We start from the raw sequence: 72089 nt of genomic DNA, 5'->3' as shown, positions 1-72089 counted from the left end.
TATTTGATACCCTGATGTATGAGCATATTTTGAGGCCACACAAAAAAAATTGTATGCTTGCACCACTAGGTGGCCCTATAATTGAGCAAAACCTTTGATATCAAGCCAGCCCTATGGTCATACAACTGTTTCTTCACTAAACTGAAGTGTATAGTCATAAAACTAGCTAGATGTAACACAGTTATGACCTGAGGTTGCATGCACAATTTTGTCATTGCGCCACCTACTGGTTTTGAGATAGAATAACGCATTTTTTGCCTAAAACTACTGCAACAACACTTCTAAAACCATGAGTCATCATGGATTATTCCTTTCATGGCTTTGACTATAATCACTGATGGTTGCCAATTCACTCCCTAGCAACCAATGAGAATACCTTATCAACCGTTTTTGCAAAAGCTATATCTCTGCATCGGAACACCGTAGAGACACGGGGGTGGGCTCTTTTCACTAATTAAACTTGGTTTAACTAGGTTCTTCAGTCTGCTTATCCAATCTCAATTTTACATCCTTTTGGGCCCTTTTCGGCTTGACCCCGGTATTGCTGCTTGCAGCTATATTTATTATTATTCTTCTTCTTCTTCCGCCATTGCGGTCTATGGCAGCCCATAGAACCGTACGTAGGAAAGTTATGAAATTTGGCACACTGATAAAGGACAGTCCAATGTGTCCCCACAGCAAATTTGGAGTCTCTAACTCCAACCCTCTAGCGCCACCAACAGTCTAAAGTTGCACTTACGTTTTTGTTTATAACTTCTGACCCGTACGTCCTAGAAACGAAATTCTTGTTTCTTCTGATTCCTTGGCTCAAGACGATTCGACTGGACCCTATGACGTAATTTTCCGTCATGAAAATTTTTCCGCCATTTTGAATTATTCGTAAAACCTACTTTTGCGAACTCGTCCTAGAGCTTTTGCCCGATTTCCACGAAAATCGGTATGTAGCATCTACAGACTCTCACGGCAAAAAGTTATGGAATTCATGTCGATTCGCCAATCTGTTTGCGTAAACCGCGTCAACAAATTTTAAGTAGAGTGCAAAAAAACGGATTTGAGGCTGTATCTTCTCCAAACTTAATCCTATTGAAACGACACTTGGTACTTGTGATGCCAGTCAGGAACTGAGAGTGCATGCCCAGTTTCGTCGCAGCGCCACCTAGTGGTAAGACGAATGTTTTACACACCTATAACTTTGGCTGTGATCGACGTATTTTCATGGGACTTGTTTCCTTGGAGTCCTGAATAGTCGCCGAGTCCAACGATACCAAACATGCCAGAATTGGCCTTACGGTTAACCCTGCGCGGCAAAATAGCACTTAAAAAACACGCGCGAATATCTCCGCGAGCGTAATTCTGATCGACTCGAAAACATCATAGGAAGAATATTGCATTACCTTCTGAACAAAAAGTTCTATTGGCATTGTATTAAAATTTTCATCAGAAATGGCTGAAAATTGCAAAAAACTAAAAATTACCTTTAAATTTTGTGTTTTTACACATAAATGGCTATAACTTCGTAACGCAAAGAGATTTTTTCACCATATTTGATACGCTGATGTACGACCACAGTCTGAGGCTACACAAAAAAAATTGTATGGTTGCACCACTAGTTGGCCTTATAATTTAACAAAACCTTTGAAATCAAGCCACCCTATGGTCATACAACTGTTTCTTCACTAAACTAAAGTGTATAGTCATAAAACTAGCTAGATGTAACACAGTTATGACCTGAGGTTGCATGCACAATTTTGTCATTGCGCCACCTACTGGTTTTGAGATAGAATAACGCATTTTTTGCCTAAAACTACTGCAACAACACATCTAAAACCATGAGTCATCATGGATTATTCCTTTCATGGCTTTGACTATAATCACTAGTGGATGTCCATTTACTCTCTAGCAACCAATGAGAATACGTTATCAACTGTTTTTGCAAGAGCTTTTTCTCTGCATCAGAACATCGCAGAGACATGGGGGTGGGCTCTTTTGACTCATTAACACCACTGTAACATTTTGTGAGCTGAGTATTGCCACTAGAAGCACCACTCATTTTTACGTCAGTGTTCTAGTTATCAATGCTCGACGAAAGAGAGGGAGAGATGACACTGAATGAAAACACAGCTTTTTAGCTGATAACTGTTATATTATTTAGTCTGAAATCAAGAGATTTTCCCAGGTTCTTTAAACTGCTCATCCGAATTCAACTTTACTTTCTGCTGTGCCCTTTTTGGCTTGACCCCGGTGATTGCTGCTTGCAGCTATATTGGCAATTGTTTCTGTTAGTAAATTTTTCTTCTTCCGCCATTGCGGTCTATGGCAGCCCATAGAACCGTACGTAGGAAAGTTATGAAATTTGGCACACTGATAAAGGACAGTCTAATGTGTCCCCACAGCAAATTTGAAGTCTCTATCTCTAACCCTCTAGCGCCACCAACAGTCCAAAGTTGCACTTATGTTTTTGCTTATAACTTCTGATCCGTAGGTCCTAGAAACGAAATTCTTGTTTCCTCTGATTCCTTGGCTCAAGACGATTCGACTGGACCTTATGACGTCATTTTCCGTCATGAAAATTTTTCCGCCATTTTGAATTATTCGTAAAACCTACTTTTTCGAACTCGTCCTAGAGCTTTTGTCCGATTGCCACGAAAATTGGTATGTATCATCTAGAGACACTCACGGCAAAAAGTTATCAAAAGAATTTCGATAAACCAATCCGTTGTCGTATAGCGCGTCAACACATTTTACGTAGAGCGCAAAAAAACAGGTTTTAGTGTGTATCTTTGCCAATCTTATGTCTATTGACGCCACACTTGGTAGTTTTGATGCCAGTGAGGATCTGAGTGTGCATGCACAGTTTCGTCGCAGCGCCACCTAGTGGCCAGACAGATGTTTTATACACCTATAACTTTGGCTGCGATCAATGTATTTTGACGGGATTTGATTTTTAGGAGTCCTGAATAGTCGCCGAGTCCAACGATACCAAACACGCCAGATTTCGTCTTACGGTTAGCCCTGTGGATTAAAATAGCGCTTAAAAAACATGCGCGAATAACTCCACGAGCGTTATTCCGATCGACTCGAAAACACCATAGGAAGAACATTGCATTACCTTCTGAACAAAAAGTTCTATTGGCGTTATATTAAAATTTTCATCAGAAATGGCCGAAAATTGCAAAAAACAAAAAATTACCTTTAAAATTTGTGGTTTTTACACATAAATGGTTATAACTTTGCAAAGAAAAGAGATTTTTTCACCAGATTTGATACGCTGATGTATGAGCAGAGTCTGAGGCCAAACAAAAAAATTGGTATGCCTGAACCACTAGGTGGCCCTATAATTGAACAAAATATTTCATATCAAGCAAGCCCTATGGTCATACAACTATTTCTTTGCCGAACTAAAGTGTATAGTCATGAAACTAGCTAGATGTAACGCAGTCATGACCTGATGTTGCATGCACGATTCTGTCATAGCGCCCCCTAGTGGTTTGGAGATAGAAAATAGCTATTTTTGCCTAAATCTACTGCAACAGCACATCTAAAACCATGAGTAATCATGGATTATTCCTTTCATGGCTTTGACTATAATCACTGGTGGTTGCCAATTCACTCCCTAGCAACCAATGAGAATACCTTATCAACCGTTTTGCAAGAGCTATAACTCGGCGTCAGAACATCGTAGAGACACGGGGGTGGGCTCTTTTGACTCATTAACAACACTGTAACATTTTGTGAGCTGAGAATTGCCACTGCAAGCACCACTCACATTTTCTTCAGTGTTCTAGTTGTCAATGCTCCTCGAGAAGAGAGGGAGAGATGACACTGAATGAAAACACAGATTTTTTGCTAATTAACTGTTATATTATTTAGTCTGAAATCAAGAGATTTTCCCAGGTTCTTTAAACTGCTCATCCGAATTCAACTTTACTTTCTTATGTGCCCTTTTTGGCTTGACCCCGTCATTGCTGCTTGCAGCTATATTTCTTTTTCTTTTTCTTCCTCCGCCATTGCGGTCTATGGCAGCCTATAGAACCGTACGTAGGAAAGTTATGAAATTTGGCACACTGATAGAGGACTGTCCAAAAAGTCTCCACAGCAAATTTGAAGTCTGTATCTCTAACCCGCTAGCGCCACCAACAGTCCAAATTTGCACTTATGTATTTGCCTATAACTTCTGACCCGTAAGTCCTAGACACTAAATTCTTGTATCCTCTGATTCCTTGGCTCAAGACGATTCGATTGGACCCTATGACGTCATTTTCCGTCATGAAAAATTTTCCGCCGTTTTGATTTATTCATAAAACCTACTTTTGCGAACTTGTCCTAGAGCTTTTGCCCAATTGCCACGAAAAATGGTATGTAGCATCTAGAGACACTCAGGGCAAAAAGTTATTAAAAGAATTTTGATAAACCATTCCGTTTTCGTATAGCGCGTCAACAAATTTTACGTAGAGCCCAAAAAACAGGTTTTAGTGTGTATCTTCGCCAATCTTATGTCTATTGACGCCACACTTGGTAGTTGTGATGCCAGTGAGGATCTGAGGGGGCATACAGAGTTTCGTCACAGCACCACCTAGTGGTCATACGAATGTTGTGCATGCTTATAACTTTGGCTCTGATCTGTGTTTTTTCACGGGACTTGTTTCGCTGAAGTCCAGAATAGTTGCCGAGTCCAACCTTACCAAACATGCCAGATTTCGCCTTACGGTTAGCCCTGCGCAGCAAAACAGCACTTAAAAAACACGCGCGAATATCTCCGCGAGCGTAATTCTGATCGACTCGAAAACATCATAGGAAGAATATTGCATTACCTTCTGAACAAAAAGTTCTATTGGCGTTGTATTAAAATTTTCATCAGAAATGGCCGAAAATTGCAAAAAACGAAAAATTACCTTTAAATTTTCTGTTTTTACACATAAATGGTTATAACTTCGTAACGCAAAGAGATTTTTTCACCATATTTGATACGCTGATGTACGACCACAGTCTGAGGCTACACAAAAAAAATTGTATGCTTGCACCACTAGTTGGCCTTATAATTGAATAAAACCTTTGAAATCAAGCCACCCTATGGTCATACAACTGTTTCTTCACTAAACTAAAGCGTATAGTCATAAAACTAGCAAGATGTAACACAGTTATGACCTGAGGTTGCATGCACGAATTTTGTCATTGCGCCACCTACTGGTTTTGAGACAGAATATGGCATTTTTTTGGCCTAAAACTACTGCAACAACACATCTAAAACCATGAGTCATCATGGATTATTCCTTTCATGGCTTTGACTATAATCACTAGTGGATGTCCATTTACTCTCTAGCAACCAATGAGAATACCTTATCAACTGTTTTTGCAAGAGTTTTTTCTCTGCATCAGAACATCGCAGAGACATGGGGATGGTCTCTTTTGACTCTTTTAACTTGTTGTAACATGTTGTGACCCATGTTTGCCCACTGTAAGCATCACTTACATGTCCTTCAGTGCTCTAATGTCCCATGATTGTCAATAACCGAAGGACAGTTGCAGTAGACAAGAACATAGATTATTTTTGTTGATTACTTTGCATTTTTTCATCTGAAATCATTAGGTTTACCTAAGTTCTTCAGTCTGCTTATCCAAACGCAACTTTACATCCTTCTGTGCCCTTTTCGGCTTGACCCCGGTGATTGCTGCTTGCAGCTATATTTAGGGGTCAAGCCCCGAAGGGGCGAAGACCCCTATTGTATTTGTTAGTTTTCTTATTATTAGTTATTCTGGTTCTTCTTCCGCCATTGCGGTCTATGGCAGCCCATAGAACCGTACGTAGGAAAGTTATGAAATTTGGCACACTGATAAAGGACAGTCCAATGTGTCCCCACAGCAAATTTGGAGTCTCTATCTCTAACCCGCTAGCGCCACCAACAGTCCAAAGTTGCACTTATGTTTTTGCTTATAACTTCTGATCCGTAGGTCCTAGAAACGAAATTCTTGTTTCTTCTGATTCCTTGGCTCAAGACGATTCGATTTGACCCTATGACGTTATTTTCCGTCATAAAAAATTTTCCGCAATTTTGAATTATTCGTAAAACCTACTTTTTCGAACTCGTCCTAGAGCTTTTGCCCGATTTCCACGAAAATTGGTATGTAGCATCTACAGACCCTCACGGCAAAAAGTTATGGAATTCATGTCAATTCGTCCATCCGTTTCCGTAAACCACGTCAACAAATTTTACGTAGAGCGCAAAAAAACAGATTTTAGGCTGTATCTTCGTCAAACTTTGGCCTATTGACACGACACTTGGTACTTGTGATGCCAGTCAGGAACTGAGTGTGCATGCACAGTTTCGTCGCAGCGCCACCTAGTGGCCAGACAGATGTTTTTTACACCTATAACTTTGGCTGTGATCTACGTATTTTGACGGGACTTGATTTTTAGAAGTCCTGAATAGTCGCCGAGTCCAACGATACCAAACATGCCAGATTTCGCCTTACGGTTAGCCCTGCGCAGCAAAACAACACTTAAAAAACATGCGCGAATATCTCCGCGAGCGTTATTCCGATCGACTCGAAAACACCATATGAAGAACATTGCATTACCTTCTGAACAAAACGTTCTATTGGCGTTATATTAAAATTTTTATCAGAAATGGCCGAAAATTGCAAAAAACGAAAAATTACCTTTAAATTTTGTGTTTAACACATAAATGGTTATAACTTCGTAACGCAAAGAGATTTTTTCACCATATTTGATACGCTGATGTACGACCACAGTCTGAGGCTACACAAAAAAAATTGTATGCTTGCACCATTAGTTGGTAGGGGTGGGGAAAAAATCGATTCTTAGATGAATCGCGATTCGGACGTGGGCCGATTCTGAATCGATTCACAAATGTCAAGAATCGATTCTTAAATGTAAGTTTACAAAATAATAACGTCACGTTATCAGAACCAAAAGGCGGAACTCAACTGGGGGAGCGGTGATGCACATGGACAACTTAAGAGAGCGCGCACTGCACGAGCGCATAGCGGAGCTTACAAGAGCAGAAGAGAAAGAACACTTTAAATGCTTGTAGGATTATACTGCATATATCTCTACATTGAATTTAAGGCTGTCACCATTACTCTATTCTTTTTGAGGAGTTTTAAAAAAAATCCTTGAGTACATGTCGAGTACTCCTTAAAATAGCGGAGATGCGGTTTAATGAATATTACAACAGTATCAGAAGGATACAAATCAGCGCTACGCTGCCTCTCTCTCTCGTTTGCTCGCTCATACACACACCATGGCGTGCGTGTGGATCACTCCTGCGTGAGGAAATAATGCGCATCCTTGTGAATTTTAGAAGTTAAAGACGACTGAGCTGCAGTGGCCTGGCAAAACACATTTGAGAAGAAAGGCGCAGCAACTCAAAAAGACCTGCGTGTTTCACAATTACTCCAAAAGACCATAATGACAATTTTGCGCGTGGAGCAGCAGTTAAATTATGTGCGATCTACCGGCATTGCCTTTGCGATCGACGTATTGGACACCCCTGCCCTAAACCATCCGCTGACTGTTTATATATAACATGAATATACTTCTGTAAAAATATGCACATAGTTTGTTATTCAGTCGCTGGGTGTGCTGCATTATATAAATACAGTAATACTGCCAATCACTGTGTATAATGATGATGATTAGACGCTTAACATTAGTCAGTTTGTGGAAGTTAATGCCAGTTAACATATAGAATTAATATGTCACGTTTAATTACTATTTTTACTGGTTTTAATGTCTTACAACAGAAACAGGACATATATGTATATAAGAATGACATTATTTATCCCTTAGTTGCATTAAAGTACAGTATGTGACAGTTCAGACTAGTAGCAAAAGCGCAAACATTCACCTGGCTTTGAGAGCAAATGTGACGTAATGACGTCACAGATATGCAAATTAGTACGTCAAGAATCGATTCGGAATCGAATCGGGACACTAAGAATCGATTCTGAATCGATTCATGAGGGTCCAAGCGATTCCCACCCCTACTAGTTGGCCTTATAATTGAATAAAAACTTTGAAATCAAGCCACCCTATGGTCATACAACTGTTTCTTCACTAAACTAAAGTGTATAGTCATAAAACTAGCTAGATGTAACACAATTATGACCTGAGGTTGCATGCACGAATTTTGTCATTGCGCCACCTACTGGTTTTGAGATAGAATATGGCATTTTTTGCCTAAAACTACTGCAACAACACATCTAAAACCATGAGTCATCATGGATTATTCCTTTCATGGCTTTGACTATAATCACTAGTGGATGTCCATTTACTCTCTAGCAACCAATGAGAATACCTTATCAACTGTTTTTGCAAGAGCTTTTTCTCTGCATCAGAACATCGCAGAGACATGGGGATGGTCTCTTTTGACTCTTTTAACTTGTTGTAACATGTTGTGACCCATGTTTGCCCACTGTAAGCATCACATACATGTCCTTCAGTGCTCTAATGTCCCATGATTGTCAATAGCATAGATATTTTTTGCTGATTAATTTTGCGTTTTTTTCATCTGAAATCATGAGGTTTATCTAGTTTCTTTAGTATTCTTATCCAAACTCAACTTTACACCCTTCTGTGCTCTTTTCAGCTTGACACCGGTATTGCTGCTTGCAGCTATATTTATCTATTATTCTTCTTCTTCCGCCATTGCGTCTATGGCAGCCCATAGAACCGTACGTAGGAAAGTTATGAAATTTGGCACACTCAAAGAGGACATTCCAAATAGTCAACACACCAAATTTGGAGTGTCTATGTCAAACCCAATAGCGCCACCAACAGTCCAAATTTTCACTTACATTTTTGGTTATAACTGCTGACCCGTACGTCATAGAAACGCAATTCTTGTTTCTTCTGATTCCTTGGCTCATGCCGATTCGATTGCACCATATGACATCATTTCGGTTATGCTATTTATTTTGATATTTTGAATTGTTTGTAAAACCAACTTTTTCGAACTCGTCCTAGAGCTTTTGTCCAATTTGCGTAAAGAATGGGTGTTTAGCATCTAGAGACACTCATGGCAAAAAGTTATTGATTTCGTGTCGATTCGCCAATCCGTTTCCGTATACCGCGTCAACGAATTTTACGTAGAGTGCGTAAAAACGGATTTGAGGCTGTATCTTTGCCAAATTTAAACGTATTCACACGACACTTGGTAGTTTTGATGGCAGTCATGACCTGAGGGTTCATGCCCAGTTTCGTCACAGCGCCACCTAGTGTTCACGAGATTTGAAAAATGGCTATTTTTGCTTATAACTACTGCAAACTTGAGTCTAAAATTATACAAGTGCTATTGTTAGATTCCTTGAGGCATGCCGAGTCAAACGATACCAAATGGTTTTCAGTCGGCCATTTTGGGGGTCGGCCATTTTGATTTTTAACTTTTTTTTGTCAGAAAGTTATGAATTTTGGCACACTCAAAGAGGACATTCCAAATAGTCCCCACACCAAATTTGGAGTATCTTTGTCAAACCCTATAGCGCCACCAACAGTCCAAATTTTCACTTGCATTTTTGGTTATAACTGCTGACCCATACGTCATAGAAACGCAATTCTTGTTTCATCTGATTCCTTGGCTCATGCCAATTCGATTGCACCATATGAAGTCATTTCCGTTATGTTAATTATTTTGATATTTTGAATTGTTTGTAAAACCTACTTTTTCGAACTCGTCCTAGAGCTTTTGTCCAATTTGCGTAAATAATGGGTGTTTAGCATCTAGAGACACTCATGGCAAAAAGTTATGGAATTCGTGTCTATTCGCCGATCCGTTTCCGTATACCGCGTCATAACATTTTACGTAGAGCGCGAACAAACGGATTTGAGGCTGTATCTTTGCCAAAGTAGTTTTGATAGCAGTCATGACATGAGGGTGCGTGCACAGTTTCGTCACAGTGCCACATAGTGTTCACGAGATTTTAAAAATTGCTATTTTTGCTTATATCTAATGCTAGCTTGATATTAAAATTATGGATTTGTGGCATCTAACATCTAACCCCAAATGTCATCAAAGTCATGAACAGAGGGTGCATGGAACGGTTTGTCACAAGGCCACCTAGTGGTCACGAGATTTGAAGAAAGACTGTTTTTATTTTAATACTGCAAAATTGAGTCTAAAATCATGAAATTGCTATTGTTAGATTCCTTGAGGCATGCCGAGTCAAACGATACCAAAATGTTTTCGGATGGCCATTTTCAATTACAAAGCATACCAACTTTTTCAAACTCCTCCTACAGCGTTCATTTGATTGGCTTGGATTTGGTACACACAATCTAGACTCTAGACAAAAAGTCATAAAAAGATTTTGATAGACCAATCAGTTATTGTATAGCGCATCAACAAATATTATGGCGAGCACGCCGGAATGGATTTGAGGCTATATCTTTGCAAAAGTTTTGCATATTAATGTGCGTATTTCCAGTGGTTCAGTTGTTAGTGTAGGTTGTCTACAAATCGGAAGGTTGGTGGTTCAAACCCCAGCTCCACCTGACCAAGTGTTGAGGTATCATTGAGAACCCCAACTGCTCCTGATGAGCTGGATGGCTCTCGCATGGCTGACAGTGTATGAATAGGTGAATGTTTCACAACTTGTAAATGTCATGAACTGACGGTGCATGGAATGTTTTGTCACAGAGCCACCTATTTCATCAGCATTTTTTTGAAAGCCCTTGTAAACTTTTCAGTGCCCCCTAGTGGTTAAGAGTTTTGAGGCTTTATCTCCAGATCGCTTTATTGTGTGTACACCATATTTGGTGGGTGTCATCACAATTATGACCTGAGGCACCATCTATTGTTTTGGTGCAGTGCCCCAGTGGTCAAGTCATTTGAGGCTATATCTCAACATTGCTTAATCATATGTATATAAAATTTGGTGGGTGTCATCACAATCATGACCCGCGGCACCATCTATTGTTTCGGTGCAGCGCCACCAAGATAAAGAAGATTTGAAAAATTGCAATTTTTGCCTTAATCTACTGAAAACTTAGATTTAAAATCAAGACAGTCATTATTGATACTTCATTCTGTGCCCTTTTTGGCTTGACCCCGGCATCGCTGCTTTGCAGCTATATTTGTTTTTTGTCCTGTCAAACAGAGGTAGCTGTGCAGTAGTTATTCACAGTTAATATTATTCATCTACAGCCGTGTATTCTTTTATGTCTACAAAGAGCTGTAATTAAAATGTTATACAAGCCTCTAAAATGTATGGGTCTAAATTCAAATTTAATCTTAATTCACTTATTTTAAAGACAAAAGACAAACATTTATTTTTGACATTCATTTTGACATTACTTTAATCTAATTTATAGAATACTGAATATTCAACAGTGTAGCATCCTGGCTAATAAAGTAGTCGACTCTTTTACTGATGATTCACAGCATTTTATTGTGGCCATTCAACAACACATATGAACCACAGTAAGAGCTAGAAAATAAAGAAAAAACATTTACTGGAAAACTCAAAACACGAAAAGGAGTAAATCAAACAAATCGACAAACCCACACATACAGCAAAAGTGTGATTTGGACAATTACCTTGTTCCCCCTTCCGTTAGTGTTTGTGTCTGCCACCTTAACAGGTCTACACCATTAAATCCATTACACCAAGTGGAGGCGCTACTAAAATAAAAGTCCTCATACACACCCAAAATTATTGAACAATTAAATCATATGAATGTAAATGCCCCAGTACAATAAAACCATTAAAGGGGACAACCGAAATTACTCTGACGAAAAACTCATTTTCAATGTTCAACTGAAAAAGGGAAAAGGCCGAATAAATTTTACAGAATAATGAGGTCTTTGATGACTTGATCAAATAGCAACCAGTGCATAGTGAGAGGCGCGCAATAAAATGTCCCATTACAATAAAACCATTTAAGGGGACATACCATGAAAATATGACTTTTGCATGTTTAAAGGCGCTCTAAGCGAATTCACACGTTTTAGGCCATAAAACATTTTTTTTGTTACATACAGTAAACATCTGCTAGCTGCCTGTCCCCTGAATACACTGTAAATAAACACGGTCTCTGTAAACAGCCCAGGCTCAGAATACAACCGGAAAACATAACAAACGTGTTCCAGCCAATAAACAAAAAGAAGGATTTGGGGGTGGAGTTTGCGTGTGAGGAAACACGGAAGGGAGAGGGAGGGGAAGAGTGAGAGAAAGGGAGGGAGGGGGAGGAGTTAGCTATGCTCTATTTTGACACTTCAAACATCAACAAGATGTGACATCACACGGATTCGCTTAGAGCACCTTTATGTGTTATAATCGGGTCCCCAATGCTTCTATCAATCTAGAAAATGTAAAAAAAAAAGATCAACCCGGTCACTAAGTTTTGGTAAACCATTCTCTGCAAGCATGTGAAACATTGAAATTTGATTTCCCTTATGATGTTATAATAATACTAGCCCTTAAGTAAGGGATAATGTAGAGGCAGCCGGTAGTTATCGGGAAATAAGCCCCGACAGTCTTGTATCACACTGAAGGGGCTTATTTCACGATAACTACAGGCTGCCTCTACATTATCCCGCTTATTACACGGCTACTTGCCACATAAGAAAAAAAACTGGACATGAATATGAATTTGAAACATTTTATTGGCATATTTGTTTTAAATTAACATTTTTATCCTTCCGCCAAACTTTGCACAGATGCATAAAATGATCGTAATACCTTATTAAGATCCTCTGCTTCATACTTGTCTGTCTCCATTTTTTCTCTTTTAGCCAGTCTTTGAGAAGTTTTAATGCCCATTCTGTATTTTTTTGTGTGTTGGCTTCGTAGCTGTCATGCTCTATTTTGTCAAGTTCAGTCTCAGTAAGCTCTCTGTGTCTTGTTGTAGCGCCCCCTGCCCTACTTAGCTGTGTCAAGACTAAGATCTTTAGGGTGGAGCGACGGGTTCTTTAACTGGGGTCTCTCGACTATATGACTCTCACTACTCTGATACCTTAACTCTTAAAAACACAATAAAAAGAAACCTTTTAGAAAAAAACCAATGTCACAGTATTTATTATTTGTATTTTATATGAAGTAGATTTAGATATGAACTATAGAATATATATATATTTAATATTAAGTAGGAAATATTTATAACAATCAGAGGTGGGTAGTAACAAATTACATTTACTTCGTTACATGTACTTGAGTACATTTTTTGTGTAACTAGTACTTTTAGAGTAAATTTAAGTATAGGTACTTTTTACTCTTACTCAAGTACATTTCTAGTGAAAAAACTGTACTTTTACTTCGCTAAATTCGGCGGCGTTACTGCGCTACTTTCAAATGGTAATAATTAATGAATATATATATTTTTTAAAGTTTATAGGGCGTGTTCGAAAGTTTCGCGAGACAGGCTGTGTCACCCTTTAGCGCGCGCGACCGGGCGGTCACCCTTTCACGAGTTTGCCCTTACATCTAATCTGATTGCGAAAGTAAGCATATTTTGGCGTGCTGTCCTGGGGGAGGGCTCAGGATCCGGAGTGAAGCTCGAACTCCGAATCCGGGGTATGGCCAAAACTCCCCAAAAGAAGCTTGATGCATAGGACAGCAGCCGGAGAGTAAAAATATTTCTGCCTTCCCCCCTAAAATATGCGTGTTGAGAAATCTGCGTGGGCTAGTAGAGGAGCACGAATGTGATGCGCCTTAATGCTGTGGCGAATTAGCGCGTCGGACGGAGGGCTCCTGCTGTGCCCGAAGGGAGCCAGCGGCTCTGCTGCACCGGGCAGGGGGATCCCCATCCATCGCAGAACATGGTATAGCTCAGGCGACAGACGGGGGGTTCGCCCTGCGACCAAAGGGAGCCGTGGGTCTGCTGCGCCGGGAGGGGAGCCCTGTCCGATGCTGAATAGGCATGTTATTAAAGCGGGGTTAACGCGTTGGACGGAGGGCTCCTGCTGCGCCCGAAGGGAGCCAGCGGCTCTGCTGCGCCGGGCAGGGGGATCCCCATCCATTGCAGAACATGGTATAGCTCAGGTGACAGACGGGGGATTCGCCCTGCGACCGAAGGGAGCCGTGGGTCTGCTGCACCGGGGGGGAGCACTGTCCGATGCTGAATACGCATATTATTAAAGCAGGGTTGATGCGTCGGACTGAGGGCTCCTGCTGCGTCCGAAGGGAGCCAGCGGCTCTGCTGCACTGGGCAGGGGGATCCCCATCCATCGCAGAACATGGTATAGCTCAGACGACAGACGGGGGTTCGCCCTGCAACCGAAGGGAGCCGTGGGTCTGCTGCACCGGGAGGGGAGCTCTGTCCGATGCTGAATAGGCATATTATTAAAGCGGGGTTGACGCGTCATACTGAGGGCTCCTGCTGCGCCCGAAGGGAGCCAGCGGCTCTGCTGCACCGGGCAGGGGGATCCCCATCCATCGCAGAACATGGTATAGCTCAGACGACAGACGGGGGTTCGCCCTGCGACCGAAGGGAGTCGTGGGTCTGCTGCACCGGGAGGGGAGCCCTGTCCGATGCTGAATAGGCATATTATTAAAGCGGGGTTGACGCGTCGGACTGAGGGCTCCTGCTGCGCCCGAAGGGGGCCAGCGGCTCTGCTGCACCGGGCAGGGGGATCCCCATCTGTCGCAGAACATGGTATAGCTCAGATGACAGATGGGGGGATTCGCCCTGCGACCAAAGGGAGCCGTGGGTCTGCTGCACCAGGAGGGGAGCCCTGTCCGATGCTGAGAGATTGATAAAAAATAATTAAATGATAATGAGAGGAGTTGTGACTAATGTAAATGAAATTATGGCCTGTTGATCGGAATAAATGTTTAACCGATCATGGCTGCATGTGCTTCTTTAATGTGAAGATGATTATACCTGATGTAGCTTTTGAAAGCGTCTGATGACCATCGACCGAGGGCTTGTATCTGATTTTGTGATAGGCCTTTTTGAGCTGCAGTAGTTGCTGCTCCGATGCGAAATGAGTGGCTGGAAAATTCTCCACGGGTAAACCTGATAGAGCTATGATTCGTTTTAAGTGTTTTTGGAACCAAAAAAGCGTGTAACGGGATGGTTGGAGTCGTCGACGAAGAGAGGGTCCAGTGCGGATTTAGACTGGGCATTTCTGAGTTTAAAATAAGACAAGAGAGTCTGATACGGTTGAATTGGGGATGGGAGATTAAAAATGTATATATAATGGCCTTTCTTTTCTTGGTCCGTCTTACTTTGTTTGATGAAGTAAGCGATTGTTTTGCTATCGATAATGGACAAGTCGGAGATTGTCGGGTGGACTTTCGGGTTGAATTTGGAGTTTATTGCAATTTCGGAGCATCTCAGGAAACCGAAAAAAGACAATAAGAACATGGCATCGAGGGTATGAGCTGTATGTATCGAATGATAACCTGTGCGAAGAATTTGGATACATTTTGTGAGGATGTCCAGGGTTATAGGTTGTCTTGGATCTATTTTTAAAGGACGAGAGCGCTGGATTCCTTTAATTAGAAGAGAAGTTTGAGAATTATTTATTTCGGGGGAGGGGAAACCGTGGATTAATTTATGAAAAAATTGGATGCCGCTTAAATATCCTTTAATGGACCCTACTTGGAGGTTCTTAACGGATTTGAGGTAGGATATAAATGAAGTAATTGTAAGGAGAGAAAAATCGGGAAATTGCAGGTTAAAAGAAAGATGAAATGTTTTGAAACATCTCCATGCAGTTAGATATGAATTAATGGTTCTGGGTGAAACTGCTTGGAGAATAGAATCGAGTGACGCTTCGAGGAGAGCTTTTAAAGGATGCGTTATGGGAATATGAGTTGTGAATAATGAGGTACTGGGGTTGGTGATGGGTCTGCCTCCGGAGCCAGCATTCTGAATTTCTGGAACATAAAACGAGAGAGAAAATCAGCTATTTGATTTTTGGATCCGGGAATATGTTTAGCTGTTATAATAAATTGATCACAAGCTGAAATCCATATTAGATGCCTTAGTAGTGGCATCAGAGCTAGGGAATGAGAGCGGCCTTTATTTATGCAATGTACGGTTGCTTCGTTATCGCAGTATACCAAGATATTGCTTGTTGACCAGTTTTTTCCCCATAGAGAAGCAGCGACGATTATGGGGTAGAGTTCAAACAGCGCAGATGATTGGGGAGAGTTGAGCATTTGAGGGGGCCATGTAGACGCGAACCAGTGCCCTTGAAAAAATCCGCTGGGGCTGCGTCGGTAAATAATCCGACCGATGGGGCTGCGTCGGTAAATAGTTGAATGTCTTCGGGAAGAGAAAGCAGATCGCTGTAGAAAAAGGATAAACCATTCCATTGTTTCAGGAAGGTAATCCATAAATTGATTTCGTTCCGAATTGCTTGATTAATGTCAATTTGGTCATCTAATGCATGCACGGAAGAGGTGAGAAATGAAAGAGCGGCCTTGGGGAATTATGCGCATTGCGAAATTAAGATGACCGAGCATGGATAGGAGATCGCAGTTTTGGCTTTCTGCCAGAGAGGTGGCTATTAGGATTGTCCTATTGACTTTTTCCTTTGGCAGAGAAGCTTGGAATTTGACTGAATCTAAATTGATGCCCAAGAATTCGAGAGATTGGGTTGGTCCTAAGGACTTCTCTTGCGCGATGGGAATTCCCAATTCAAGTGTATAATGTGAGGAATTGAGTAGTTGTTGGACAGGATCCAGCAGATTGCTTCTGATAACATGTCGAAAATTTTTGGACTACTTTTACACCCGAAGGTAAGGCGTACTGAGAAATAAAACTTTCCGTGCCAACGTATCCCGAATAAGTGCCAGGAGTCTGGGTGAATAGGAATGACTTTGAATGCAGAAGTGATGTCTACTTTAGCCAGCCACGCGCCGCGACCTACGTTTTTTATCATGGTGATTGCTTGGTCTATGTCGTGGTAGAGCAGAGAATATTCCTCGCGGGGTATGAGGCTATTTATGTTGGAGACCGGGCAGTTATGTGGAGCTGAAAGATCGATTATTAATCGTTTTTTCACCGAAAATTTTCTGGTAGCTACTCCGATAGGGCTAATGCGAAAAATTTTAGAGGGGGGATTCTCAAAAGGGCCGATCATAAAGCCCGACTCGACTTCTTTTTTGATTAAATCGTCTACTGTATCTGGCTCTGCGAGTGCGGATTGAAGATTGTTGCATATGAAACTATGGGAGAGCGGGCATTTATTACCAGTATTAAAACCTTGTTCAAGGCCGGATAGTAGATAGTTAGTAAATGTAGTGTCTGGGTGATGTGTAAGTTCAGATGAAACTGGGCGAGGAACGTAGCTGGTGGATTTTATTGCAGTTGGTTCTTGGCAGGGTGCTATGGCGGGATTGATTTGGGGGCATGAGGTGGTAGAGTGAGCTACTGATCGGCAAACTGCGCATGAGATGTTTTTTCAGCTGAAAAAAACTCTGTTGTGAAGATCGGAATCTAGGGCGCCCCAATATGGACACTGGTTCCACTGGGCAATGCGTACTGCACATTTTGCCGAACATAATTTATGGTAGGTGTAAAAATGTGTTCCGCCATAAGACAACGCGAGATCTGCTATAATTGACAGGTAATCGTTAAGTTCGCGCCGTCTATGGGGAAAAACGGAACAGATTATTTCTGTGTAGCGACTGAAAGCAATTGTGAATTCGGAAAAAGAAAGGGGGCATGATGAATTGTGAGGTGTGTTTTTTAGAGTGACTTCGAAATCCCCGCAATCTATTTGGCGGTGAGATTCGAGGGGAGGTATGAGAGAGAGGAGAGATGGAAGATCTATGTCTGCACCTGTTAGAATTTGGTTCTTGATGGTGATTGGCACCAAAGGTGGTTCCAGAGCGGCAGCATTCGGTGGGGTAGATAGAGGGGTTGCTGTAAATAGAGTGTATAGAGGTTTTTGTGCAGATAGATTAGAATTGAGATGAGGCGCTGAAGCCGTTTGCGGAGGCAGCCTTACGCACGGATCACCGCCTGGGTCTTGGGGTAGCCCGTAGGAAGATGTAGAATGGAAAGGAGGACATACGGGGAGCATCGCCGTTTGCGGAGGCAGCCTCACGCACAGATTAGCCCCTGGTGCTTGGAGAAGCCCGTATGATGCGGAAGGTGGAAAAGTGGTAAGAGGCCAGTGCGTTGAAGCTGACTGATGGTGCCCTGCTTGGGCACCCGCAGCAGGAGCTGCTGGCCATTGGTAGGAATAGGTAGCAGGAGGAAAAGGGAGAAGAGGTTGAGTTTGAGCAGCTGGCGGAGGCATCCTCGCGCCGGCGTTTTCAGCCAGAGAAAAAGCGGAGGTTTGTGAAACCATGCCTGTAGCTGTTTGGTTTGCTGGAATTGAAACTGTTGCAGTGATTGGTTGAAAGGAAGGAGGTCGTGTAATTAGAGGGATTACCGAGCCTGGGGCGTGGCCTAGACTTGCTGACGGTCTGCTGCGTCTTGAGGCTTGAGAGGAACCGGAGCTTGAACTGGAAGGAGATGTTAGAAAGACATGTTGGTTTTTTGATTTGTGAGATTTTGTTACCTTCTTTGATGGTGAATTATTTCCCACGGAAATGTAAAGGCTGTAAAGTTGAGCTTTGCTCATTTTACGAGAAAACTTGACTTCGGAGTTGGTGAGAGCTTGTCTAAGACCCGCGACGGTCCATTTTCCAATGGGAGGGATGGATGGTGAAGCCGAGCCGTATGATGATGTAGGGGATTGTGAAGGCTGTCTTGAAGGTGGAGGTGAACGGGTATTGCGTGGTTTAGGAGTGCGGGCAACAGGCCTTGTGAGCTTCCGCCCCCGCATTGAGGCGTGGGGCTCTGCAGAAGGTCCTGGTTGGCTCGGGATTCCCTTAGAGCCGGTAGAGGGAAACGCTTTAGAGCCTGTTGCCTGCTTTGAACCGGAGGTTTTCTTTACGCTGGTGGCTTGCGTTGGAGCATCTAGCTCGTTGTCAGATGGATAAAGCTCGATCTCGGACATAGCTGTAAGATGCAGTTTATCTGAAAACAATCTCAGGACTGAGGTAGGTAGGATGTCTGTATATGTAGTGTTTGGCTGATTACCAAATGAGATGCACCTGTGCTTGATTAGTTAATTATCTGATCGTGCTCCTCTCGAACCTTGTTATAAAACATCATTTAGCGCGCGCAAGCACGCGTAGATGATATGAGAAGCAGATGAGGGCGCGTGTGCGTTGTGCGAGATATCGGAGGCAGATCATGCATGGCGGCTTCAAGTTCGGTCTATGTTTTCACTCCAAGAGGTCAAAAAGAATAGTTTCATGATGCGATGCTTGCTTTGTTCAATGAACGAGCTGACATCTCAGCTTACAGGAATTCAAGATCCAACCTGAAGTAAGTGTCACAGTATTGTCTATTTGAACACTATTAATGGTCATTTCACACACTGTCCGAGTTTTTTTGCCATATGCACTCTTGTGCAAGCGATGACAAACCCTAGTGTAAGTTAAACCATACAAACAGCACGTTCATCTGCACATTTCCGTATAATTTCCCCACAACTAAACAAACTGAACAGCAAAATGTAAGGACGTCTTGCATTTATACACAAATCCGGACACCTCACTAATGTGTAGAAAATACATTCAAATAAAAACGGGATTGTATTTTATTTAAATCCTTCCTAAAGAATGAATGAATAAAAATAAAAGAATAAAGTTTGATTTTAAAGAAACATGTATTATATATAATACTAAATGTAGAGTTGATTTGCACAAACAGATAAGTTCCATATGAAATTCTAAAATGATCATTTTTATTAAGCTCGTGTTAATGTTCAGTAATTGCACTTTAATGGCAATGAAAATAACCTATTCATATAAAAACATGATAACAAACAGACACACACGTTCTTTTTTTGTTTACTGTTTGCATGTTTAAAGGCAGATGCTGACAAGTTTGTGTTGTGGACATGAAATTAAATACAGAGTTAACCGACAGAAAATATCTGTGTGTTTGAGATTTTTTCTTAAATGACACGTTATGTGATAATGTACCCATTGCAGGACTGAGATAGGCTGCTTTACTTGTATATATGCAGAACAATGAGACTTTTAAGGAGAGGTTTTTGAAAACCCTCCAAGTAGTCTGAAATTCAGTGCTTTTGTGCTACTTCTCTATCAGATCGGAAGTAACGAGTAACTAACTACTTGAGTAGTTTTTTCATCTAATACTTTTTTACTCTTACTCAAGTAAATAATTAGATACTTTTACTTTTACTTGAGTACATTTTTGTATAAGTACTTGTACTTTGACTTGAGTACAGATTTTGGGTACTCTACCATCCTCTGATAACAATATAAAGGTATGAATAACAATATATAGGTATGAATAACGATAATCAATATATAGTATAATAACCAAATGAGCACGTATTAAATTCAATTACACTCACTTACTGAGAAACTCAATGTAAACAGTTCAAATGTATCACACCCAGCAATGAATATTTTCTCAAATGAAATATTTACACACTTACACTTTTAAGAATTGTTGTAACGGTGCAACTGTAAACTCTAAACAATACTTAAAGTACACAAAGTTTAAATGTGAACACCAAAATATTAGTGGGCCCACTCACACACGTAAACAATCACACACAACCCCACCCGATGCAGGCCTGTGTTGTTCCTTGTGTGCGTTGTGGCCTTTGAAACGTTAAAATGGCCTCTTCACTCAAATGAGCCAAAACAAATTCAATAACCACAGGTACCTGTGCTCCAGTGATCACTCAAACCACAACCGGAGACATCACACACGATCCTCAGTGAATCTCGGTCCTTTCCTCGCGACCCAAGGCAAACTGAATGTCCTGATGATGCGAGTTGTCCACGGAGTTCGTTTCACTCACGCGATCCCTTGTTTACACGACTGTAACTCAGACTGATCTCTCGAAGTGTCCCACGCAAAGTAATAGATAGCACAAACACACTGCAATACACTGAATGCAGTATATTAGTCACTGCAGTCCGTAACAACGCGAACAGGAGAGTGCAGTCTGTATTTAAATGCTAAGACGGCTCATCAACTGGTGATAAGACGAATAAAGTGGTTTGTTAATCCATCTGCTGGGTTAACATGAAGGCATAAACAAACAAAACACTTTCACATAAAACAAAACCCATATAACACGCGATTAGCGGTTATCTCTCAACTCTTTTCTCTCTAGCGCGAGCGTATCTGCTCCGCTCTCTCTCGAACGCAGTTCATCTCTCCTCTCTCATTTTGATCGACTCAATTAACCACCAATCACATTACACTCTCATATGCATGGGTAGGTTTAAAATAATAAGCATCCAATCACATAAAATACAATCAAACTAGACAGTAACCCGCACATGTTTTCCAAGTGCATTTAAACCAAACTTTAGCGTTTACACGGGGTTTCTTAAAGGGATACACACACATTTTCAGCTCACTTTAAAATGTGAATCTTTGTAAACAAAACACAGTTTAATGAATAGTTTTCTTAAACCTTATTATAAAACAAGCTGATATATATGAATTAGGACAGTTATTTAAAATAAACTTCTAAATAAGAGTAACTATAGCTTTTATATAAGCATATTACTAGTATTATAAACATGACTAGTTAGAGGGTTACACACTCCCCCTTCTAAATCCTCATGCCCTCATGAGGCTGAATTTTTCTACATCTGAACTACTGTTCTGACAGCAGGGCAAGGGTTTGAAAGGACACACTGGGGACACTGGGCCAGGGGATGGCACCATACAGTGTTGCAAACTTTCTTCTTTATCTTAATGGCATCTTCAATGTGTATGACCATTCCTCGATGAATAACTATTAATGGTTTATCTGAGGGTCGGCCTAATTCATCATAGGTCAGTTTAATCAAAGGCTTTACTTCTCTTTGAGATTTACGGCACACTAAAGGTTCTGCCTCATGTTGTGAGACATTCTCAAGACCATTGTCTCCCCCTTCTAAGTTATGACCCTCTGCAATTTGCACAAACTGATCAGGAAGTATTTCTGGGTCATTTTCTGGCAGACAATCTCTCATCACATACTCCTGGTTTTGAAACTGATCATTGTCCTGACGGATAGTTTCTTTCTCCACTGTAAGCTGAGAAGATGGCTGCCTACTTTGTATGCTGACTGGTTCTGGGCGGTAGTACCAAAGATCATCATCATCACTATCTGAAGTATCCACTTTCTCACATTCAGTAAGAGAAACACTTTCCTTTTCCAGTCTATTTTGTCTCTTTTTAACTGTTTGTGCTCTGGTTACAGGTGGCTGCATGTTTTTGTTCGAGTCATCCGACCTAAACAATCTCACATTGTCTCCGATGGGTAACAGGTGATCTCTGTGAATAGTCCTTTCACCTCCCATTCCACTCTCAGGCCGTAGTCTGTAAACAGGTAAGTCCTTGAATTTTTCAGTGACAACATAGGGTAAGGAATTCCATCTGTCGTGGAATTTGTGCTTTCCTGTGAAAGCAAGGTTTTTGATGAGCACTCTATCTCCTACGGTAAGTATTTGGTGTTTCACTTTTTGGTCATAGAGTCGTTTGTTTCGTTGGTGACTTTTCAGTGCAGTAACAGATGCTAACTGATATGCTTTCTGGAGTTCAGACTTCATTTTCTCAACGTATTGCTGGTGCTTAATTTCTCTCTCACCATCTGCAGGTATACCAAAACACACGTCGATGGGCAACCGAGCCTCTCATCCGAAGAGCAGGTAATAAGGGGAGTAACCAGTCGCCTCGTTCTTCGTACAGTTGTATGCATGTACAAGCAAACTGATGTGTTGACTCCACTTACTCTTTTTATTTGGATCCAGTGTTCCAAGCATGGAGAGAAGGGTCCTGTTAAAGCGTTCTGGTTGTGGGTCACCTTGCGGATGGTAAGGTGTTGTCCGTGATTTGCGGATTCCTAACATTCCTAGGAGCTCTCGTATCAGTCGGCTTTCGAAGTCCCGTCCCTGATCTGAATGAATACGGGAGGGTAAACCATAGTGAACGAAGAACTTCTCCACAAGGACTTTAGCCACAGTCACTGCTCGCTGGTCTCTGGTTGGGAAGGCTTGAGCATAGCGGGTGAAGTGATCAGTTATCACAAGCACATTGGAAATGCCCTTGGAGTCAGGTTCTAGGGACAAGAAGTCAATGCACACTAGGTCTAGCGGACCATTGCTGGTAATATGGTTCAACGGGGCAGACTTAGTAGGGAGGGTCTTCCTGGTAATGCAGCGACCACAGTTTTTGATGTATCGTTCTATGTCAATGGTCATGCGCGGCCAATAGAAGCGATCTCTTAGTAGCTCAGTGGTCCACTCCACTCCAAGATGGCCTGACTCATCGTGTAAAGACTGTATGACTACCAGGCGGTACTTTTCAGGTAGAACAAGCTGTAGTTTTTCTTTCCCACACTGGCGTTTACTGACTCTGTACAGTAGATTGTTCTTAATGACCAGTTTTGGACACTGACGCTGTAGAAGTGCAAGGTTTGGGTCTGAACCTTTTACAGAGGTAGGTGCTCCGCCCTGCTCAATGTCTTGTTTAACTACACTGATGATGGGATCTTGTTCTTGTGCCTCTTTCAGGTTTGCATTGGACAACTGCTCCATCTGTCCCATTTCCAGCTGAGCAGGATAGGAGTATGCAGGTGGGATGCTACTTGGTGGAACACCTAGCTGGTCTACAAGCCTGGTGGATTCATCATCCCAAGGAAGACTGGCTAACTGACAGATAGCTTTGACGCCAGATTGTGGAATCTCAGTCCAAGACGTAGGAACATCATCACTGGCAGGGTAACGGGATAGCACATCAGCATCAATGTTATGTTTTCCTGGTTTGTACTGGAGACTGAAATTATAAGTTGCTAAAGCTGCTAGCCAGCGGTGACCAGTTGCATTTAGCTTTGCACTCGACAGCACGTAGGTAAGAGGATTATTGTCAGTCCGGACAACAAACTGGGCACCATACAAGTAATCAAGATATTTATCTACGACTGCCCACTTCAATGCCAGGAACTCTAGTTGGTGGATTGGGTAACACTCTTCTGAGGAACTCAGCTTTCTGCTCGCAAAAGCCACGGGACGAAGACCTTCAGGATGTTCTTGATTTAAGACAGCCCCCAGACCACTCAGACTAGCATCAACATGGAGGACATAAGGCAGGGTTGGATCAGCAAAGGCAAGTACTGGTGCATGCGTTAGACAATGTATGATTTTCTTGAAGGCATCTGTGCACTCTTTGTCCCATCGCTCACCAAACAGTTCTCTCTCATTGTAGTATTTCTTTCCTTCCAGCTTGCCTCGTCCTTTTGCAGGTGGATAGCCTTTCGTGAGCTCCGTTAAAGGTCTTACAATGGAGGAGTAACTCTTTATGAAGCAACAATAGAACTCACAGAAGCCCAGGAATGACCGCAAGAATTTCAAGTCGGTAGGTGTCTTCCAGTGAGTTACAGCTGATACTTTCTCTGGGTCCGGGGCTATACCTGCTGCTGAGACAATGTGCCCCACGCACTTCACCTGTGGCTGGCAAAACTGGCATTTGTCTATAGATACTTTTAGACCAAATTCCTCTAGTCGGTCAAGAACTTTCATCAGTCGCTCCTCGTGCTCCTCGAGTGTGCGGCCAAATATAATGAGGTCATCAAGGTATACAATCACTTGCAGGAGATGAATATCACCAACCACTCGCTCCATAAGCCTCTGAAATGTGGCTGGTGCCCCAGTAATGCCTTGTGGCATGCGTTCAAACTGGTAGAATCCCAGCGGGCAAATGAAGGCAGTCTTTTCTTTGTCTTCTTCAGACATGGCTATCTGATAATAGCCACTCCGTAGATCCAAGACTGAGAACCACTTGCTGCCAGACAAACAGTCTAAAGCATCATCGATCCTTAGTGTGGTGTATTGGTCAGGGATAGTGCGACTGTTCAAGGTCCTGTAATCAATGCACATTCTTATAGCTCCACTCTTTTTTCGAGCTATCACTATGGGAGAGGCATAAGGGCTTCTTGACTCTTTGATAATGCCAGCGGCTAGGAGATCTTTAAGATGGCGTCGTACATCATCAATATCGGCTGGTGCGATACGGCGAGATCATTCTTTGAAAGGCCGGGAATCATTTAATCTGATCTGATGATTAACATCTTTTGCTAGACCTACATCCCATTCTTCGAGTGAGAACACATTACTTCGCTCAGCCAACTTCAGCCGTAATCTCTTTTCCCATGCTGCAGGTATGGTCGATCCACCAAAGTTAAACAAATCTGGATCAATAGGCTTTGAATTTTGGACTCCAGGAGCCACAGTAACTGTGTCAGTAGGGAATACATGTGCAATTATAGTGCCAGCAGGAATGGACAGATCTTTGCTTGTTTCATTGTGGACTAATACTCTGAAATTATTCACATCTACAGCAGAGGATGGCAATACCACTGGGGGAATGAACAGTCCAGCGGGAAGTGAATTAGCTAATGGAGCTTCAATTATGAAGATATCATCTTTTAATGGCTTTCTGGACTCCACTTTGCATATAGCATAAAGCTCACCCCGGGACGGGACAGTAAAATTTCCTGTGCCCACCCATTTCACTTTTCCTTCTGGCAGATCAGGATCAGAGGTTTTAAAGCTCTGGAGTGTATGGCAGGCTGGATGGGTCTGAATTCGTAGGGTGTGGGCAGTATTTGTCTCAATTGTGGGCTTGTTAAGAGCTGTTAGTCTCTGGAAGAAACTGGCATTTGTTCCGATTATTACTGGAAACTGTGGAGGACCTTTGGGGTCTGGGCAGACTAAAGCAAGGATAGATACTGACTCTTCTACACCAGTGAGAGACACAGGAAATGAAACATCTACAACAATGTAGCCTTTATAGGGATAACTGGACGAGCTAAGTCCCCAAATGGACAATCCAGTAAGAGGATGGATGGGCACATCTGGTAGGTTTTGGGAATACCATGTGTCAAACACAAGAGTGACCTGAGAACCACTGTCCAAAAGAGCTTCACATGACTGTCCACAAATCTTCACCTTAACCGTCGAAGTGGGTCCCACTAAACCCTTTGGTAGACCATTTGGCTCATAGGTGTGGATGTGGCTATTTTTTGAAAAACAGGCACGATCTCCAGAACGGTTATTGTAGTTTGAATCATTTCTCACTTCTCTAGCCTTCCTTAGAGAGCGGACTAGTTTATTGATCACTTGAGTGGAGTTTTCAGGTGATTGACATTTCGTAGCAATGTGTCCGTCCTCTCCGCACCGATAGCAAAAGTAATCGTCCTTGTTCCTGACAGGCTTTTGTCTAGGAGGATCTGGGGAAGGCTGTGGCAAGGACGGGGTATGACTCATTGGCTGACTGTGGCCAACACTCATAACAGCTAGCTGTTGTTGTAACTGCTGGACTTGTTTTTTCAAGGCTTGGACTTCTGAATCATTCTTTGTCTTGTGCTTGTCTGTGGTATTTGTGTGTCTTAGCTTTGTCTTGGGCTCTACCATCATGGATGAAGCAGGTAAAGCGTTTGGACATTCACCTTTCAGCTGAGCCCTGAGTTCTTGAAGTTCTACTTTGAGCTCCCGTACAACTGATGGACTAATTTGTTCATCTCCCTGCAGGTGTATGGGCTTTGCAGTGGCAGTGATCTTATGCCGAGTGGCTTCGCTCTCCTCAGCCTCACGGATTTCGTTCAGTAAGTTCAGGAAAGTAGGTGGTCGCTTTTTTCTCTCCCTTAACCGCAACTGCAGGAGCATCATGTCTGATTCAACAGCTCCTCGGATCAGCTGTTCTACTCTTGTTCTGTCAACATTGGCGGGAGACAAACCTCCTCTTTGAACAACTTTGGTCAGAGATTTCTCCATCCGTCTCAAGAAATCAGATAATGACTCTCTAGGAGACTGGCGTAGTAGTCGAAAAGCAAAATACAAGTCTTCTCCAGACTCGGAGGATCCAAACGTGCTTTACAGCGCTTCCAGGTACTGCAGGGCACTGGCATCAGGGCTAGAAAGACGAACAGCTTTTATGATATCAAGTGCTGATCCCTTTAAACTTTCTACAACTCTCCAACGTTTTTCTTTCTCAGAGCAGTCACATTCCGTTATCATTATTCTGGCCTGCTCGATCCAATGTTCCATGGTTTCCTCTCCTGCGGGGGTGGGAACAGTACCAGAGAAGGTACGTAAACGACGGTAAGCATTGCTGTCACTTTGTGGTTTCACTGTTTTTTCTAGGATCTCACCCACAGCACGAATTATTGACTCAGGGGAACTGGTATTGGAACCAAGAGAAGGAAACAGAGCTTGTAAATCAGTTATAGACTTTCCCTCATCCATGAGAAACTTTGACAGCTTATCTGTGAATCCTACAGGGGCAGCAGGTGGTGAGTTGGTGGAAACAACTATCTCCCAGGCCTCCTCACCATCTCCAAGCAGAAGTTTAGTAGGACAACGTGTGGCATCTATGATTTCTCGACACTCACACAAAACTAATAGAGTAGTTGAGGTGGGCCCATGTCTGTTATCTCGAACACGCACTCTTCCAAAGAAGTGTGCATTAGAATTAGAAATTATTTTAAATACTAAGCAAGCATCTGCTGCCATCTAGTGCCTCTCTATATTACTGCATTTAGCCATTTAAAGCAATGAATCTTAACCTTTCTGATTCAAGGTCCCCACAATAATATCTGGTTGTTTAAACGTATTACAGTGTTTGCTTTCGTATTTTTAATATGATCTTAGAAGGTTTGTTGATGTTCAGGCCCCCTACTTGAGAAAGATTTAAAGTAATATTAAAGGTTAAAGTCATAAACCTTATGTTTAACCTGTATAATTGCATTATATAATGTGTCTGACAAAGACCGATATGTGATCCAGACTGCAAAATAACAAATGACCATTCAGACGCATGCGCGTTATCAGAGAGTAACATTTATCGCAGTTTTGAGAATGGATGGGGCTTACTTTTGGGGGACTGTGTTTATCCCTGTCGTTCATTGCTGATGACACCTTTCAGAAATCCAGTAGGAGATGCACAGGCAAAATGTAATTACTTCAGTTTAGTTGTTTATGGATAAATAAAGAAGCCTATTAGTAAAAGTAAAACTAGTTATTTTTCCTATTGCAGGAAAGATACAACACTGCTCTAACAAAACTAGAATAATAATTGAAAGAAGGATTGGTCAGCTTAAAAGGAGATTTCACGGTCTTCACGGGGAGCTACATCTAAAACCAGCAGGAGCAGGGAGAGTCATCATTGCATGCATCGTCCGCTTTAACATATCCATAGGTGTGCTCATGAATGAACCTGAAGGCGTAGTGCAGCTAAATCATAACGTGGATGATGTGACAACAGAGAGAAATGCTATCTGAGATTGTGCTTGTGCAAAAATATTTCCCTAATGTGAGCAAAATTATGTTAAACTGTAGGCTATAATGGTGTTTAGATACTGTATAAAGCAATGCATTAATAATTAAAAATAAGTAAAAGCAAAACTTTATACTAATATACTTTAATCTTTATTCAAGATATACATTTTAATTATAAATTGAAAAAAACAGCCATGAAACATGTACAGTAAGCAAATCACATTATATAGGTATTTGTAGTTATAGTATAGTTATATAGTTAACAGTAAACGCCAACAGATCAAAGTTTGTGTAACTCTTCACCTACTGGTTGCAAAGTTATTAATCCATCTCAAGCAAGTTTGTAAATTTTGTATTGCAGAACTTTTTTCAAGTTTTCTTTTTCCATTTCTATTTTAGAAATCTCCAAGTCTGCTTTTCTTTTCTGCAGCAAAATAACTGCTTGTTGAAGTTCAGCCAGCCATGATCTAGCCTTGGTGTGTGTGTCTGTGTGTGTGTCTGTGTGTGTACCTGGAAATTATCACGTTGTGGGAACCAATTGTCCCCACAAAGATAGGGATACCAGTATTTTGTGACCTTGTGGGGACATTTTGATGTCCCCATGAGGAAACAAGCTTATAAATCAAACAGAATGATGTTTCTTGAAAATGTGAAGTAGTAGAAGGGTTTATGTGATGGTTGTGGGTAGGGAATGGGGTAGGTAAGGGGAATAAAATATACAGTTTGTATAAAATGCATTACTTTCCCTACAAAACAAGGAAACCACAATGTGTGTGTGTGTATTCATTTTTATTTGTGGTTGTAACATTCAGTGGGTATGAATACTTTTGCAAGGCACTGTATATAAATGTAATTTAGGTTATAGCCCTTATCTGCATTATTTTACCTGCTTCCCAAACTGCTTGGAGGAACGCCTGGAATACCGACTAGAGTAGGTGAATCCTTCCCTAATATATCTTGTACCAATTTTGCTGTCAGATAGGTCTTGTGGCGGTGGCCCTCCCCCTTCACACAACTAAACAATTGTAACATTGTTCCAAAGCGCAATTGTAGTGAAGTTGGACTGGTTTTAGGTGGATTTTATTGTCGCCATGAAACTGAATAGGTAGCATTTATTGCTAATAGTTAAATCAATCTTTTATATGGAGAATAAAGGAAATTGTACGTTTGTATAACGAACTCTGACGCTACCTTGAGCTCAAATATATATCCTCCAGTTAAAGTATTGAATACTTAGCATTACTAGCAATAAACATATATGGGTTTAAGCATTTATATTTACATAAACAACCGCTTACGCGGAGCCGCAAATCTTCCGCGCTTCATCATAATATCAATTGCTACTAACTGCAACTAATCATAGATAATATTGATAACAACCAATAATATTAACAACACTTACTTTTAGTTACAGACGCACACAACACTGGATGAACTTAGGACACACAATAAACACTTTACATCTTACGAAACTAAAGTTCTCCTCAGCATCATCAGATTGATACTGCGCTCTGATTGGCCACTCGCTCACGCGACTGATGCATGATCGCTGTGGAAATTTCCGTGACCAGCACGTGAGCGGTGCCTCTATATGAGTGTGTCTGATACCCGGAGAACAAGTGTCCAGCAGAGGCTGCTATAATTCTACCTTTTCTACAGCAATGTCTTTTTGATACAATTTATCAGGCACGAGCATGAACGTTACTCACCGGTCTTTCCGAATTATTTTTTATTCTTTGCCATTTCTTTTCTTAACACATCACTATGTTTTCATACCTTCTCATAACTTCTACTGTTCGCTTGACAGCAAGATTTCTTGAATTTATTTTTTCTAATATCTCCTGCCAGGCTTTGATTTGTGCGAATGAGTGACTGATAGGTTATAGCGGCTTTGGATGATTTTTCTTTTTTTCGTCCTCTGTCCAGTTTGATTTACGTTTTTTGTTTTCTGTTATGTTTGTACTCTCCATAGCACAACTATATTAATACAAATGTGGTTTTATCAAGGAAACTACTGTGAAACGCTTAGTATAAACACTTAGGGTGACGGTTAAGAAGTTGCAACGCTCTTAATGAAATTCCTTACCTCAGGGATTTTTCTCCCCCAGAGAATCCCTAAGGAGTTTCACAGGTTTTTACAGGGAAGGAACCTTCAAATTGGGGCAGCCTTCGTCGCGACCCGGTGACGTCATTGACATTCAAGCTTCAGAGCTGCTGTCTCTTCAGGTACCCAAACATGCACAAAAATAGCAGCAACAGTACGTTGCGTTATCTGGTACATGCGGGTGCAACAGATTTCAAATTAGTTGCACCTGATGTCTAATAAGGAAAGGTGGGGTGACGGGCGGTGTGCCACACATCAAAGGGAGTCGATCTGCTATTCTCTGTAAGGGATTATTTAACCCAAAACTGAAAACTCTGTCATTGTTTTCTTCCATTCATACATCAAGAGCATTTTCATACTGTTTTTCAAACTATGACTTTCTGTGTGAGACTGCCATCTGGTGGACTATAGAAGTATTATATGACTGACACGCCTGTTTGCACCCCAATATTATGAAGACTCGGAGCCTGCAGCTACAGACCCTCACCCAGAGACCTGCATTCTCAGACCCCTCGTCTTTTGAGACAGCGCAACGTGATAAGAAACGTGAGTATCGTCAATTTTATTAAGCGAATCATACTCATTCGAGTTGTTTTTTACTTTCGCTCATCGGTACAATAGTAAATTTAATATTTGTAAAGATAGTTATAAAATTTGAACAGTTAATGTATGTTCCCCCCCTCCCCCGAAAATATTTGTAGCTAAATATATCTAGCTAACGTTAGCTTTTAATCTTGGACTTTTTGTAGACAAGCCATTGTAAAAATTCGATTAAAATTAGTTGACATTAATGTAGACCAATTAAATACATTAAGGGGCGGTTTACCGGACAGGGATTAACTAAAATAAATATAAGAGCTGCCCAAACTGAAAACAACTTGCACTGACATGTCTTAAAATACATCAGTGACCATTTCTTGGCCTCAAAATGTACACAAGTAATGTTTTTAATAAGGCATGTTTGATTAAACTAGTTATATTTTCTAATTAAACTAAGGCCTAGTCCTGGATTAAACTAATCCCTGTTCGGGAAACCACCCCAAAGTGTGTTAATATCAAAGAATGTTATCATTAATTATTTAATCATATTTACCGGGACCTTTTCTCCTAAAACTATAAATTGAATTAATTAATGCAGGAGTAATTATTTTACTTTATATAATTTATGTAGACTACTTAAATTAGTTCTTAGAAAGTAAATATTAAAATGAATCAATATAAATTTAACTGTGATATAAATTTGTTGCCAGCCATTTACAACTCATACAATTGACTAAAAATCAAAGGTACTATGCCTTCACTATTTATTAACCAGCCTATATTAACATGTCAGCTAGAATGTGTCATTTGGCCTTTTGTTTGGGTTCCTTTAATTGACTCTGTGGAGTGGTCTTAAAATTTCAATTTGAGTTTGACTCTCTCTCTCTCTTTTTTAAAGATGGATATAACAATTCAAACGGGGAATTCACTTCCAGAAATTCCAAAATGTTACAAATGCTGCATTGATTTTCACTACCATCAAAGTGGTTCCCCCTAAAGCCACGTGTGCCTGTCTACATGGACAGTGAGCAGCAGTAAAATTGCTATTCTTTTTCAATGCCTCAAAGCTCTGCTTTATAAATCCAAAACTCAACTGAACTTCAAGAATGAAGTGCAGTTGATTTGTAGTTTTCTTTTTCCTGAAGTAGGCTCAAACACGTTTGTCAATTGGATTGTTTCTATTATTGTCATATATGCAATGTTACTTTTTATATTAATTAATTGATGTATTTATTTATATGGACGTGGGGCAATCATTCATGGCCTATGTAAAATGCAGGCATTATCCTGGCAGGAAGCTGAGGAGGTGTTCCTCCGTGGCCCTTCTTATCACTCTAGGTATGCTTGTAATTAGCATTTGCAAAAAAATAGTATTTGTTATTACACAATATTTTTGACAATTGGCTTTTATTGTAGTGAAGTCGAGGAATTTGACAGAGCAGTTTCCAAAAGACTGAAAAAGAAGGAAAAATCATCTGCAGGAATTACTTACTTATGCATTTACATTATTTTACATTTATTCATTTAGCAGACGCTTTTGTCCAAAGTGACTTATAAATGAGGAGTTCTTTTTAATGCAATTGAAGATGAAAAGTATTGAAAACAAATCTTTCTTCCTTTTTTTCTAGCTTTCTCCTGTTTACAGCAAGATGATGTTTAGGTGATTGTTCAATAAAGTACAGAATTGTTTATTATTGGTGTTTTGTCTATTCTTATAAAAAGTTTTGCTTTGCATTCAAAATATAAAGATATAATGATAATAAGACCATTTATAGGTTGAACTAAAAGAATAATTGGAATTTGCATTAAAAAACATTGCAGCAACATAATATCACATAATATTTTACATAAGAGCGTTCAATCTGTTATTGTATCCCTTCCATCAGTAATTTTCTTTCAAATACACCCACACTCAAAAAATACTACAGACTACTGGGTAATTTGTTAGTCAGAGAACACAATGAGTTTTTTTGGCACATGCATTAAGCAGGGAACGCAAATATTTATTTGGATAACTTGAAATAAAACGAGACTGTAATATTGCATCCTATTGTGTTCAATGCCATTTGGATAAGGGTGTTATACTATCTTCCAAACTGCAGGGGGCGCTGTCTCGAAAAACGAGGGGTCTGAGAATGCGGGTCTCTGGGTGGGGGTCTGTAGCTGCAGGCTCCGACTTTGAACACGTTTCATAAACACAACCAGGAAATTCTTTGAGTTCAGGGAAACTGAAACGGATGGGCTGTTGTGGGTTTCGTCTTCCTCTTTGTGGGAACATACAGTGAAATGGCAGAAGCGAGTATTTCAGTGATTCAGGATCAGTTCATCTGTTCAATCTGTCTGGATTTACTGAAGGATCCAGTGACCATTCCCTGTGGACACAGTTACTGTATGAGCTGTATTACAGACTACTGGGATCAAGATGACCAGAAGAGAAACTACAGCTGCCCTCAGTGCAGACAGACCTTCAATACAAGACCTGATTTAAATAAAAACACCATGCTGGCTGAAGTGGTGGAGATGCTGAAGAAGAAAAAACTACAAGCTGATCGTCCTGATCACAGTTATGCTGAAGCTGGAGATGTGAAGTGTGACGTCTGTACTGAGAGAAAACACAAAGCTGTAAAGTCCTGTCTGATGTGTCTGAACTCTTACTGTCAAACGCACTTTGAACGTCATGAAGAACTTCAGTCAGGAAAGAGACACAAAGTGATAGACGCCACTGGACGACTTCAGCAGATGATCTGCCCTCAACATGAGAAACTTTTAGAGATTTACTGTAAAACTGATCAGCTCTGTATATGTTATCTGTGTATGGTGGATGAACACAATGAACATAAGACTGTATCAGCTGCAGCAGAGAGGACTGAGAAACAGGTAAGAGATGTGATCTGTGATAAATGTTTCATTATTATGACACCAAAGTTACATAACTAAAGATCTTTATATCTTAATGTAACACATACATCACATTCCTTTGATTTATAAAGTTAAGGACATTGTGAAGATGTCATTTTGGACCTACTGTATCGCCCGGGCCGGATTTGCAGAGTTTAACTTATAAAAAAATCACTGTAATGTACATTTTATCTGTTTAATTACAATTCCACATCCAACAGAAAGAAGTGAAGGAGATGAAGAGAAAATACCAGCAGAGAATCCAGGAAAGCCAAAAGAAGCTTCAGGAGCTGAGAGATGCTATGGAGACTCATAAGGTGAGTTTTGATCAAATGAACAACTGCTGTCTGCTGTTTGTCACGGCCCCTCCCCTGTCTTGCATGCGTGGTTCTTCCTACAGGCAGCAGAGGGTTGTTGGTAATTGGAGCCACCTGGGTTCAGTGTATTTAAACTGCCACACTAACCACTTTGCTCTCTCTCTCTCTGCTCCTCCAGGTATGATCCTGTTTTGTTTGTTCTTTTGTAGTTTTACTTAGTTTTCACTCAGTCATGTTTACACATACAGACACATGCATCCATGCACTTTACATACATCCTATATTATGACATTTTCACATTTCATTCTTTTGTTTTAAAGAGCACCTGTTATGAGATGCATGTTTTTAATCATCCTTTTGTGTGTAGCTGTGTATAAGTACATGCTAACGATATTCAAAAAGTATATACCTCAAAGAAAACAATGACGCAAGTTATCGTCTCTAACGTTCTAGGACTACAAAAAACACTTGGATTGTAGGCAACAGTTCACTTCCTGGGATTGGGGACATAGACAAGACCAACATTATCATAGTTCAGCCCTCTCTGCTTTGCTTGAGTACGCCCTCAAAGACGGGGGTGGAGAGCGCAGAGTCAGAAGAGAGCTGAAATGGCGGAGGTTGGGAGTAGAGGTCTTCACGGGTCCACTTAGATCCGAAAACCCGAGGTCCGACCCGAGGTAATTTAAAAATGAATGTGTTTTTTCTGAACGGACCCGAGAAGACCCGAACTCTCTCGCCTGTGTGCGTCAATGTCCTTTTCAAACCTCTCATCTGTTTGCCAAGAGCACTTGCGACATTGTGTCGTTGTCGGAAGGTTCATTTTCGTTGAGACAAACATGTCAGTCAATTATAAATGTACATTTTAGCGGTTACGTTGGTGTCGTCGTCAGATAACAAAGTAAAACGAATGAAGCAGCTCGCCAAATTGGTTGCAAGGCCACCGGAGTTTCTTTCTGTCTGACTGCTGCGCATGGGTCTGCAGAATGCACACATGTCAGTGCCGTTTTACATTCGGTTCCAGTCGGGTTAAAAAAAAAATTCACTAGTTCGGGTCGGACTCGGGTCTAATTTTCTCAGGTTTGTCTCGGGTCGGGTCTTTCTTTTTTATTTATGCACGTCGGGTTCGGGTAGGGCTGTGCAAAAAATCGACTGCAATTATCATGCGCGTGTCATCAGTAAAGCCGGTTCCGTGATTAGAAGTAAATCGCCATCAGCTGCTTTCAGATGGAGCAGCATTTATTACACAGACCCGTAGTTCACCAAGAAGCTAGGCAAAATCGCATAGAAAATCGGAATCGATTTTCCTCGATTATGAACCCGATTTTGCCTAGCTTCTCGGTGAACTACGGGTCTGTTTAATAAATGCCGCTCCATCTGAAAGCAGCTGATGGCGATTTAATACTAATCACGGAACCGGCTTTACTGATGACACGCGCATGATAATCGCAGTCGATTTTTTTTGCACAGCCCTAGGTTCGGGTATGAAGTGATTCGGGTCATTTCGGGTCAGGTACATTTCTTCGGACCCGAGAAGACCTCTAGTTGGGAGTCCATCTGTTTCGAGTGTGTTTGTAAACTCGTTTCATCGTTTAAGCGATTAAATCTCTCAAGTAGACGGTGTCTCTTTGTATGCGAGGGCAAAATAGCACTTTATGGACTTCCACAGAGGAATAATGATTAATACGGTTCCGGCAAAATCCAGTCAGAAGTTGTTTGTAAGTTCACAGAGTTTTCACAATGACTGCTTCATGAACCGAAGCCGGATTTGCGCGACGTCTCCTCCTGATAGTTGGATTACCGTGCACTTCTGGATCACAGGCTGTAAGTATACATGTTTATTATTTATCTTTTACGTTACCGGAGCTTAACGTGTGCTTGTAGAGCGAGCTTGCAAGCTTATTGTTTTGTGTTGTAATATTTTATTTCATAAACAACGTACCATATTTACCCACGTGTATGTTGAATTATGCAGACTATCATTTTTTTTATTGATGTTGATTTAGACATGTTTACAAACTTGCTAAGTTACCAGCTAAACTGTTACTGGTAAAGTTTGTTCTCATGATCAAACTCAAGAAACTGTAAGTAACATTACAGATGAATGTATTTTACTGTTGTATTTACTTGAAGCTTTCTTAGATTTTGAGACGAGGTAAACACGTAATGTGTGTTGCGTATGTTGGGGCATGTTATGTGTAATAAATGAACGTTTCAATGAATATTTAAGTATTTTAGTAACTGTGTTAAAGTAGTATTTACTTTTACAATAAATGTGTTGCTTGTTTATATTTTTACAGGTTGTACCTTGCAGCCATCCATTACAGTCACCAACCCATAACAAAAGCAGGAGAGGGAAAGTACAGGGTTATGTTCCCAAAAAACACAAGCGACATACTGTAAGCAGTAATGTTTTTATTTCAAATATATTCATAAATAAAAACTTAATGTATGAAGCAGGGAAATAAATGATCAAAACAAAAGACTTATTGACTGCAATATTTCTACAGTTATGTGGTTGATGTGATCAGGCTTGTGTTTGATGAGGTATTTGAAGATAAGCTGAAGGAAACCCCGATTCCAATGGACCTGGCATCACAGTTTGAGAGACCTTCAAAGGAGGATGTGATTGCATGCCATCTTCAGTGTAGGGGTTAACATACTGATCAGAAAGCTCCAAGCGTATCTGGAAAACAACACACGGCAGGATGACAACCTTATAGTGCCATCTCAGATAGCACCAGCTGAAAAAACCTTGATCTGCCATTTATCTGTATAGATGGCTGAAACAAGTGAATTAAACATTTTTTCAAAGAAGAGCACAATATGGTTACTAAAGTTTGTTTATTTGTATATTGTTTAACATTTTAATATATTTGTAATAAAGAAAAAACTTTGGACTGACTACTATATTTTCTTTAAAGTTACATCTTTTGTTACTTTGGGCACTTTGTTACTATAATGCTACTTTAGTGTTATTAGTTTAAAAATGTAATTAAACTTATAAACACTTACTCTAGTGTCCTGCGCCTCAAAGGCCCAAATTTGGTACAATAAATGTTCTGTGTGTAGGGATTTAGGTGTTTTCACATATAGTTCATTTTAAAAGAACCAAACCCAGTTCACTTAAAGTAGGGCTGTGCCGATAAACGATATCACATCGAATCACGATGAAATTTAAATCGATAATGATGATAAGCTCCGGACATTTTTCCGCGATATGGATTGATCAGTACTTTTGTGTAATGTTGGACTTACGTCCGTTTCTTGTCATGGATCGCAAACAACGACAAGCGCCTTATTAAAGCACAAGCAGGTTGCATTAAAGCCTGGATCATAGCAGACAGAAAAGGTACAGTACTTTCTTCTCGCGTCCATCTTGCACGCACCCATGTCTGCACCGCTTTGAAAGTACAGGACATTTACAAATTTAGAAAAAATAAAATAAAGTAGCCGATCCACCTCTGCAGTGAATATACTGTAGGGGTTGTGCACACCAAAACTTTTAAACGAGGCTGAAAACGCCTGGACAGTGCCGAATGCCAGCTGTTTTTCAGCTGAGTGCCAGCTTTCTTCAGCCGAGTGGTTTGGTAGCTGTGATACTTCAGCTGTGAGCCGGTTGGTTGCTTTGGTAATGTCCCGCCCCTCATACACTGTGATTGGACGGCCGTGTGAGAACTGACTTTGACGAGCGGAGATTTTGACTCGAAGTTGAATATTTTTCAACTCTCGGCGCTCAGCCCTGAACGCGGAAAAACCACCGTGCGGCGGCTTTAATCGCGGAAGAAAACCGCTAGCTGCTGGCTTATTTCGAAGAACGCCGAGCTTCCATTGGAAACAATTAAAAACATTGCTTTGGTGTGCATGCGAGTGTGTGACTATGTGTTTCCACAACGCGACGCGCTTGACCTCTGTTTACCAGCGTGTATATCTCATATAGCTATGTTCCTCCTCTGATACGAGGGCTCACGAGAGCAGTAAACACATGTGTGATCACTAAACAATGTTTTCTTTTTTAGTTTAAGTGAATATAAACAGCTGTATGTTTATCAGTATATTGAAACAGTGCAGTCTTTAAAGCTGCCTTGGGTCTTAAAGTTACAGTAGCCTGCTGCTTTCTGTGTCAGAAATGTTCATTACAAACAATAAATGAAAACTCCTCACTACTATTAGTATTAACTGAATACATTTTGCACACATTTAATTCATAAAGTGAGGACTGTGCAGTGTATTATTTGTATTTATTGCTATTGTTAAATCATGTTGACAGACAATTTCATAACTTATATTTACATTTAATACAGATGCCTGAATAGTAAAACAAGATGAATATAGTCTTATGATTAAGTGGAAAAATTAAAGATTTGGTTGCTTGTCACTAGCATTGTTGTAGTGACAGCCAAAATACATCGGCCTATGTGTAATACATAATTATCCAAAGATGATGAAATTGTGGACAAAAAAGGTAGCACAAATTCTGTTATATGGAAGTGGTTTGGCTGTCTACAAAACATTTATTAAATGAACCCTCTTTTTTTGTAGCTTCAGTCATTGTTGGCATACACTTTTAAAGCTGGAAGCATATCTTATATCGAAATCGTATATCGTTATCGGTCAATATGGAATTTTTATTTCGAGATCACATTTTTGCCATATCGCCCAGCCCTAACTTAAAGTGATCCAGAAAAGGAACTAGCCGAATGTGACCTCAGTCCTTTTGGTGTTCACAATATAGTGGACTCAAAAGAGGACCCAGTTCTTTTTTTGGTCATCTTCAGAACTGAAGTGATCTCAGACCCTTTCTTGTTCAAATCACAACTTCATAAGAACTCAGACCCCAGCTTTCTGTGCAGCAGTTTATTTTTATACAATGTCAAAACCACATGCGAAACGGACTGGGACCTCATTGATTTCACATATCAAAAAGAAATCGATCCACAAAAGAACCCAAAAGCGAACCGTACTCAGACCACCTCCAGACGTGGTCTGAGTTTGTTTCGCTTTTGGGTCCTTTTAGGGGGGTCTGAGATCACTTGGTTTGTTCACATATACACCCTGAACTGCTCTGAGAGCATTTGGAGGGCTCAAACGAACTAGGTGTGAAAACACCCTTAGACAATTTGTGCAAAACCTGGATGATGAATCAGGCAGGTAAGAGGCCCTGGAACCTGTTGCATTCTCCTAAAAACCTAATAAGTAATAACACAGCACTTATAAGTAAGCATTCTTTTGTAATAAAGTTTACTATAGTAAAATAATGTAGAAATAACATTCATTTCAATGAATACTTCATGTGCTACATTCGGGGTTTCCATATAGTTGCACAGTAATATAGTATGTAAGCATTATGTCACAGGTCGGGGCGGACCCGAGATAGCTAAAGGGTCACGGCCCTTTCCTAGGTTCCACCTCGAGGAGGTTCCCAAAGTCACCCCAATGACCAGACACACAAGGTAAGAATAAAATTTAAAATACACTTTATTTAAATTATTTAAAAGATAAATAGGGGAGGGAAAAAGGGGGAACTTAAAATAACGGCCTCTTCAGGTTCGCTCTTTTTTTCTCTTTTACGGGCAGTCATTTCCCTGGTAGCGTTCAGGGTTCTCTCTCTCCACAGGCTGCTGACTGGGACACAGAAGATCAGTTATTTACAACTGCTGGTTTCTCTCACCTCTTCGGCTTTGGACGACGTACAGTAAGTACGGTGCAGGTAAAGTTTTCCTTTCTCTCTTTCCACAGGCTGGTGACTGGGACACAGAAGATCAGTTATTTATAACTGCTGGTTTCTCTCACCTCTTCGGCTTGGGACGACGTACAGTAAGTACGGTGCAGGTAAAGTTTTCCTCGTGCTCTTTCTCTCTCTCCACAGGCTGCTGACTGGGACACAGAAGATCCGTTATTCATGCTGCCGGTCTCCCTCACCATGGTAATGCTCTCATCAGAGGCTCGCCCACAGCATATGTCGAGCCATATAACGGCTGGTACCGGCAGCCTTTTCGTTCTTCCACGACAAAGGGGATGAAGGCGGGGGTTTAGCTGACGATACACACACAGCAAAGACACTGCACCACTTCCAAGTGAATTTTCCACAACAATACAGACTCACCCACCGCACTCAAGTGAACACTTAGAGACCCCGTCTTCTCCTCCTTCACCGGAATTCGATTGGCGTAGTTAGCACGGCCCAGTCTACGTTCATGAAGCTATAGCAGCCCAAACTTGTCCTCTTCTGGCTCTCCCACCACACTGTTCCGTGGTAGGGCCGTCCTCCCTTCTCTAGAGTGGACTGCCACACAACGGGTTAACATACAGCGTCCCAAAATCACAATTGTTGTACTCACAGCCACCGTGGAATCTGCTCCGTTGCTTTCCCCTTCAACACACAGGCCAGTATTTCCAACTTCACACGATTAGGCGTTGCACTCCTATAGCAGTGTTTACACAAGGATGTCAATAGCTTTCAGTTTCTCCAGATAGATAAGCACTCACGTTAACTCCGATCCTCTCTCTGTTCTGTTTCAGATCACAGCGACTATGATTTCCTTCGTCCCACACAGCCACGCCAGCTTCAGTCTGAGAGGATAACAGCACAACAACAACAAAAAAACGAACTCTTCTTCGGGGTGCTCCTTTAAACAATCCACGGCATGCCTTTCTTTCACCTCCTGCGGCTCTGTCCTCTTTCCGCTCGCTTCCCAGCGCTACCCGGATCAACAGAGCCTTCGTGCTCTTCAAAAGGTGCGTGTTTTCAGTCCGCCCTTGGCGGAAAAGGAGCTTTCCCCGAGTCAATCGCTTCCCTACTCGTGTTTCTGCAGAGCTTTTTATACGTCTCATCCTCACACAGCTTCCAATCACCATTTGCTTGTTTAATTCGTTACACCTGTGGCTCGTAAGGTCCCGATTGTGTTGCCCTGGAAACCAGTAAGTACTGGTGTTCTTCAAATGTGGCCTGGGCGGAAACCATCTTCGGGCAGAACCAAGTTTCGCCATTTTCGGTTACGCACTATAAAAGTCACCCTGTGACCATTACATACTTTTATAATAAAGTTGACTATAGTAAAATAATGTTAACAAATAAAATAACAAATTAAATCGTTTTATAATCATTTCAACAAATACTTTCTATGTGCTACATTTGGTGTTTCCATATAGTTTGCACAGCAATGCAGTACATTATAATTACCTTTTGGATGTCTTTGCAACACATTTTCGTCTTCCTTCCCATCATTCTGGCAGAGCTAAAGACACCTAAAAAAAGTTAAATCCAATTGCGTCCATTGACGGACATAGTTTATATCGTAACGGCCGTCTAAACTCTCTGGATCGAGCTTGAAGTGGTAAGGCAGTACAGACACCATCGTTTATAGAGAAATATAACTGCTTGTTTATGTTCATGCCTGTGTGAATCTTAGTCAGAACCGGAAAACCCACGCGTAGTCAGGGGCGTAACCTTTCAAACACACGCAGTTGACCAATAACAGTTGAGTAGGTCATCTAACCAATCCGAGTACACTAGACATTTTGGGAGGTGGAGACAGGAACTAAATCCGAGCGTTTCACAGACAGATAAAAATCGGTGAGGTATGTAAGCAATTTATAAGACTCATAATGCATTAGTTCAAGTTTTAACAACATGTATGTACTATGGGATATTACAATAATGTGCTAACGTGCTAATTATTAGCTTAATAGGTGCTCTTTAAGTTCATAGTTTTGTTTATAATAAAGAAAATACCTTTTGGCCTATACCTGTAGTTGTGTCCCCTCATTTTTGCCACAGGCTATGAGTCGGCCTGTGACAAGTGGGGGCTCGTCCATTGCCTGAGTTAAAGTTAATTGTACTTTAGTATATTTAGGTTAACATTTTTTTATAGTAGGATTAAAGTTTTTAGTTTGTCTTTGGTTTATTATTGGTATTTGTTTATTTGTATTTTGGCAATAGTTTGGCTTATTTGATTATTGTTTTGCAATTAATTTGGGATAGTAGTTTTATTAAATTCAGATTGCCAATTTTTTGTTTAAAGGAATAGTCTACTCATTTTCAATATTAAAATATCCTATGGGGAATCGCATTTTTACACTTATCACAAGCTGTTCGCAGCTAAATGCGCCGCCTGATTAACTCAGTGGAACCAATGCTCATATTGGGGAGAACTAGACACAGATCCCCATAACAGAATTTTCTTGGGCATTCGAAATATCTCTTGCGCAGTCTGTAGGTCACTCGCCCATTCCACCACATCATGCCCACAGGTAAATCCATTCATTCCACCAATTTCAGTTCCTAAACCAGATAGAGCAACCAGCTACAATCCACGACCAGCCACCGCAAACTTCAACTCCTCCGGAACAGCCTCAGCCTTTTCCAAAAATCATCAGGTCTGCAACCACTTTAATACAGGTGGCTTCTCAAGACAACGCTGCCGATTTCTTCATATTTGCAATTACTGAGGTGGCGCTCATGCCCGCACCATATGCCCTGTAAAGAAAAGTAACAATAAAAATTCAAATAATTACTTGTCGACTCCTGTGAATATTTTACGTTTGTCATTAGAATTGTCTCAGCACCCAGATCCTGAATTTACTAAATATTTGCTGTCTGGCCTCGAGCACAGTTTCGAACCAGGTCTCGAAAGCATCCCCTCACAAAATATGATTTGTGATAATCTCCAATCCACTCTCATAGAACCAGACACAGTAGACAACTTAATTAATAAAGAAGTTGTTTCAGGCTTCATGATCGGACCTTTCGATACCCCCCCTTCGAACACTTTCACATCAGCCCTATTGGAGTGGCTACAAGAAAATTTTCCGGTAAAAAACGCTTAATAATCGACCTCTCTGCCCCGCATAATTCCCCATATCCAAGCATAAACAGCCTCATCCCGCTAGATGAATTTTCTCTTCACTACCACAACATTGACCAAGCAATTTCATTAATAAAAAACGCCGGCCGTGGCGCATGGCTCGCCAAAGTCGACATTACTTCGGCTTTCAAAGTCATGCCCATCCACCCAGATAGGTGCATCTATTCTGTGTCCGATGACACGAAAAATATTACTTCGCTGTCCGTTTAACCTTCAGATGCAAAAGCAGCCCCAAGATTTTCGACATGCTATCAGAAGCAATTTGCTGGATTCTCTCCAACAATTATGCAATTCTTTACCTTATTCACCTGCTTGATGATTTCTTAATCATTTCGCCTCCCGATGCCATCCCAGCAGCGCATCTCATTACAGTCCAAAAAGTTTTTTCCAAGCTAGGTGTTCCAATCGCCCAGGAAAAAACCAGCGTCCCAGACACGTCCATCGAATTCCTAGGCATCAATCTGGACACCATAAAATTCCAGGCTTCCTTACCCAAAGAGAAAATCGACCAAATAATTCTGGTCTCATCCACACATTTAGACAGCCCAAATTGCTCTAAGCGAGAACTTCTTTCGCTGCTCGGCCATCTAAACTTCGCAATGTGCATAATCCCGCAAGGCCGCCCTTTCATCTCACATCTGCTCTCCCTCGCCTCCTCCGTTGCCAGGTTAGAAGACCAAATATCTCTAACTAATCAATGCCGTGAGGAGCTAAAATTATGGATAACCTTCCTTAAACAATGGAACGGATTATCTTTCTTTTACAAAACTTTAGTTTCCCTTCCATCCGATATCCAACTCTACACCGACGTTGCCCCCTCTATTGGCTTTGTTTTTTTTTTTTACCAAGGTCGTTGGTTCGCACCCACCTGGCCACCGCAGCTTCTAGACAAAACCCATTTCTCAGCCTCTTCAGCATTGTTCGAACTCTATCCTCTTGTTGCAGCAGCATTTCTATGGGTTAAAGAATGGTCCACAAATAACATTGTCGTTTACTGCGACAACGAAGAAACCGTGCATTGTATTATTAAAACCCGCTCTCACGCACCCACAATAATGCCACTATTAAGACGTCTTATTTGGATCGCAGCTTGCTACCAATTCATTATAACAGCTAAACATGTACCAGGATAAAAAAAATCTAATCGCTGACTCCCTCTCACGTTTTGACTTCCAGAAATTCAGACAGCTGGCTCCAGAAGCGGACCCCAACCCAACGCTACTACCTCACTATTCAGAATTAATCTTCCTGTAAACCACTCCTTGAGACCATTGCTCAACGCTTCTCTCGATTCAATTTTCCAAGCCTTTTCCCCCAGAACTCTCCAATCATATTTAATAGCTTGTAGATGTTTCAAAACCTTCCCTTTAAATTATAACCTACCCTTCCCAGATTTTTCTCTGCTCACAATTACATCCTTCGTCTGCTACCTCAACACAGCCAAAAACCTCCAAGCAGGTTCCATTAAAGGCTATTTAAGTGGAATCCAATTTTTTCACAAATTAATTTGCCGCTCTCCCTCCCCAGCTTTAACAAATTCACAGACATCATTGCTCATTAAAGGAATCCAAAAGACCCATCCCACCCGCCCAGATGCTAGACAACCCCTAATACTAGAATTACTCACCAAATGTACCCTCTGCCTAGGCTACCATTCTATTAACACAGCTCGCACATTGGACGCAATGTTTACTTTGGCTTTTTTCGGGTTTCTTAGATCCTCTGAACTTACCACTACCTCAAACTTTAACCCAAAAATTCATCCCACAGTTTCAGACTTATCCTAAGTAGATGACGAAACTATCTTCTACTTTATCAAACAGAGTAAGACAGACCAATACAAAAAAGGCCATTTTATTTATATTTTCAACCTCCATTCACCTATCCAACCTTACCAAACCCTCCAATCCTACCTTAAGTTCAGAAAATCAACCAGTAAAGACCCTTCCGACCCACTTTTTATAAATGATGCAAACCAACCAGTCTCACATTTTTGGTTTTAAAAACATTTAAAATTAGCCCTGACACAATCAGGCATCCCAGCTGAACACTTTTCAGGACACTCCTTTCGCATAAGCGCCGCAACCACAGCTGCTCAAAAAGGACTCTCCCAGCAACAGATCCAAGCTCTCGGCCGTTGGTCATCTGAAGCTTTTAAAAGCTACATTAGATCTAACTGTTTCCACATCAAAAAAGCGCACCAAACCCTTATCAGCTAAACCAATTCTAGGTCATTTTTGATTATTGAGGGGGGGCTTACTTATCTGATCGCAGCGAGTAACTCTGCGTTCGGGCCCATTTCTGAGCTCAGAGTCTTCTCCCCGGACAGCACGCCAAATACGTTTACTAAATTAATCTATCCAACTTATTTTTAAGTGTGATCTCGTGAAGTCTAGGTAGGAGTCCTCTCCTGTTGAGGTTTATCAACGAGTGTCAATAGGAGGCTTGTGGTGTTTTTTTTTTTAGGTGGCAGTGAACGTGGGTAGAGCTTCCCTTTCCCTTATTCCCCTACATCAGCTCGGGAGCACCTCTGTGGAAGTGGGGGGATGCCAGTTTCTGGTTGTCTTTTCCACTCCACTGGTTTTGTGTGCATAAAACCCCAGCACATGTGACTGCACGAAGACTAGGGTCAGTTAGTTAGTTGTTTTTGGAGGATAGTGGGGAGTGGCTCTTGTCCTTAGACCCAGACTGGCAACAGGTGAGTTGTGTTTTGTTTTTGGGCGTTTGTAATGAGTTGTATTGATTGAGGAAAATGTCTTCCTTTCTGAGTTGTTTTGTTCAGGCTCCTTCAGAGTTAGCCTTAGATTTGTGTACCCAGAAGCAGTTAATTGAGAGAGCTGAATATTATCACATTGAAATTGTTGATAAAAAACTAAAAGACACTGTTAAAGTTGCATTAAAGCAAGGTCTTAAGGAAGTAGGTGTTCATTTTGATCAGTCTGCTAGTGGTGAGGGTGCAAGTTTTCAGGGCAGCCCTTCATTAACTTTTGGGCAGCAGAGAGAGCTGTTGCTACTGCAGCTGGAGTTAGTGCGATTGCATAATGCTAATAGACCAGCAGTACCACAGTTTGATGTTTCACAGAATCTTCGCTTGTTGCCTACATTTGATAAGTCAGATCCAGATACATACTTTATTTTATTTGAGCGTATTGGAGAAGCTAGAGCTTGGTCAGATTTGGACAGGATTATGTTGTTGCAATGTGTACTTACAGGTAAAGCATGTGAGGCTTTTTTAGCACTAAGTGTGGCTGAAAGTAAAGTTTATGCTAAAGTTAAATCAGTAGTTCTGAAAGTCTACGAGCTTCTGCCGGAGGCATATCGTCAACATTTTGGTTATAGGAAAAAGTTGGATTCACAAGCCTATTCTGAGTTTGTTCGTGATTTAATTTCTGCATTTAATCGCTGGTATACAGCTTCTGAAGTTAGCACTTTTGAGGATCTAGCTAACTTAATTGTGTTGGAACAGTTTAAAGATTCTGTGTCGGACCAGGTTGCTACATATATTAATGAACGTAAAGTTAAGTCTCCAAGTGATGCAGCAGTTCTTGCAGATGAGTACAGGCTAACACATAAAAGCTATTTTGAATCAAATAGTGCTATGTACCATAAAAATAATTTTATTCTTAGGAATAGTAGGTCCTCTTTTTATGGAGCTTCTTTCCAAAGGCATCAGCAGAAGGTTGGTTATGGGGGATTTAAACCTCCAGTAAATGATATTTGTCGGTACTGTTTAGTTGAAGGACACTGGAAGAAAGATTGCCCTCTACTTAAATCAAAGCAGTAAGGACAAGTTAAACCTGCAGTGATTGCAGCTCTGGTTACAGCTTCTGACTATCAATGTGAGCTTTTTCAGCCACTAGTTGAGTTTGGTTCTCGTCTTCTCATGGTGATTTTTCTGCCTTTATTTCAGATGGTGTAGTGTCCCTGGTAGATGGCAGCCAAAATGTTCCAGTTAAAATCTTAAGAGACACGGGGGCTTTAGATTCTTTTATTCTAGAATCTGTTTTGCCATTCTCTAAGGAATCTGATACTGGCAGTTGTTTAATGGTATGTGGCATGGGTTTAACTCCATTCTCTTCTCCTTTACATAAAATAACCCTAAAATGTGGTCTGGTAGAGGGTGATGTAATTGTAGGGGTTAGACCCCAGTTGCCAGTAGAGGGCATCCACATGATTTTGGGGAATGATTTGGCAGGTAGTAAGGTGTGGGCAGTTGATAAACCAAACATCTTTAAGAAGATCCAGATTGCAGCAGTGCATCTCCTGATGTATTTCCAGTTTGTGTTGTTACCCGCTCTGCCTCTCGTAAGGAGGTTGAGAGTAAGCCAGAAAGTCTTGAGTTGCCAGTTAAACTCCAGATGGAACAATTGACTCGTTCTAGAGATTCATAGCTGAGCAAAAGGCAGATATTACTTTGGCCGACCTGTTTGATAAAGTGGTTCCTGATTTAATGGTGAGGAATAGTGCTCAGTGTTATTTTATTTTGGATGGGCTGTTTGTCAGAAAATGGGTTCCATACTGTGATCAGGGTCTAGGAGAACCAGTTTTTCAAATAGTTGTACCTACTACTTTGCGAAATAAAGTTTTGCAAACTTTACATGGTGACGTGGCAGGTCATATGGGTGTTCGTAAAACTTATGATCGCATACTCCGTTATTTTTTCTGGCCACGTTTGAAGCGGGATGTAGCTCAGTTTATAAGAACTTGTTATATGTGTCAGTGCACAAGCAAGCCAAACCAGGCTGTAAAACCAGCACATTTATATCCAATACCAGCCATAGGGCAACCTTTTGAGCATCTTATTATTGATTGTGTTGGGCCTTTACCACGGTCCAAGTTGGGCCATAGCTACTTGTTAACCCTCTGGGGTCTAAGGGGTTTTTAGGGCCCTGGGGAAGTTTTGACATGCACTGACATTTGTGTTTTTTTCAGTTGCTTAAAAACATAATAATGGCAAAAGTCTCATAACACTGTGTTCATCACAAACTGGGCTACAATATCATATAATCAACATGAATATACATGTTTGTATTTTTGAGAGAAAAATGTTTATGCTCAAAAGAACAACTGCCTATCGTTGTCTGGACTCTTATTTGTGTTTTTGTAATCATTATAGTAGAAACACAACAATGGACACGCGTGATAAACTAATCAATGTTTGTTTACAGCCGCCGCCATTACCTCACGTGTTGATCATGAAAGCAGTGAATGTGTGCACATGCGTGTGATCCTGTGTTTAATAAACTTGCTGTGCGGAGATATGCGCTTAGACGCAATTCGTGCTGCCCGGTGACCTTCTTGCACCTGAATAATGTAATGCGCGTGGCTGTGAGATTTCCTTGCACTTGAGATTTTGTTATTCGCGCAGTGAGTGAGTTGGTACAGTTCCATGGCATGCAATAAATATCAGAGCACCTGGGCATGACGCGCTTAAATTAATGGCTTCATGTTTAAGAAGATTGCGCCCGTGACAGTAGGCTATTGTGTGTATTTAAGTACTGAAACTAAGTAATTAAATAACAATTATAAGACATGCGCACATAATAAACCCCTATATATGTTTAATGCACCGTCCCTCCCCCTTGTGCGGAAAGCAGTTTTTTCTCTAGAACCATTGAACACAGGATGGAAGACAGTAAATTATGATTAACAATGACTTTTGTGTATAGTTCATATCATACACCATATGACTTCTGTTACTTTCACCAGCAAAATAAAGAAAATATAAAAAAGTGCGGTGATGACGATGATGAACTCAGCACCGCGGTTGGCATCTCATTACTGCGGTGATGCGGTGACGCGGTTATCGTCACAGCCCTAAGTTTGCAGCGCCCGCGCCGCCATCGACCCCAGAGTGTTAACTGTTATGTGTCAAGCAACTAGATATCCAGCACCTTTTCCCCTGCGTAACATAACTTCAAAATCAGTAGTTAAAGCATTAACTCAATTTATTTCAACATTTGGGATTCCAAAAATCATTCAGTCAGATCGGGGGTCTAACTTTACCTCTCATTTATTTGCTCAGGTTCTCAAACAGCTTAAGGTTAAACACAAGAAGTCTACTGCATTCCATGCCCAGAGCCAGGGAGCTTTGGAACGTTTTCATCAAATGTTAAAGTCCTTGCTTCGTGCATACTGTACAGAACTGTCTGCAGATTGGGAGGAGGGGTTACCCTGGCTGCTACTAGCTGCTCGTGAAGTAGTGCAGGAAAGCACAGGGTTCAGCCCTAATGACTTGGTGTTTGGTCACAAGGTTCGTGGGCCATTAGTGGTACTACAGGATGGTGGTTTGCCTGAGGAACCACCTCGGAACCTTATTGACTATGTAAATGGTTTTAGGATGAGGTTGGTGAACTTGCAAAAGAAAAACTAGAATGTGCTCAGAAGAAAATGAAACAGAAATATGACAGACAGGCTGAGCTGCGTGAGTTTAGTCCCGGTGATCATGTACTTGCTTTTTTGCCTCTGGTAAGTTCACCTTTTCAGGCAAAGTACTATGGTCCTTTTACAGTGTTGCGCAAAGTGTTTGAACTATCTTATTGAAACCCCTGGTCCTCTAAATTGTGCTATGTGAATTTGTTACAATTTTTTATTCCCGTCGTCTGAGCAAAGTGGAAGGCACTCTAGCAGTGAGGTCAGCGTTGACTGCTGCTTCAGTCACTGCATCTTATGGCATTAGCTTTGTGGAGGGTGAAGAAGAGGAGGTAGTTAGGGTTTCGGTCTTACAGGATCAGTTGAAAAACTCCCAGACTTTTCAAAACCCTGATGTTTTGATAGACCATTTAGATCCTGAGAAACGTGAGGAATTGTTATCTCTTATTAGAAGCTACCCCGTTTTGTTTTCTGACACTCCATCACAAACCCATTTAATTGAGCATGACATAGACATTGGAGATGCTAAGCCTATCAAACAGAGATTCTATTGTGTATCTGAGGAGAAGAGATGGCAATTGGAAACCGAGGTGCAGTACATGTTGGACAATGGTATTGCGGAGCCATGTTGTTCAAATTGGGCTTCACCCTGTCTTCTGGTCAAAAAGTCTGATTCCACTTTTAGACCCTGCACTGATTATAGAAATGTAAATAATGTTACTAAGGCAGACCTTTTTACCCTCTTCCTAGGATGGAGGACTGTATTGATCAAGTTGGGGCAGCAAAGTATGTTAGCAAATTTGATCTTTTAAAGAGATATTGGCAAGTACCCCTTACCAAAATGGCTTGTGAGATTGCTGCCTTTATCACTCCATCTGGATTGTTCTCTTACACAGTGATGCCTTTCGGCTTACGAAATGCTCCAGCCACTTTCCAGAGGCTGATGAATCAGGTGGTCTTTGGTCTGGAAGGGTGTGCCGTGTATCTGGATGATGTGGTCGTCTACTCTGACTCCTGGAAGGACCATGTCCAGAGAATTCAAGCCCTGTTTGAAAGACTGGTGAGTGCCAGGTTAACTGTTAATTTGGCAAAGTGTGAGTTTGCCAAAGCTACTGTCACCAACCTAGGCAAAGTTGTTGGTCAGGGTTTGTTTGTCCTGTGGAAGCCAAGGTTCAGGCTGTGAAGCAGTTTCCACAGCCTTCTTCAAAGAAAGAACTGATGCGTTTCCTGGGAATGGTGGGGTACTACCATGCTTTTTGTAAGAATTTTTCTGTAGTAGTGTCCCCACTGACCAATCTATTAAAGGCCAAGGATGAATTTATCTGGTCCACCCAGTGTCAAGAGGCATTTGTTGCAGTTAATATTCTTTTGTGTTCGGCACCCGTGTTGGCAGCACCACATTTTGGGAAACCGTTCAAATTGCAGGTAGATGCCAGCCAAATAGGTGCTGGAGCTGTGCTTTTCCAGGGAAATGAGGACAATGTTGAGTGTCCAGTTAGTTTCTTTTCCAGGAAATGTAATAAGTATCAGAAAAACTACTCTGTAATTGAAAAGGAGGCGTTAGGACTCATTTGGGCTCTACAGCACTTCAAAGTCTATCTTGGTTCTGGTTTGACTCCTTTAACTGTGTTTACTGATCATAACACACTAATTTTTCTAAAGTCCCTGCAAAATCCCAACCAGCGCTTGATGCGTTGGGCTTTGTTCTTACAACCCTTTAACCTTGATATTAGACACATTAGTGGTAAGGATAATATCATTGCAGATGCCCTGTCTCGTGCTCCTTTAACTTAGTTTGTATCTCTTCCCTCTGTTGACCCCTGCTTGCTGTCTGTTGCTTTCTCTTGAATTGCTCCCTAGGTGCCAGGGCTGCTGAGTTGGAGGAGTGGACACTCAGTTGGGGGACACAGGGAAACCACTAGGAGACGGGACTTGTTTCTTTGGGGGGCCAAATTTTGGGCTGAGGGTGGGACCCTCATTTTAAGGAGGGGGGTGTCACGGCCCCTCCCCTGTCTTGCAGGCGTGGTTCTTCCTGCAGGCAGCAGAGGGTTGTTGGTAATTGGAGCCACCTGGGCTCAGTTTATTTAAACTGCCACACTAACCACTTTGCTCTCTCTCTCTGCTCATCCAGGTATGATCCTGTTTTGTTTGTTCTTTTGTAGTTTTACTTAGTTTTCACTCAGTCATGTTTACACATACAGACTCATGCATCCATGCACTTTACATACATCCTATATTATGACATTTTCACATTTCATTCTTTTGTTTTAAGTTCATAGTTTTGTTTATAATAAAGAAAAATACCTTTTGGCCTATACCTTTAGTTGTGTCCCCTCATTTTTGCCACAGGCTATGAGTCGGCCTGTGACTCAGATCTGTTTCAGACTCAGTTAGGACTCTCATCCAATCAGTCAGTGCTGGATGACTGTGTGTAACAGACTGTGTGATGTACCAGTAAGAGCTGAGTGAATGCTGCTGATTCTAATGCTCCTCTCTCTGTGTGTCCTAACAGTGCTCTGCACAGACAGCAGTGGACGACACTGAGAGGATCTTTACTCAACTGATCCAATCCATTGAGAGAAGACGATCTGAGGTGACACAGCTGATCAGAGATCAGGAAAAGACTGCAGTGAGTGAAGCTGAAGGACTCTTGAAGCGACTGGAGCAGGAGATTGATGATCTGAGGAGGAGAGACGATGAGCTGGGGCAGCTTTCACACACAGATGATCACATCCATTTCCTCCAGGTAACAGAGATCAGTTATCTTTAGGAAGTGAAGAGCATGTTTTACTCAGATGATATTTTCTATGAAATGTTTCAGTGTCATGAGTTTATGTTTGTGTTTGTGTAGAGTTTCCAGTCTCTCTCTGTTCCTCCTGGATCTACAGACTCACTCAGCATCACTGTCAGCTCTCTCCTCTCTGATGTAGGAAAAACTGTGTCTCATCTGAGAGAGAAACTGGAGGATTTCTGTAGAGAAGACATAGAGAAGATATTTGATAAAAGTAAAGCACCTGAACCTGAGACCAGGGAGCAGTTCCTAAAATGTGAGTCTCAATAAACAACAAACAAACACACTGATGCTGATAAAGACATGAACAGTGATAATCTTCATTTCAGTCATTTTAAACTCCTCTATAATGATACTCATGAATCAAACTGAATGTGCAGAATAAACAGAAAATAAATAACTGTGCTCGCCCACAATGAAATATAACTGTGAGATCAAATAGCAGTTCATAAATCAAGTTTCTCATTTAATATTTAAATTTCATAAGCCATTAAGTTTATCAATAAACAAAAATTGATCCACACTTAAATTCAATTATAAAAATATATATTTTAAAGCAGTGGTTCTCAACTCCAGTCCTCGGGACCCACTGCTCTTCATATTGTGCATGTCTCCCTTATTTAACACACCTGATTCAGATCCTCAGCTCGTTAGGACAGATTCAATGAACTGAACTGAGTGTGTCAGATATGAGAGACATCCAAAATGTGCAGAGCAGCGGGTCACGAGGACTGGAGTTGAGAACCACTGTTTTAAAGTGTACAAATATCAGATTAGATTCTGTCTACACTGTAAATGATCTCTGTTCACTTCTTAACACATTGACAGTCCTAAAAAACTAGAATAAAAAAGACTTGACATTTTATTTTAATTAGTAAAATGTACAATTTTAAATATAAATGATGTTTTTGATTTGTCTTCATCAGATTATCATCACTTCACTGCAGATCCAAACACAGCACATCAACTTCTCCGTCTGTCTGAGGGGAACACAGTGATTACTAACACTGACACAGACACAGAGCAGCAGTATCCTGATCATCCAGACAGATTTGATAGTTGTTATCAGGTGTTGTGTAGTGAGAGTTTGAGTGGACGCTGTTACTGGGAGATTGAGTACAGTGGTTGGGTGTTAATATCAGTGTCATATAAGAGCATCAGGAGGAAGGGAGGTGATGAGTGTTGGTTTGGATATAATGATCAGTCCTGGAGTTTGCGCTGCTGTGGCTCCAGTTGTTCATTCTGGCACAATAAGATTGAGACTGAACTCCCTGAAGATTTCAGATCTTCTAGAATAGGAGTTTATGTGGATCACAGTTCAGGATCTCTGTCCTTCTACAGCGTCTCTGACACAATGACCCTCATCCACAGAGTCAACACCACATTCACTAAACCTCTCTATCCTGGGTTTAATGTTTGTGAATCAGTGGAACTGTGTGATCTTGTATAGATGATACAGAGAGTCTACAAATAATTTTGTCATATTATAAGTCTGAACATGATGAATCAACAACAAAGAAATAATAAGTCTTTCATTTACTAATTAGTAATTTCAAATAATTGATTGTAATGTTATATTTTAATAATTGTATTTTGTCTTGTCAAACAGAGGTAGCTGTACAGTAGTTATTCAGTTAATATTATTCATCTACAGCCGTGTATTCTTTTATGTGTACAAACCACTATGATTAAAATGTTATACAACCCACAAAAATATTTGGGTCTATATTTGGAATAAGACAAGCATTTAATTTTGACATTTAGTTTGACATTAGTTTAATAAAGCAATAAGCCCCAAGAAGCAGTGGATTACCAGTGCATTTTACAACAGCTATGGGGCGTTGTAAACCCCCTTAGCTGTTATAAAATGCACTGTAACCCCACTGCTTCACAGGGGTTATTGCTTTTATAAAACGGTTACTTCATATGCATTACGTTAGCGGGATTTTATAAAATAAAACACAAATAAGCTGTAATTATATTAGTACAAATATTACTCTTCTGCCAAACAAAGTAGTTTCTCAGAATCAAGAGTGGCTGCAATAGAGCGCAGTTCCCAACCAACCAGCAAAGACACAATGAAAATATGATTTAAGACTGTGGTGTTATTTTAAAAACCAACATTCATCTAATTTATACATTAACATTTATATCGTGCAACTGTTGAAGTGATTTTGAAGTTGAAGTTTTTTTTTTAAGTTGCCACCCAGTTTTAGTTAATGCCTTGCAGAAACATTATCTTCTTTAAATAAACATAAAATATCAAATGAAAGAACAGACCATCCACTTTCAAACAACAACAAAAAACCGTTTCATCCTACCTTCATTTGTTCTCTTATCACCTCTCAGATTTTTTAGCTAAAAGCTGAGATAATTCCATTTTTGTGAATAACTTTTGTAAGAGATCAGATTCAGAGCCTGATCAAAACACACTGTTTTTAGTGTTGAGTGAATGCGTCAGTGTTTAAGTTGGGTAAGATCGCCACCCAGTGGATAGCAGAAATATGACTTCGAGGTATAAACTCCTCAGCGAACATTTTCTCTTTATTGATTAGATGACTCAACAATATTTATTGACATGTATCTGGATATCGCCATAATTGTGCAATTGTATACAAATTAAAAATATGATTTAAGACTGTGATGTTTATTTTCATAAATCAGTACGCAGCAACAGTGGCGCAGTGATACTTATGTAATGCGGTCTGAACCGTGGGTTTACCGGTGTATTTTATCACGGCTTAGAAAGCTTTTCAACCAATCAGAATAAAGAACCAGAACTGCCCGTTTTATAATACAAATTATATAATACTAAATATTCAGCAGTGGATACTAAACATTTCTAACAATATGTTTAAAGACCATCACTAATTAATGTCCGAATTGCAGATCACTTAAATAAAATGCCCCAGTACAATAAAAACATTAAAGATGACAACCGAAATCAATCGGACAAAACTAGGGTGACCAGATGAGATTGACTGAAATTCGGGACGGGGGGCAGACATCACGGGGGTGGGGGGGGTTTGGTTGGTTTGCGGATCATCCAATAATAGTTTTATTTATTTATTTTATTTAATAATATAATGAATTTCAAACTGTACCAATCTGTGGAGTTTGTTTCTGTACGGAATCATATTAATAAGTACATATGCATATAAATACATTTATATAATACTTAGGCTATAGAAGTATGTACCTCATACAATTATAGTTAGATCATCCAATAGTTTTCTTTATTTAATGTACTTAAAAAAGACAATGAATTTCAAACTGAAGTTACTGAACCAATCATATTTGTATTAATACAAGTACATATGCATATACATTTATATAATACTTATAGAAGTAGTTTTTTTTAACACAGTGCCTCGCCCTCGACCAGTCTGACTCCTTCACGCGACTGACTGTCACTGCCTGCACTTTCAACTGTCCTCGCGGCTGCTGTAACTTTCACTCTCTTAATCTACTCTATAAAACAAAAAGAGGACAAAATATATATTGTCTTTGTGCATATTGACGAATTAGATAAATTAATAGAAACAATACAACTTTAAATTCACACTTGAGCTATAGCCTACCGAGGTTGTGGAGGCTCGACGCCTGCGGAGGTTTTAACTGCGGCCAGCACTCCCGTGCCTTATCAGTGCATATCTTAATACGCGCCTACAGCCTATATAAAAAACAATGAGCAGCCGGCGGGGGCTGGCTGCAGGATGACTCAAACTCCTCGCTCATGTTTTATCAGACAATAACTACTCAAGATTTTACATCAGTATAATTTTCAGGGAAATTAGAGCAGGATTCGGGATTAAGATTTAGCTTCAGTATAATTTTCGGGACAATTAGAGCAGAATTCGGGATTTGGGACAGCATCTTAGATTTCGGGACTGTCCCGAATTTTTCGGGATGTCTGGTCACCCTAGACGAAACTCATTTTCAGTGTTCGGCTTAAAAAATGAAAAGGCCGAATACATTTTACAGAATAATGAGGTCTTTGATGACACGATCAAATAGCAACCAGTGCAGAGTGAGAGGTGCGCAATAAAATGTCCCAGTACAATAAAACCATTAAAGGGGACATATCATGAAAATCTGACTTTTGCATGTTTAAAGGCGCTCTAAGCAAATACACACATTTTTGACCATAAAACATTTTTTTTTTCATACAGCAAACATCTCCTCACTATCTGCTAGCTGCCTGTCCTCTGAACACACTGTAAAAAACCACGGCCTCTGTAGACAGCTCAGGCTCCACAAACTACAACAAAAACAAAGTGGCACAGCCTACAACAACCAAACATAAGAAACGTGTTCCAGCCAAGAAACAACAAGAAGGATTTAGGGGTGGGGTTTGGGGGGTTAGTGCGCATGAAGAAGCACGGAAGGGAGAGGGAGGGGCAAGGGGGAGAGAGGGGAGGGGGGGGGGGTAGCTACGCTCCGTTTTGTTTCACAACACTTGAACGTCAACCAGAAGTGACATCATGCAGATTTGCTTAGAGCGCCTTTAAGTGTTATAATTGGGTCCCCCGTGCTTCTATCAATCTAGAAAATGTGAAAAAGATCAACCCAGTAACTTAGTTTTGGTAAACCATTCTCTGCAAGCATGTGAAACATTAGGTCATTGAAATTTGGCTCCCCTTATGATGTTATTATAATACCGCCCCTTAATCTGCACTATCCAACCACGGCACTGGCATTAATTGCAGAGCTAAAGAGAGCGAGAAAAAAAATTATTGACAGAACAACTGAGTTTCAATTTCACCATTATTATTATGGTGATCAGTGTTTGGACTTTTAACAGATTTGGACTTTTAGATTGTTTTAGGATAGTTTTTTGTTCCTTTCTTTTAACAGTCTTAAGTTTAGTGTGTTGTTTTAAGTTCAATGTAAACATTGTAAATACATCTTTATTGATTTCACTTTTTTGTCTTATCCTTTTAATCTCACGCAGTAAGATCTGATCCCCTTTTAACTTTTGTGACTCAGTCAATAAGGCTGATCATTACACACAGACAGTCATGTTGGTCCTCTCTCTTTCTGTACATTCTATTTCTCAGTGAATATTACAGTCTGACCTTTGATCAAACTCTCCATAACTCACTGTTGCATCTGTATGGTGTCTTGTCAGAGTTAGCAATGTTGCATAAATTAAGATAAGAGACATCTTCATACTCACTGTGTAAACTGACGTCCAAACAACATCTTTTGCATGTCCAATTTTAGTCCCCTGAAGGTGCAAGACTGTGACGCCAGACGACGTCTTTTTTTCTAACATCTACTGAACGTCCAGTATTGTTTTTCATTGGACCTCTGTATCAACAAATTACAAATCACGCCCAGGACTCCCAGCATGCACTGTGGTGTGCAGTGTTGGGAAAGTTCACTTTCTACATGAACTAGTTCAGTTCACAGTTCAAAATTTTTAAAATAAACTAATTCGGTTCATATTTCAAAATTTTGAACTAGTTCACAGTTCCAAAAATGAACTAATTTATAGTTCTTTTTCCCCATATTATTTTTTTTAATTATTGCCATTATAGCCCATATAGAACCACAGACAGCAATTATTTTATCAGTTTTAACACTGAAGCTAAATGCGTGAGATTTCATCTTCATATCCAACTTTAAATCCTTATCCAACCAGGGTTTACATTAGCTTTGACTGTCTTTTAAGTTTTGTATTTGATTGCACATACCTTGAAATGCTAGCCCCGTGCTTCAAGGGGGTTTTCCGGGCGAGAAGCGCTGCGAGGCATCGAGTGTAGGACAACCCGCACATGCACATTAAATAGCGTGAGGTTAGTCAGAGTCTATCAAGATCCAGAATATGTGTTAGCAGCCTATGTTAATCCTTAACCGTTTGGGACAAATATGATGTTATTTAATGTTAAACTATGTGAGCAGCGTCCAGCAGTTTTGTAGTCGAGTCACCAACTGTCGAGTCCGAGTCGAGTCTAGACTCCCAGTGTTCGAGTCCGAGTCCAAGTCCGAGTCATTAAAGAAGAGTCCTAGTCGAGTCCAAGTCGAGTCACCATTACCAGAGTTCGAGTCCAAGTCGAGTCTCAAGTCCCCAGTGTTCGAGTCCGAGTCGAGTCTCGAGTCCCGTATTCGAGTCTGAGAGTGCCTACATGTCTCCACTCTGGGACCTTCAAAAAACTGATGAAATGTATTAAAGAGGTTCTACAATAAACAAAAATTACACCACTGTCACGATTGCAAAGGGAGTTTATTTACTGATTTGACATATACACTTTGCAACACACTTTGCAACTTTACGACGCCATCAAAAGCATGTGTTTACTTCCATTGTTGTGAACTTGTGATTGAGAACTAACGTAGAAAATTTACAAATTGCATGTTTAATCATGCTGCATTTTCATGTTGCATTTTAAAAGCATCAGATTTGAAAGCATGGTACTGCTCAATCTTGCACAGTGAGGACAAAAAAATGCTGTAATCTGAACCAGACATACATTAACCCTATAGCTTCTTCTGTTTGTTTGACTATGCATTAGTCAATAATATTTTTTTTTTTTTTTTAAAAAGCTAACGTTAGGCGATGGAAAGCATTTTACTTACTTTTCTGGGTGCATCAGTGACAGGTGTCTGTTAAAGTTTGAGGTTGTCCCAGTCTTTTCCTCAATTGTGCGATTACACACACAACATTTAGCGCTGCTCTTTCCAGCATTAGAAGCAAAATTCGCATAGGTGAACTTCACGATCCTGGGCACGTCTTTCTGCATTTTACAAATGTTAACATTTAGCCCGCGTATCATGCATTATGCATTGCATGAGCGTAAAAGTGAGTGACGTCAGTGAGTGTGTTGTCAAGCAAAGAGAGCGAGAGGTAGCAGTGTCTGTGAAGGGAGATCGCGACCGGTCTTGGGCACGAAACAGGAAAAGTGTAACACCTTATATAATTTTTTATAACATATTTAGTCAAAAACAAAATGATGAATGCTCAAGTCCGATTGTATATATCCTCGAGTCCGAGTCCAAGTACGAGTCATCAATCCGCGAGTCCAAGTCGAGTCACAAGTCCAGAGAATGGATTCTCGAATCGGACTCGAGTCCAAAGAATAGTGACTCTAGACAGACTCGAGGCCGAGTCCAGGACTCGAGTACTCCATCACTGGCGTCCAGTGCGTCACCTCCATGCTGCTCTTTGTTTTGATGACGCATGCAGCCATGAAACGCGGGTGTTGCCAGATTGGGTGTTTTTTCCGCTACACATTAAGGCCTGTTTACGGTGTGTTTTAGTCGGGTTTTCGCCTGGAAGACTCTATAGAAATCTGGCACCCTATTGAAAGACGTTAAACTGAAAGAGCGTGTCGTTCACAAGCCCCAGAATGAACGAGTTCACAGTAACGTTCATCAGCCAGTAATACAGTACACGTTCAGTTCACGTTCGCCCAAAATATAACGAGTTTATGAACTTTCGTTCAATGAACTCGTTCAGGCACAACACTGGCGGTGTGAATAAATTAACTTTACTATTTTCTTTGTCACCACTGTTGAGATTCATACTCTCATTCTTGATGTTTGTTTTCTAAATGGCTCAATAATTATTTTTATGTTGAAATTGTTTTAAAATCTTTCAGAATTATGAACTGCTATGTGTGTTGGATCTCCTTTAGTATCACATCATTAACGGAAAAAGATACTTTCAGTTGCCACTGAATGAATCAACTCACTAGATGATGAACTTAAGCATCAACACCACTGTGATTGTTACATGTTTGGCTGCTTTTTACCACAAGAAACATGTTTTAAACACAAAGTTGTAGCAGCCAGAGGAAAAGCTAACAAACTCAGAATCAAGAGTCCAACTAAAACAGACAGTTATCACTATAATGGTGACTTTAAATAAAAAAACAACATCATCTAAACCTAATAAGTCAGTTGTGTTTTCTACAGCAATATTTACAGAACATTTAGAAATGTTTTATAACAGTTTGAAAATAATAAAAATTAACATTTCTCTAACATTCACACAACCAACAAACATTCTTAAAACATAAAAAACTGGACTAGAAATCTGTCACAGGTCTGAGCGGACCACAGATGTCGAGAGTCTCGCCCCTCCCTTGTTTCCACCTCGAGGAGGTCCCAAGAACACCCCAAAGACCAGACACACGAGAGAGTGTAAGTACATTTAAAACAAACTTTATTAATTTAAAATAGGTGTAAGTGGGGAAGGGGAAAAGGGAATCTAAAATCCAACTCTCGGATCCAGAGTGTGTCGTCCGAGTCACTTCGGCTCTCAGGTAGGTCTGCAGACTGTTCGTGTTCTCTCCCTCACGTGACTTAAACAGGGTTATTCTCAGCTGTGTCTTTGTGTTTGTCCTGCAGGGAAACTGTCAGTGGAGCCCTTCCGACTCTTGCATGTAAAGAAGGGAAGGTGAAAAGTAACACTGTCAAATTAGATGGGGTGCGTACCTGACGCTGCTAGCCACGCGATCCTGGGTCCACTGATGAAGAGACCTAGAAGATCCACAGGTAATTGACAGGGCAACCAGTAAGTATGCAGATGAATGTACTGGGGTCTGGGCCTTCGGTGTGTGGGTAAATATGCGGGAAGAATGCACAAGATCTCAACTTCAATTCGTCCAGGTAAGTCTGGGGTTTGCAGGGGTGATATTCTGGCTCGTAGCTCCAGGTAGTAGAGTGGTTATAAAAAAGAATGCACAGAGTCTTTACTTTGGGCATACATGCGAGTATACAGGAGTAAAACGCTGGCTCTTAGCTTTGGGCGTACAGGTGAGTATACAGAAGGGCAGCTGAATCTTCACTCTGGGTGTACAGGTACGTGTACAAGAGCAATACGCTGGCTCTTAGCTTTGGGCGTACAGGTGAGTATACAGAAGGGCAATTGGGGCTTTACTCGGGGCATACAGGTGGGTATACAATGGAAATACACTTGCTTTTAGCTTTGGGCGTACAGGTGAGGATACAGAAGGGCAACTGGGGCTTTACTCTGGGCATACAGTTGGGTATACAAGGGCAATACACTGGCTTTTAGCTTTGGGCGTACAGGTGAGGATACAGAAGGGCAACTGGGGCTTTACTCTGGGCATACAGGTGGGTATACAAGGGTGATACACTGGCTTTAGCTTTGGGCGTACAGGTGAGGATACAGAAGGGCAACTGGGGCTTTACTCGGGGCATACAGGTGGGTATACAAGGGCAATACACTGGCTTTTAACTTTGGGCGTACAGGTGAGGATACAGAAGGGCAACTGGGGCTTTACTCTGGGCATACTGGTGGGTATACAAGGGCAATACACTGGCTTTTAGCTTTGGGTGTACAGGTGAGGATACAGAAGGGCAACTGGGGCTTTACTCGGGGCATACAGGTGGGTATACAAGGGCAATACACTGGCTTTTAGCTTTGGGCGTACAGGTGAGGGTACAGAAGGGCAACTAGGGCTTTACTCTGTGCATACAGGTGGGTATACAAGGGCAATACACTGGCTTTTAGCTTTGGGCGTACAGGTGAGGATACAGAAGGGCAACTGGGGCTTTACTCTGTGCATACAGTTGGGTATACAAGGGCAATACACTGGCTTTTAGCTTTGGGCGTACAGGTGAGTATACAGAAGGGCAGCTGAATCTTCACTCTGGGCGTACAGGTAAGTGTACAAGAGCAATACGCTGGCTCTTAGCTTTGGGCGTACAGGTGAGTATACAGAAGGGCAACTGGGGCTTTACTCGGGGCATACAGGTGGGTATACAACGGCAATACACTTGCTTTTAGCTTTGGGCGTACAGGTGAGTATACAGAAGGCAACTGGGGCTTTACTCGGGGCATACAGGTGGGTATACAACGGAAATACACTTGCTTTTAGCTTTGGGCCTACAGGTGAGGATACAGAAGGGCAACTGGGGCTTTACTCTGGGCATACAGTTGGGTATACAAGGGCAATACACTGGCTTTTAGCTTTGGGCGTACAGGTGAGGATACAGAAGGGCAACTGGGGCTTTACTCTGGGCATACAGGTGGGTATACAAGGGCGATACACTGTCTTTAGCTTTGGGCGTACAGGTGAGGATACAGAAGGGCAACTGGGGCTTTACTCGGGGCATACAGGTGGGTATACAAGGGCAATACACTGGCTTTTAGCTTTGGGCGTACAGGTGAGTATACAGAAGGCAACTGGGGCTTTACTCGGGGCATACAGTTGGGTATACAAGGGCAATACACTGGCTTTTAGCTTTGGGCGTACAGGTGAGGATACAGAAGGGCAACTGGGGCTTTACTCTGGGCATACAGGTGGGTATACAAGGGCGATACACTGGCTTTAGCTTTGGGCGTACAGGTGAGGATACAGAAGGGCAACTGGGGCTTTACTCGGGGCATACAGGTGGGTATACAAGGGCAATACACTGGCTTTTAGCTTTGAGCGTACAGGTGAGGATACAGAAGGGCAACTGGGGCTTTACTCGGGGCATACAGGTGGGTACACAAGGGCAATACACTGGCTTTTAGCTTTGGGCGTACAGGTGAGGATACAGAAAGGCAACTGGGGCTTTACTCTGTGCATACAGTTGGGTATACAAGGGCAATACACTGGCTTTTAGCTTTGGGCGTACAGGTGAGTATACAGAAGGGCAGCTGAATCTTCTCTCTGGGCGTACAGGTAAGTGTACAAGAGCAATACGCTGGCTCTTAGCTTTGGGTGTACAGGTGAGTATACAGAAGGGCAACTGGGGCTTTACTCGGGGCATACAGGTGGGTATACAACGGCAATACACTTGCTTTTAGCTTTGGGCGTACAGGTGAGTATACAGAAGGCAACTGGGGCTTTACTCGGGGCATACAGGTGGGTATACAACGGAAATACACTTGCTTTTAGCTTTGGGCCTACAGGTGAGGATACAGAAGGGCAACTGGGGCTTTACTCTGGGCATACAGTTGGGTATACAAGGGCGATACACTGGCTTTAGCTTTGGGCGTACAGGTGAGGATACAGAAGGGCAACTGGGGCTTTACTCGGGGCATACAGGTGGGTATACAAGGGCAATACACTGGCTTTTAGCTTTGGGCGTACAGGTGAGTATACAGAAGGCAACTGGGGCTTTACTCGGGGCATACAGTTGGGTATACAAGGGCAATACACTGGCTTTTAGCTTTGGGCGTACAGGTGAGGATACAGAAGGGCAACTGGGGCTTTACTCTGGGCATACAGGTGGGTATACAAGGGCGATACACTGGCTTTAGCTTTGGGCGTACAGGTGAGGATACAGAAGGGCAACTGGGGCTTTACTCGGGGCATACAGGTGGGTATACAAGGGCAATACACTGGCTTTTAGCTTTGAGCGAACAGGTGAGGATACAGAGGGGCAACTGGGGCTTTACTCTGGGCATACAGGTGGGTATACAAGGGCAAAACACTGGCTTTTAGCTTTGGGCATACAGGTGAGGATACAGAAGGGCAACTGGGGCTTTACTCGGGGCATACAGGTGGGTATACAAGGGCAATACACTGGCTTTTAGCTTTGGGCGTACAGGTGAGGATACAGAAGGGCAACTGGGGCTTTAATCTGGGCATACAGGTGGGTATACAAGGGCGATACACTGGCTTTAGCTTTGGGCGTACAGGTGAGGATACAGAAGGGCAACTGGGGCTTTTCTCGGGGCATACAGGTGGGTATACAAGGTCGATACACTGGCTTTTAGCTTTGGGCGTACAGGTGAGGATACAGAAGGGCAACTGGGGCTTTACTCTGGGCATACAGGTGGGTATACAACGGCAATACACTGGCTTTTAGCTTTGGGCGTACAGGTGAGGATACAGAAGGGCAACTGGGGCTTTTCTCTGGGCATACAGGTGGGTATACAACGGCAATACACTGGCTTTCAGCTTTGGGCGTACAGGTGAGGATACAGAAGGGCAACTGGGGCTTTACTCGGTAACACTTTATTTCGATAGTCCACTTTAGACATTTTACTAATTATAAGTAACTTTGCAACAACTTATTAACTACCAATCTTTAGAGAATTTGTAGACTGTCTGCTTATTATCTACTAACACTTTATTGTGATGATATCTCAACAGACATTCAACTGACTATAAGTATCTTTGCAGGTGCATGTCAACTTATTTCACTAACCCAAACCTCTTCCCTAACCCCAACCCTTACAGTCTACTAATACTCTAATGACAGTTAGTTGACGTTTAGTTGCAAATTATTGAAAGTTAGTTGACATGTAGTTGCAAAGTTATTTATAGTTAGTAGAATGTCTAAAGTGGACTATCAAAATAAAGTGTAACCCTTTACTCTGGGCATACTGGTGGGTATACAAGGGCAATACACTGGCTTTTAGCTTTGGGCGTACAGGTGAGGATACAGAAGGGCAACTGGGGCTTTACTCGGGGCATACAGGTGGGTATACAAGGGCGATACTGAATGGATACAACTCACAGACCCTCGAAGAGATAGACGACAGGCTTTAGCCCTTTGGAGCTCGGGAGACTGGAGAGAATGTATTCGTCACGACACTTGTGGTCTTCTTCCCCGGGGGGGACTTCCCAGACCAACACTCAACACGGTCACCTCCAACCGTGGACACACTCCTACGACGACACAGAGCCTTAGGCTCAGACCTGTAGAACTGGTAACAGACAGACAGAGTTCCTTCACAGAGTTTATTTCAGTGCATATATGGGGAAAGACACACCACCTCTTGAATTTGAAGGGTAGATGGAAGTACAGGTTGAAGCTGCTACTCAATTTCAGGTAGGTTGGTTACACAAAGTATGTATCCCAGGGATGGATCGAACGCTTCCCTCTCCTCTCTTCCACACAACAGTTCCCGGAAGTGACGAGTGTTTCAGGGACCAATGTCCGGGCGGAACTAATCTTCACCACTTTAGGTTCCGCCCTTCAAAAGTCACTCCGTGACAAATACATTTGATGGACTTTCTTCAACCTTTTGACAGGTTTTCATAGATGTAAAAAAGATTTTTCATTGGCTCAATATAAAATCTAGATGTGAACCATTAACCTAAAAATTCTTATTTGGATGAAGTAAAATATTTATTTAGTGAATGAATTTTTTTTATGTAGTTGAGATAGAAAAACTTTAAGTTTTAAGAATGAACAAATTCAGAAATTACAAGTTGTGTCAACTTAAGAAAATTCTGTTGAAACAGCAACACCACAAAATTCTTTTTACAGTGTAGTCCGACATTCAAATGTTAAACTGCATCATGACATCCAAGTGGGGTGATGGTTAGATGTCCAAAGAGCGCACCTAGTTTGCAGGTCGTGTAGACATCCAGAATTTGTCTTATACGGACGGATGCAATATAGACATGATCTGAATGTCCATCAGACGTTTTCTGGGTAGCTTTTAGATATCAGCTGTCATTATGAATATAAGAATGTTGTTGTGTAATCTTTCTAATATGATCACATTAACTACAGAAACAGAAATGCCAGTACAGTGACGACATACATCAAAGGGATTTCATCTGTTATTCACTTTAAGGAATTATCAAAACATTTTATTATAGAATTTTAAGAATACATAAATTAACGGAAAGAGAAACATTGTTAAATTACAGACACTTCTAATAACAACACAAAAAGAAAATATCAAAATCAGTTTTGCTTTGCATGAACTGATATGCAAAGTTATCAATTATCTGTAGTTTAAACTTCTATTTATGTTTTCTTTTCTAAATGTGAATAGTGTAAACTCACCACTAGAGGACAAACACTCACACTGGCTTGGATTTTGAATCAGTTTAGTGACACACATCAGAGGGATTTGATCTGTTATTCTCTTATTTCACTACAAAATTCACTCATATTTATGACAGAGCATTTTCACAAAGGTTTGACTACTCAAGACTGTGACTTTCTGTATGAGACTGACATCTAGTGGACTTGTTTATTATATGACTGACACACCTGTTAGCACACGTTTCATAAACACAACCAGGAAATACTTTGAGTTCAGAGAAACTGAAACTGTTGGGCTGTTGTGTGTTTAGTTTTATTGTTTGTAAGTAAATACGGTGAAATGGCAGAAGCCAGTATTTCAGTGATTCAGGATCAGTTCATCTGTTCAATCTGTCTTGATTTACTGAAGGATCCAGTGACCATTCCCTGTGGACACAGTTACTGTATGAGCTGTATTACAAACTGCTGGAATCAAGATGATCAGAAGAGAAACTACAGCTGCCCTCAGTGCAGACAGACCTTCAATACAAGACCTGATTTAAATAAAAACACCATGCTGGCTGAAGTGGTGAAGATGCTGAAGAAGACAAAACTACAAGCTGATCGTCCTGATCACAGTTATGCTGAAGCTGGAGATGTGAAGTGTGACGTCTGTACTGAGAGAAAACACAAAGCCGTCAAGTCCTGTCTGGTGTGTCTGAACTCTTACTGTCAAACTCACTTTAAACTTCATGAAAAACTTCACACAGGAAAGAGACACAAAGTGATTGATGTGACAGGACGACTTCAGCAGATGATCTGCCCTCAACATGACAAACTTTTAGAGATTTACTGTAAAACTGATCAGCTCTGTATATGTTATCTGTGTATGGTGGATGAAAACAATGAACATAAAACTGTATCAGCTGCAGCAGAGAGGACTGAGAAACAGGTAAGAGATGTGTTAATGTAATCAGATCTGTGTTTAACTGGTAAAATCACTCTAATGTACATTTTATCTGTTTAATTATTATTTCCACATCCAACAGAAAGAACTAAAGGAGACGCAGAGAAAATACCATCAGAGAATCCAGGAGAGTCAGAAGAAGCTTCAGGAGCTGAGAGATGCTGTGGAGACTCATAAGGTGAGTTTTGATCAGAAGAACAACTGCTGTCTGATGTTTCAGATCTGTTTCAGACTCAGTTAGGACTCTCATCCAATCAGTCAGTGAGGAGTTCAGTGCTGGATGACTTTCACTGAAGTCCACTGTGGGTAACAGACTGTGTGATGTACCAGTAAGAGCTGAGTGAATGCTGCTGATTCTAATGCTCCTCTCTCTGTGTGTCCTAACAGCGCTCTGCACAGACAGCAGTGGACGACACTGAGAGGATCTTTACTCAACTGATCCGATCCATTGAGAGAAGACGATCTGAGGTGACACAGCTGATCAGAGATCAGGAAAAGACTGCAGTGAGTGAAGCTGAAGGACTCTTAAAGCGACTGGAGCAGGAGATTGATGATCTGAGGAGGAGAGACGCTGAGCTGGAGCAGCTTTCACACACAGATGATCACATCCATTTCCTCCAGGTAACAGAGATCAGTGATCTTTAGGAAGTGAAGAGCATGTTTTACTCAGATGATATTTTCAGTGTCATGAGTTTATGTTTGTGTTTGTGTAGAGTTTCCAGTCTCTCTCTGTTCCTCCTGGATCTACAGACTCACTCAGCATCACTGTCAGCTCTCTCATCTCTTTTGATGATGTAGGAAAATCTGTGTCTCATCTGAGAGAGAGGAGGATTTCTGTAGAGAAGAGATAGAGAAGATATTTGATCAAAGTAAAGCACCTGAACCTGAGACCAGGGAGCAGTTCCTAAAATGTGAGTCTCAATAAACAACAAATAAACACAGTGATGCTGATAAAGACATGAACAGTGATAATCTTCATTTCAGTCATTTTAAACTCCTCTATAATGATACTCATGAATCAAACTGAATGTGCAGAATAAACAGAAAATAAATAACTGCAGTTATTATAGTAGATGTTGAGTGGAGTGTTGTGGTGTTTATATCAGTGTCATATAAGAGCATCAGCAGGAAGGGAGGTGATGAGTGTTTGTTTGGATTTAATGATCAGTCCTGGAGTTTGTGTTGCTCTGACTCCAGTTTTTCATTCTGGCACAATGACATTGAGACTAAACTTCCTGTAGTGCTTAGATCTTCTAGAATAGGAGTTTATGTGGATAACAGTTCAGGATCTCTGTCCTTCTACAGCGTCTCTGACACAATGACCCTCATCCACAGAGTCAACACCACATTCACTAAACCTCTCTATCCTGGGTTTAATGTTTGTGAATCAGTGAAACTGTGTGATCTAACAATATAGATGATACAGAGAGTCTACAAATAATTTTGTCATATTAGAAGTCTGAACATGCTGAATCAACAACAAAGAAATAATAAGTATTTCATTTACTGATTAGTAATTTCAAATAACTGATTGTAATGTTATATTTTAATAATTGTATTTTGTCCTGTCAAACAGAGGTAGCTGTATTCACAGTTAATATTATTCATCTACAGCCGTGTATTATTTTATGTCTACAAACCACTATAAATAAAATGTTATACAAGCCACTAATATTTATGGATCTAAATTCAAATTAATGTCAATTCACTTATTTTTTTAGACAAACATTTAATTTTGGCATTTAGTTTGACATTAGTTTAATCCAAATTATACAATACTGAATATTCAACATTGGAGTATATTAAACCGTTTTAACAATATGTTTAAAGACCATCACTAAAGTTAATTAATGTCTGAATTGCAGATTGTAAAGTACAATAAAACCATTAAAGAGGACATACCATGAAAATCTGAGTTTTTCCATGTTTAAGTGCTATAATTGGGTCTCCAGTGCTTCTATCAATCTAGAAAATCTGTGAAAAAGATCAACCCAGTTATTTAGTTTTGGTAAACCATTCTCTGCTCTGCATTTGGCTCCTCTTATGATGTTGTAAAGGGATCTTATTATAATAATTCCACCCTAATCTGCATCCAACCACAGCACATCCATTTAGTGCAGAGAGAAAATAATTGACAGAACAACTGAGTTTCAATTTCAACAAACCATCATTATGGCGATCAGTGTTAGCATTTCATCAACTCATTTGCATTTTAAAGGACACACCCAAAAATGCCACATATTTGCTTACACCTACAAATAAGCAAAGGTCACAGCTTGAAACTGAAAACGACCCAAACATCCTGGCCAGTCGTTACACCGTGAACACTTTGCACATTCTGACTTTTAAAACACTTGGGCTTAAAGCATATAATAACAATGCAATTCAAATATAATACAAATAAATGTAATTATATGTGTATATAAAATACAGATATTTATACTAAGATATATATATAGTGCTCGGACCACTGCTCTTTTCGATATACATGACATCCCTGGGTTCTGTCATTCCAAAACATGTCTTTTCCTACCACTGCTATGTGGATGACACTCAGCTTCACTTGTCTTTCCACCCTGATGACCCCACGGTTTCTGCCCAGATCTCAACATGCCTGAGGGACATCTCATTCTGGATGAAGGATCACCATCTTCAGCTTAACCTTGTGAAGACAGAACTGCTTGTCATTTCATCTGAACCAAAGATTCATCACAACCTTTCTATTCAGCTAGGTTCATCGACCATCACGCCATCGAGGACAGACAGAAACCTGGTAGTGCTCATTGATGTTCAGCTTAGCTTCACAGAGCATGTTGCCAGCACCGCTTGCTCTTGTAGATTCATTCTTTACAATATTAAGAGAATTAGTCTTGTTCAGGCTGGACTACTGTAATGTGCTACTAGCTGGACTTCCAGCCTGCACGACCAAACCCCTACAGATGTAAGGCGCAGGTGCATAATACCAAATCAGCTATATTATTGCTGAGAAGCCGAGCAACAGTGCCTGGCCTGAAAACAGCAATGGAACAGCAAATTGTGGCGACGGGACGTGATGTCTCCGTTCCCTTCCTTCAGGGAACGAGGGTTACATACGTAACCGAGACGTTCCCTTTCAGTCGGTCACTACGACGTCACGTCGTGACCGACGAATTGGGAATCCCTACCAAAACGCCACTGCAGCTGAACCCTTCCAGTGCCTGCAAAAGCCCTCCGCCCTCCACATAGAGGGGCGGAACCTAAGGCGAAATGCAGAAGGCCGGTCACTACCTGTTCCTTAACCCACGATAGTGAAGCAGCGAACTGGGGAAGCGTCTAAACTGAGCGGAGCTAGAACACTGCGGAAGCCATCCCCTAAGAAGGTTAAATGGATGACATAAAAATATATGAAACAACCGACAGGTTGCTCAAAAAAGTCTCTGAACAATACATGGTATGTCGAGAGATGCAGAGCAGGCTCTGCTAAGGAAAAACGTGGAGGATTAGAACCCCACGGACTATACACACAAATGAACCCCACGTAGGGGACAAATGTGGACGCCTAGCCTACACAGGTTTACAGAGAATACATCAGTGATAGGTTGACAGCGGATGCTCCGCAACAGCAGCTATCAGGGCGGTGGAGGAGAGGCAAAAACAGTTTTTGTGACGTTTTTGCTCCGATGGCCTTCCATATTGGTGCAAATGTACAGCACCAAAATAGAGGCTCCAAGCCGACACACGAGCCGACCCTCGGCATTCTTAACGAGTTAGTAGAAAGAACCTGAGTGGAAACCGGTTCGACACGAACACTATAGAATCTTGTGAACGTATTAGGTGTCGCCCAGCCTGCAGCTCTACAAATATCTGTTAGCGAGGAACCGCGAGCCAGTGCCCAAGATGATGCCACACTGCGTGTAGAGTGAGCACGTAAATTAAATGGACAAGGCACGTCCTGCTTCTGATATGCAAGGGCTATAGTATCCACAATCCAATGGGACATCCTCTGCTTGGTGACAGCTTTTCCTTTCTGCTGACCACCGTAACAAACAAAGACCTGATCTGAGGTCCTAAAACTTTGCGTCCTGTCTATATACACACGTAGTGCACGAACAGGGCATAACAAAGCCATGGCTGGGTCTGCCTCCTCCAAAGGCAGCGCTTGCAGATTCACCACTTGATCTCTGAAAGGAGTGGTGGGAACTTTGGGCACAAAGCCGGGCCGGGGTCTCAGTGTTACGCTGGATGCAGCCGGCCCGAACTGAAGGCACGAATCATCGACCAAAAATGCATGAATATCCCCTATCCTCTTAACAGAAGCCAAAGCAAGGAGAGTTAATGTTTTCATAGTAAGACATTTAACACTCACACTATGCAGAGGCTCAAATGGGGCTTCCTGGAGTGATTTCAGCACCAAGGACAGGTCCCAAGGAGGAATAGAGGGAGGACGCGAAGGATTCAGTCTTCGAGCGCCTCTGAGAAATCTAATGACCAGGTCGTGCTGACCCACTGTCCTACCGTTTACGGGTGAATGGTGAGCTGATATCGCAGCGATATCGACCTTAATAGTGGATGGTGACAGCCTATTCTCCAAACGACGCTGGGGATACAAAAGCACAACACTAATCGGGCATTCTCGGGGGTTTTCACTTTGGGAAGAACAACAGTCGACAAACAGGTTCCATTAAAGCGCGTAAGCCTGTCTCGTAGACGGCGCTCAAGCAGCAGCAATAGTGTTAGATACCTCTTGCGGTAAATCACTCACATCTTCCGTGCCCCGTCCAGAGACCACACATGGAGGTTCCACAGGTCGGGGCGCGGGTGCCATTATGTGCCCTCTTGTTGAGAAAGAAGGTCCTTCTTCAGGGGAATCTTCCAAGGAGGGGCTGTCGCGAGGAGAGAGAGTTCTGGAAACCAACTCCTGGTTGCCCAAAACGGTGCCACCAACAGCACGCTCTCCTCGTCCTCCCGGATTTTGCATAGGGTTTGCGCAATGAGGCTCACCGGAGGGAACGCGTATTTGCGCATGTTTCGTGGCCAGCTGTGTGCCAATGCATCCACGCCGAGCGAGTCGTCGGCTAGTGAATAGAACAGGCGACAATGGGTCGTCTCTGGGAAAGCAAACAGATCTATCTGCGCTTTGCCGAAATGTCTCCAAATCTGCTGAACCGCAATGGGGTGGAGCCTCCATTCGCCGGGACGCGCAGCCGAGAGAGCGCATCCGCCTCTACATTGAGCGTGCCCGGAATGTAAATGGCACGAAGAGACCTCAAATTCTTCTGACTCCAAGTGAGGAGGTGAC

The 72089-nt window shown here is 41.4% G+C and overlaps 2 protein-coding genes across 2 annotated transcripts; both read left to right on the top strand.

Annotated features, from left to right (window-relative positions):
- The first annotated feature begins 33138 nt into the window (after window positions 1–33138).
- LOC135744097 (tripartite motif-containing protein 16-like protein) lies at window positions 33139–54954 on the top strand. The gene is made up of 5 exons (XM_065262068.2): window positions 33139–33805; window positions 34048–34143; window positions 51892–52125; window positions 52231–52426; window positions 53097–54954. Exons 1-5 carry the CDS (start codon window positions 33215–33217, stop codon window positions 53618–53620), a joined length of 1641 nt encoding a protein of 546 aa, XP_065118140.1. The 5' UTR covers window positions 33139–33214; the 3' UTR covers window positions 53621–54954.
- Window positions 54955–65258: 10304 nt separating this feature from the next.
- LOC135744108 (E3 ubiquitin/ISG15 ligase TRIM25-like) lies at window positions 65259–67673 on the top strand. The gene is made up of 3 exons (XM_073814915.1): window positions 65259–66796; window positions 66894–66989; window positions 67199–67673. The coding sequence occupies exons 1-3, from the start codon at window positions 66206–66208 to the stop codon at window positions 67454–67456; spliced, it is 945 nt and encodes a 314-aa protein (XP_073671016.1). The 5' UTR covers window positions 65259–66205; the 3' UTR covers window positions 67457–67673.
- Window positions 67674–72089: the final 4416 nt, after the last annotated feature.

The sequence above is a fragment of the Paramisgurnus dabryanus genome, chromosome 6, assembly GCF_030506205.2.
Source record: "Paramisgurnus dabryanus chromosome 6, PD_genome_1.1, whole genome shotgun sequence".
Classification (NCBI taxonomy): domain Eukaryota; kingdom Metazoa; phylum Chordata; class Actinopteri; order Cypriniformes; family Cobitidae; genus Paramisgurnus; species Paramisgurnus dabryanus.
The sequence above is the reverse complement of the archived record's forward strand: the minus strand, read 5'-3'. Positions and strand labels throughout refer to the sequence as shown.

Coding starts and splice junctions, on each gene's coding strand:
- LOC135744097 (XM_065262068.2), top strand. CDS start 33,215: ATGGCAGAAGCGAGTATTTCAGTGATTCAGGATCAGTTCATCTGTTCA. Junction 34,144..51,891: donor ATGCTATGGAGACTCATAAG/GTGAGTTTTGAT, acceptor GTGTCCTAACAG/TGCTCTGCACAGACAGCAGT. Junction 52,427..53,096: donor CAGGGAGCAGTTCCTAAAAT/GTGAGTCTCAAT, acceptor TGTCTTCATCAG/ATTATCATCACTTCACTGCA.
- LOC135744108 (XM_073814915.1), top strand. CDS start 66,206: ATGGCAGAAGCCAGTATTTCAGTGATTCAGGATCAGTTCATCTGTTCA. Junction 66,797..66,893: donor CAGAGAGGACTGAGAAACAG/GTAAGAGATGTG, acceptor CACATCCAACAG/AAAGAACTAAAGGAGACGCA. Junction 66,990..67,198: donor ATGCTGTGGAGACTCATAAG/GTGAGTTTTGAT, acceptor GTGTCCTAACAG/CGCTCTGCACAGACAGCAGT.